The sequence below is a fragment of the Heterodontus francisci genome, chromosome 7, assembly GCF_036365525.1.
Source record: "Heterodontus francisci isolate sHetFra1 chromosome 7, sHetFra1.hap1, whole genome shotgun sequence".
In the NCBI taxonomy this organism is placed as follows: domain Eukaryota; kingdom Metazoa; phylum Chordata; class Chondrichthyes; order Heterodontiformes; family Heterodontidae; genus Heterodontus; species Heterodontus francisci.
Window position 1 is genome coordinate 7,661,993 of NC_090377.1, and position 72,089 is coordinate 7,734,081.

Genomic DNA, 72,089 nt, shown 5'->3' on the forward strand with positions numbered 1-72,089 from the left:
CCAGTTAATTATTCTTACTCTTGATTGCCCTTTGTCCTTTTCCATAGTCAGACTAAACTTTATGATATGATGATCACAGTCTGCTAAATGCTCTCCTACTGACACTTGATCCACCTCATTCCAAAAACCAGGTCTAGCAGTGCCTCCTTTCTCATTGGACTGGAAGAATACTGTTGTAGAAAATTTTCCTGAACACTTGCCCCTCACTGCCTGGCCCCTACTAGCCCAGTCTATATTTGGATAATTAAAGTCTCCCATGATAACTACTCTATAATTTTTGCATCTTTCCATAATTTCCTTGCAAATTTGTTTCCACTAGTTTTTTTTAATTCGCTCGTGGAATATGGGCATCGCTGACTAGGCCAGTATTTATTGCCCATCCCTAATTGCCCTTGATGCCCTTGGTGAGCTGCCTTCTTGAACCTCTGCAGTCCATGTGAGCTAGGTACACTCACTGTACTGTTGGAAAGGGAGTTCCAGGACTTTGACCCAGCAATACTGAAGGAACGGCGATATAGTTCCAAGTCAGGATGGTGTGTGACTTGGAGGAGAACTTGCAGGTGGCGGCGTTCCCATGCGCCTGCTGTCCTTGTCCTTTTAGGTGGTAGAGGTCGCAGGTTTGGAAGGTGTTGTCTAAGGACCAGGATCCTGCATGGGGACATGCACAGTACCTTTGTTTAGGCCACTTCCCTTCTGTTCCATTTCATATTTGGTTCTGTCCCCCTGAGGAGCTACCTGCTCTCCTCGGAAGGCCATGCAGGCCCCATCATTTCTGCCGCTTGCCTTTGCGTCTGGCACCAGGCAGGCAGCTCCCGTCTCCAATTAGGGCATTAGCATTTAAAAATACCGAAAGAGTGGAGGTGTGGAGTCAGCACCTAGACTGGGCATCAGGCTCCCGATCCCAGATTGAAAGGTCCTCACCATCATATATGTCAAAATACAGTTAATATGGTTCATTCCACATGATATTGAGAAGTAGCTCAGTGGATTAGACACCATTGTAGTGTTGAACACCTGCACCGGAGCCAGTTGCTCCCATAGCCAAGATGTTCCAGTGCAGCTATGACACTGACATCTTCTCAACAATATTGCACAGGTATGTCCTTATCTGCAAAAACACAGGATAAATCGAGCAATTCCTCTACAGTCAGCCAACTCGTAATCATTAACAAAGTGATGGAAGACATCTCCTCACCAAGAACCTCCTTACCATGTTCAATCAAACATCCAAAAGGCCCAGCCCTCAGCCGTGTTGCAGTACAAAACAGATATTAACATCATGCAATTTTGCCCTTACTGTCACTTTGCAGTGTGAATCCGTATATTGTTCACAACCTCAGTGCCCTATTTGACCTCACGTTTAGCTGCATACCTCTCAATCACAAAGACTGCCTGCTTTCACATCCATAACTATCTCCTCCCTTCTTTCAACCCATCTGCTTCTGAAACGCTCATCCATGCCCTTGTTACCTGCAGACTTGACTTTTCCAGTGCTCTCTTGGCTGGCCTCCTATCCTTTATACAGTGTAATCATAAGTTCATTCAAAACTTTGCTGGCCCTGTATTGTGTCCCACATCAATTTGTGCTCACCAATCACCCCTGTTCTCATTGACCTACATTGGTGTGTTGTCCTCCCTATCGCTGTAATCTTCTTCAGCCTTGGAACCCCCCGAGCTCTCTGCACTCCTCCAAATCTGGCCTTTTGTGCATCCTCTCTCCCATCAGAACCATCATTAGTGGCCTTAAGCAGTCTGGGCCTAAGCTCTGAAATTGCCTGCCCAGATATCTGTCTCTCCAACCCATCTGCACCTTTAAGAGCTTCCTTAAAATGATCCTTTTTGAATAAGCCTATTTACCCTCTCTAATATGTCCTTCTTCGGGTCAGGATCCATTTTTCTAAATACACTTCTGGGAAGTATCATAGGATTTGTTTTTATATTAAAGGTGCTATATAAATGCAAGTTTTTGTTTTATTTAGCCATCTGGGTCTAGACTCAAAAATGCTTTAACTTCCAACTCAGGGCTTATCACAGCAGCCCAAGCACATATGCTAATGATAAAGACTGTAGCTGTTTTCAGAATGTTTATTTTATTTGATAAAGACAATCCATTAGGTATAAATATGTATCACAAGAGTACACACAGCTGGTCAGTTTTTTCAAACTTGTCAGCAGTTTCTGAATAATTTCTGCCAAGCTCACCTCCTGCCCAAGTAAGGCAATAGCATATAAAAATAAGGTCTTGTGAACAACACAGATAGGGCACAGGACTGGGAGTGGAAATGATCCGGGCGCAGATTCCCAAAATTCAGCCCCATAACTCAGATTGACTCGAAGGTAGGACATGTTTGGGAGGGATGGTGAACAATATCCGTGAGGAGTGAGTAACACAGACTGTTCTTAGCTGGTTGAAAGGTTTTCATGGTGAAAAAAGTCAATTCAAGGACAGCGCTGGTTAAGTGTTCTCCAGAAAAGTGAAGAGAAAAGTCAACTAGAGGAGGTGCTCATTGTAGCAGCACTTTTAGTGGAGGGTTCCAGTCGGAATAAATGAGAATAATCTGGAGTACTGGAGAACATGTCTACCAAAATAAAGACGGAACAAGATCAGTTTGAAGAATGAAGTCAATAAAGAAATGGGTCACAGTTCCGTAGTTGTGGCTAATTCAATACATTACGAAACACATTACAGAATTGTGTCACATTCTGGACGCTACACTTTAGGAAGGAGAGACTGAACAGGAGATTTACTAGAATGGTGCCTGAGATGAGGGATTTCAGCTATATGACCAAACTGAGAAAGCTAGGGTTGTTCTTCGAGGGGAGAAGTTTAAGAGGAGATTTAATAAAGTTGTTCAGAATTTGAGGGGTTTTTGAGAGTGTAAATAGGGAGAAACTGTTTCCAGTGGCAGGAGGGTCGGTAACCAGATTTGAGGTGATTGGCAAAAGAACCAGAGGGGGAGATGAGGAGAATTTTTTTACACAGTGAGTTGTTGTGATCTGGAATGCGCTGCCTGAAAGGGTGGTGGAAGCAGATTCAATAGTAACTTTCAAAAGGGCAATTGGATAAATACGCCAAGCAGAAAAATTTGCAGGTTTATCAGGAAAGAGCAGGGGCGTGGGACTAATTGGATAGCTCTTTCAAAGAGCCAGCACAGGCATGATAGGCCGAATGGCCTCCTTCTGTGCTGTACGTTTCTATGCTTCAGGGCAGAAACTGTGAGGCAAATGGTCCTTGTGGACAGTCTGTGACTGAATAATACACAAATCAACTGGATGCAATCAGAAGATTAAACAGATAATGCAGTGGAGATGTATCATTAGGCGCAGAGACTCTGCACTGGTTAAACTCAAGCTTTATTTTTGATCGTTGTGTATTGAATACCAACACGATGAACCATCCAGGAAACAGCTTCCTTCCTCCGTTCAAACCTGAATACTACACAAAAGCTCTATTACTTCAAATAGCTCAGTCCACTCATTTTTAAAAAATTTTTATTTGGCATCTTAGTGATCGGTTGAAATGACTCCAGGTTTAGATGAGGACGATACAGATTTCCCATACTGTGACTCATCACTTTGTTTAATGACTCCTTTCATCGCCAAAAGGTTGACCAGATTCCTCCTGAATTTCACCCCGATGAATGCGTATAAGATTGGGTTGATGCAGCTGTGCAGGAATCCCAAGATTTGGGTTGCAGACAGAGCTCTGTCGATATGATTGCGCATGTCACAAGTCTCATCAATGAGTTTACTCCTCATCAGTGTGTCGATGAACACAGTAATATTATACGGCAGCCAACAAATGAGAAAAGCCAGAACCACCACTATGATGACCTTCATGGCTTTCTGTTTCTGGAATCCCTTCGTTCGACACAGTTTCTGGATCGTCACACTGTAGCAGAAGATCATGACAAGCAGTGGGATGAGGAACCCAATAAATTGCCACCATAACCTAGCAGTTATTCTCCATGTTTCAGCCGATTCACCTTCGAGTATTTCATAACACATTATTCTGCTGGAATACAGTGGAATATATTCAGCCTTGTACAAAACAGGTAAAGACAGAATAATGGCCAGCACCCAAACACCAGCACATACTAGGTTGATTAGAAATGGTCTCTTCTGTTTGTGAGTCTGTGTAGAGTAGACAATGGCCAGATAGCGGCCGATACTGATACAAGCCAGCAACAGAATCCCACTGTAAAAGTTAACTTCCTGTAATATGCTGATAATCTTACACATGGCATCACCAAACACCCACCCAGATATGGCATCCACTGCCCAAAAGGGCAAGGTCACAGCAAAGAGCAGATCGGCCACTGCCAGATGAAGCAGGTAGATGTCTATGGATGATATTGTGCGACAATTGTAAAGTATGACAACCATTACAACCATGTTCCCTGTCACAGCGAGGAAACAAACCAGGCTATAGACAACAGCAATTGTTATATTGATCCAGTTGCCATTAATCACGAGGCTACAGGGAATTGTGGCGTAATCAATGGAAGGATAGTCCTCATATGTGTAGTTTGCAAAGATATCGTCGAAGTCTAAACCACTGAAGCTGTCGAACGGGCCCTCCATTTCTGAAAGAAACAGAAAAAGATCAGAGAAAATGAATTGGTTTTGAGAAAATTGCAGAGGATATGTCATCGTGGGATAATTGCAAACTCTTACAATTCATAATTCAATATATTGTTGGTGAGTATTTGGAAAGGAATGTGTTAATCAAGGATAACCAACATGGGCTTATCCTATTTGACAAGTTTAATAGTTTCTTTGTTAGAAAGACTGGACAGATAAATAAAATGTATTATATAGATTTTTGAAGAGGCATTTTTCAAAATTCAAGCATATAAATATAAGAAAATACATCAGTATGGATAGAAAGTTGAATCATAGACTGAAAACAAAGGTTAGAGTAAATATGTATTTCTTGAATTGGATCAGAGTTGGAAATGGTGTACCCGAAGGATCAGTACTGGCTGCACCTTGCTTTGAGGTATATCGTTTTGAATATTTTTCTAATTACAGTATTTTACATGATCTTGATGAACTTTACACCATGAGTACCACCCATTCTCAAGAATTTCCTGGAGTCCTAAATTTGTATGCTTATCTGATGTCCTTGTTCTTAAGACGAACTGACTGGTGTTAGAGATAACTTGAGCTCTAAATGTAAACACCTCTGCACACAGTTTCCTTTCCCTTCAGCCTGTGCTCCTCTCATGTTGCATAAGAAGATAAGCACATAAGGAATTGGAGCAGGAGTAGACCAAACGCCCCATCGAGCCTGCTCCACCGTTCAATTGATTTTCGGCTTCAACTCCACTTTCCTGTCCGCTCCCCATATCCCTTGATTCTCGGAAAGACCAAACATCTGACTATCAGCCTCAAATATAGAACAAAGAACAAAGAACAGTACAGCACAGGAACAGGCCATTCGGCCCTCCAAGCCTGCACCTATCTTGATGCCTGCCTAAACTAAAACCTTCTGCACTTCCGGGGACTGTATCCCTCGATTCCCTTCCAATTCATGTATTTGTCAAGATGCTTCTTAAAAGTCACGATCATACCTGCTTCCACCACCTCCCCCGGCAGCAAGTTCCAGGCACTCACCACCTTCTGTGCAAAGAACTTGCCTCACACATCCCCTCTAAACCTTGCCCCTCTCATCTTAAACCTATGTCCTCTAGTAACTGACTCTTCCACCCTGGGAAAAAGCTTCTGACTATCCACTCTGTCCATGCCGCTCATAACTTTGTAAACCTCTATCATGTCGCCGCTCCACCTCCGTCGTTCCAGTGAAAACAATCCGAGTTTTTCCAACCTCTCCTCATAGCTAATGCCCTCCAGACCAGGCAACATCCTGGTAAACCTCCTCTGTACCCTCTCCAAAGCCTCCACATCCTTCTGGTAGTGTGGCGACCAGAATTGCACACAATATTCTAAGTGTGGCCGAACTAAGGTTCTGTACAGCTGCAACATGACTTGCCAATTTTTATACTCTATGCCCCGACTGATGTAGGCAAGCATGCCGTATGCCTTCTTGACTACCTTATCCACCTGCGTTGCCACTTTCGGTGACCTGTGGACCTGTACGCCCAGATCTCTCTGCCTGTCAATACACCTAAGGGTTCTGCCATTTACTGTATACATCCCATCTGTATTAGATCGTCCAAAATGCATTACCTCACATTTGTCCGGATTAAACTCCATCTGCCATTTCTCCGCCCACGTCTCCAACCGATTTATATCCTGCTGTATCCTCTGACAATCCTCATCACTATCCGCAACTCCACCAACCTTTGTGTCGTCCGCAAACTTACTAATCAGACCAGCTACATTTTCCTCCAAATCATTTATATATACTACAAACAGCAAAGGTCCCAGCACTGATCCCTGCGGAACACCACTAGTCACATCCCTCCATTCAGAAAAGCACCCTTCCACTGCTACCCTCTGTCTTCTATGACAGAGCCAGTTCTGTATCCATCTTGCCAGCTCACCTCTGATCCCGTGTGACTTCACCTTTTGTCCCAGTCTGCCATGAGGGACCTTGTCAAAGGCTTTACTGAAGTCCATATAGACAACATCCACTGCCCTTCCTTCATCAATCATCTTCGTCACTTCCTCAAAAAACTCAATCAAGTTAGTGAGTCATGACCTCCCCTTCACAAAACCATGCTGCCTCTCGCTAATAAGTTTGTTTGTTTCCAAATGGGAGTAAATCCTGTCCCGAAGAATCCTCTCTAATAATTTCCCTACCACTGATGTAAGGCTCACCGGCCTATAATTTCCTGGATTATCCTTGCTACCCTTCTTAAACAAAGGAACAACATTGGCTATTCTCCAGTCCTCTGGGACCTCACCTGTAGCCAATTAGGAATGCAAAGATTTCTGTTAAGGCCCCAGAAATTTCTTCCATTGCCTCCCTCAGTATTCTGGGGTAGATCCCATCAGGCCCTGGGGACTTATCTACCTTAACGCTTTGCAAGACACCCAACACCTCCTCCTTTTTGATAATGAGATGACTGAGACTATCTACATTCCCTTCCCTAGACTCATCATCCACCAAGTCCTTCTCTTTGGTGAATACTGATGCAAAGTACTCATTTAGTACCTCGCCCATTTCCTCTGGCTCCACACATTGATTCCCTTCTCTGTCCTTGAGTGGGCCAACCCTTTCCCCAGTTACCCTCTTGCTCGTTATATATGTATAAAAAGCCTTGGGATTTTTCTTAATCCTGTTTGCCAATGACTTTTCATGACCCCTTTTAGCCCTCCTGACTCCTTGCTTAAGTTCCTTCCTGCTGTCTTTATATTCCTCAAGGGGTTCGTCTGTTCCTAGCCTTCCAGCCCTTACGAATGCTTCCTTTTTCTTTTTGACTAGGCTCACAATATCCCGCGTTATCCAAGGTTCCCGAAACTTGCCAAACTTATCCTTCTTCCTCACAGGAACATGCCGGTCCTGGATTCTAATCAACTGACATTTGAAAGACTCCCACAGATGTTGATTTACCCTCAAACAGCCGCCCCCAATCTAAATTTTTCAGTTCCTGCCTAATATTGTTATAATTAGCCTTCCCCCAATTTAGCACCTTCACCCGAGGACTACTCTTATCCTTATCCACAAGTACCTTAAAACTTACGGAATTATGATCACTGTTCCCGAAATGGTCCCCTACTGAAACTTTGACCACCTGGCTGGGCTCATTCCCCAATACCAGGTCCAGTCTGGCCCCATCTCTAGTTGGACTATCTACATATTGTTTCAAGAAGCCCTCCTGGATGCTCCTTACAAGTTCTGCCCCATCCCAAGCCCCTAGCACTAAGTGAGTCCCAGTCAATATAGGGGAAGTTAAAATCACCCACCACTACAACCCTGTTACCTTTACATCTTTCCAAAATCTGTCTACGTATCTGCTCCTCTACCTCCTGCTGGCTGTTGGGAGGCCTGTAGAAAACCCCCAACATCGTGACTGCATCCTTCCTATTCCTGAGCTCCCCCATATTGCCTCGATGCACGACCCCTCCGAGGTGTCCTCCTGCAGTACAGCTGTGATATTCTCCTTAACCAGTAATGCAACCCCCCCATCCATTTTACATCCCCCTCTATCCCACCTGAAGCTTCTAAAGCCTGGAACATTTCGCTGCCAATCCTGCCCTTCCCTCAACCAAGTCTCTGTAATAGCAACAACATCATAGTTCCATCATATATTCAAAGGAGGAGCATCCACAATCCCTCTGGGGTAGAGAATTCCTCAGGTTAACAAACCTTTGAGTGAAGAAATCTTTCCTCATCTCAGTCCTAAATGGTTGACCCCCATATCCTTAGTCTGTGCTCTTGTGTTCTAGATTCCCCAGCCATCAGAAAGAACGTTTCAGTGTCTACCCTGTCAAGCCCTTTCAGAATCTTGTATGTTTTAATGAGATCACCTCTCATTCTTCTAAAAAGAATTTAGACCCATTTACTCAGACCCTAATCATTGGACAGCCCTCTCATCCCAGGGACCAATCTAGTGAACCTTCACCAAACTACCTCCAATGCAGTATATTCTTCCTTAAATATGGAGACCAAAACTGCACACAGTACTCCAGGTTTGGTCTCAGCAAAGCCCTATAAAATTTTAGCAAGACTTCCTAATTCTTGTACTCCAATCCCCTTGCAATAAAGGCCAACATGCTATTTGCCGAAAATAAAAACAGAAAATGCTGGAAATGGCAAGATTAGGGAACCATGGATGACAGGTGAAATTGTGAGACTAGCTAAGAGGAAAAAGGAAGCATACATAAGGTCTAGGAGGCTGAAGAAAGACGAAGCTTTGAAAGAATATCGGGAATGTAGGACCAATCTGAAACGAGGAATTAAGAGGGCTAGAAGGGGTCATGAAATATCTTTAGCAAACAGGGTTAAGGAAAATCCCAAAGCCTTTTATTCATATATAAGGAGCAAGAGGGTAACTAGAGAAAGGATTGGCCCACTCAAGGACAAAGGAGGAAAGTTACGCGTGGAGTCAGAGAAAATGGGTGCGATTCTAAACGAGTACTTTGCATCGGTATTCACCGAGGAGAGGGACATGACGGATGTTGAGGTTAGGGACAGATGTTTGATTACACTAGGTCAAGTCGGCATAAGGAGGGAGGAAGTGTTGGGTATTCTAAAAGGCATTAAGGTGGACGAGTCCCCAGGTCCGGATGGGATCTATCCCAGGTTACTGAGGGAAGCGAGAGAGGAAATAGCTGGGGCCTTAACAGATATCTTTGCAGCATCCTTAAACACGGGTGAGGTCCCGGAGGACTGGAGAATTGCTAATGTTGTCCCCTTGTTTAAGAAGGGTAGCAGGGATAATCCAGGTAATTATAGACCGGTGAGCCTGACGTCAGTGGCAGGGAAGCTGCTGGAGAAGATACTGAGGGATAGGATCTATTCCCATTTGGAAGAAAATGGGCTTATCAGTGATAGGCAACATGGTTTTGTGCAGGGAAGGTCATGTCTTACCAACTTAATAGAATTCTTTGAGGAAGTGACAAAGTTGATTGATGAGGGAAGGGCTGTAGATGTCATATACATGGACTTCAGTAAGGCGTTTGATAAGGTTCCCCATGGTAGGCTGATGGAGAAAGTGAAGTCGCATGGGGTCCAGGGTGTACTAGCTAGATGGATAAAGAACTGGCTGGGCAACAGGAGACAGAGAGTAGCAGTGGAAGGGAGTTTCTCAAAATGGAGACGTGTGACCAGTGGTGTTCCACAGGGATCCGTGCTGGGACCACTGTTGTTTGTGATATACATAAATGATTTGGAGGAAAGGACAGGTGATCTGATTAGCAAGTTTGCAGACGACACTAAGATTGGTGGAGTAGCAGATAGTGAAGGGGACTGTCAGAGAATACAGCAGAATATAGATAGATTGGAGAGTTGGGCAGAGAAATGGCAGATGGAGTTCAATCAGGGCAAATGCGAGGTGATGCATTTTGGATGATCCAATTCAAGAGTGAACTATACAGTAAATGGAAAAGTCCTGGGGAAAATTGATGTCCAGAGAGATTTGGGTGTTCAGGTCCATTGTTCCCTGAAGGTGGCAACGCAGGTCAATAGAGTGGTCAAGAAGGCATACGGCATGCTTTCCTTCATCGGACGGGGTATTGAGTACAAGAGTTGGCAGGTCATGTTACAGTTGTATAGGACTTTGGTTCGGCCACATTTGGAATACTGCGTGCAGTTCTGGTCGCCACATTACCAAAAGCATGTAGATGCTTTGGAGAGGGTGCAGAGGAGGTTCACCAGGATGTTGCCTGGTATGGAGGGCGCTAGCTATGAAGAGAGGTTGAGTAAATTAGGATTATTTTCATTAGAAAGGCGGAGGTTGAGGGGGGACCTGATTGAGGTGTACAAAATCATGAGAGGTATAGACAGGGTGGATAGCAAGAAGCTTTTTCCCAGAGTGGGGGATTCAATTACTAGGGGTCACGAGTTCAAAGTGAGAGGGGAAAAGTTTAGGGGGGATATGCGTGGAAAGTTCTTTACGCAGAGGGTGGTGGGTGCCTGGAACGCGTTGCCAGCGGAGGTGGCAGATGCGGGCACGATAGCGTCTTTTAAGATGTATCTAGACAGATACATGAATGGGCAGGAAGCAAAGAGATACAGACCCTTAGAAAATAGGCGACATGTTTAGATAGAGGATCTGGATCGGCGCAGGCTTGGAGGGCCGAAGGGCCTGTTCCTGTGCTGTAATTTTCTTTGTTCTTTGTTCTTTGAAATACTCAGCAGGTCTGGCAGCATCCATGAAGTGAGAAGGAGAGTTAGCATTTCAGGTCTGTGACCTTTCATCAGAATTGGTAAAGTCATCGGTTTAAAGCAAGTGGAAGAGGGGAGTGGGGAAGTAAAACAAAAAGTAAGTTGTGTGATAGGGTGGAGGGCAGGAGAGATTAGATGACAGAACTGCTACAGAATAAAATGCAAAGGGAATGCTAATAGTTGTAGTAAAAGATAAAGCATTAGTCGAGAGAGAGTGTTAATGCCAGAATAATGAACAGCTCTGTCCAAAAGCAAACACATGAAAATCAATTATCAGAGTGGTTAAAAAATAAAATTAAACTAAACTAAAATAGATATATTTTTTCTGTTTTAATTATATATTCTCTGGCACCTTCTCATGAGGTTCAAGTTTAGGAATTTCAATCTCTCAAGTCTCATGGTGTCAATGTTCACCCCTGAAGGGGTTCGCCCTTTCAATTTTAATGCCCCAGGATGGCTTTGAATGTCTTGCTAATGAAAGCAATCTCAGGTAGTTCAATCAATAAAGCAAGCCATTGCTTTGGGTACAGCAATAATCAGACATGCCTTCACTTTTATGCCTTGGAATGTGCAAGGTTTTCAAATGCAAATGATGGTGGCCATTTTTAGCTGTGGCAAAGTCTTTGTAAAAGTTGTCTGTAATATTCCAGCTTTCCTTTTTCTTAAAGTTTAATTTAAGTTTCCAACTGATGAATTAAAATGTTTATGTGGTGTAGCATGTTTTCTTGACCATATATATATATATATGAGCATTAAAAGTGGCTGGGAAGAAGAGGGTCTATCACAAAGAATTGCCAAGCCCCTGGCTGGAAAAACATGTGCATGCTAGCAGACAGTGTTGGAACAAGGGACCCAGTCCTTGCTTCCCCAATACACAGAAGAAGTGATCAGACCAGTTTTAGTCACATGAGTAACTGACTGTTGGAGTTTTTTGAATTTAAACTTGCTGAGAGAAAGAAACTCAGAAAACTGTTCCTTCCTGGACTGGAAAGGACCTCTCTCCTGTCTGCTCGCATCTCGTTCTCACCAGCTTCGGAAACCATTGAAGACATGTAAACTCAAAGAGAGAAAAGTCTCCTACGTGAACAAGGTTTAAGAAGAATACTGGGCCCCGATGAAAAGTAAACGCTGTCTACAATCAAAGACTCTCTGGCGAGCTGGAAACACATAAACACAAACAAGAAACCAGTCAGAATCTGCCTCAAACCTCTCTTTTTCTTCTGCACTTTTCTGTCCCTATTTGCATGTGTATATCGTGTGTGCATGCTAGCATGGGCATGTCGTGTATCCGTAGGCGTTAACCGAATTAGACTTTAATTTTTAATAAAGTTCACTTTTCTTCTTTAAACCTGAGAAAGCTTGGTGTGCTGATTTCTTTGCCTTATAATTGGAAAGTGGTGAACAAGGATTCACCAAGAGGGGAGCTCAAAACACAGTGTGTTTAAATTAAACTTTGTTACAATAAGACCAGGTGAAGACAGTAAAAGACCCTAGACACTTTTCTCACCTGGTCGTAACACCTTGGACAAGCAGACAAGCCAGAGACTCTATTTCTGCAGAGGCCAGACAGGCTGTCGCTGTCTCTCTCTCACTATCCAGAAGGCCGAGTGGGGTGTGCGAGCTGCTGGTTGCTAGATCCAAGTCAAAGACACCATGAAGGAAGCCCTCTGCTCAACTGTCTCCAAGAACAACTATCAACGCTAAACTTCAGGACCAAGAATTCAACTGGAAGACCACTGTAGTCACCAGTCACCACAGAATATTATTTTTATTTCTTCCGGACTCTAATCCAACATCAATCTATTCCGCATCACTCTGTAATCTATTTGTGAGTGTGTGATTCTCGTGTCTGTGCATGAAAATGTAACATAATTTTATTATTTTTATTCAGATCAGGTTTAAACTTTTAAGTATAATAAACTCACCCCTTTCTTGTTTAAACTCAAGAAAACCTGTCCGATTGGTTCTTTTACGATCACAACAAAGGTAAAAGGTAAAACAATCATTGAAGCGGTAAGCACTTCTACTGTTTAAAAAAGAATAAACCCTGTTGCTGTCAAATAACAGGAAGGACAAGAGGGGAGCCTTGTGACCCCTCCTCACTTGATCGTAACATAAATTTGGGGACTCGAGTTCATGGTCGCAACCCAACGACAAATGAGAAATTGGAAGTGGGAAACCAAATTGATCCTGAGCAAAAATTTAAAAGCTTCAGTTTAGGTTTTCTGGTGGTTTTCTTAGCTAGAGTACTAACGTATCCACATTTGAGACAAATACCTTCTTAAGCCAGAGTGAAATAACTTGGGACAGGTTAAATGCCCTATCCATTGCAGAGTTGAGGGATGTAGATTACTATCCATCCAAAGGTTAGGAAACCCGAAATCCTAAAACTTGTGACCAACCATTTTCCGGACCTTCTGAAAGCAGCCTGAACAAACTTACCTCAAGTTTGAAAGAGTTAAGCAGTTTACTAGTGGCGACAGGCACTCATGATACAGCCTACACATGAAAACCTCAGACTGGTGATCCTTCTCAAAGAGTTCAAAAGCTCGTTTCCCCCTTTCCATTAAATCCCACAGAGAGGAACAAAAGGTTCCTAGAGCCAGACAGGCTGCAGTGCAGGCTGATGAATTTTTTGCTTGTACACAAGCCCTTAACCCAAGGGAAACCCTTCCCAAGTCACACCCACAAACCCAAAAAGGAGGTCTGCAGCATCACAGATGCCGGTCTTCAGCTGAAGACAAAGCTGAAGCATTTGCAACAATCTCCAGCCAGAAGTGTCAAGTGGATGATCCATCTCAGCCTCCTCCTGAAGTTCCCAACATCACAGATGCCAGTCTTCGGCCAATTCGATTCCACATGATATCAAGGCACACGATACTGCAAAGGCTATGGGCCCTGACAACATTCCGGCAATAGTACTGAAGACCTGTGCTCCAGAATTGGCCACGCCCCAAGCCAAGCTGTTCCAGTACAGCTACAACCTTGGCAATGTGGAAACTTGCCCAGGTATGTCCTGTACACAAAAAACAGGGTGAATCCAACCCAGCCAATTACCACCCCATCAGTCCACTCTCAATCATCAGTAAAGTGATGGAAACTGTCATCAACTGTGCTACCAAGTGGCACTCACTTAGCAATAACCTGCTCACTGATGCTCAGTTTGGGTTCTGCAAGGGCCACTCAGCTCCAGACCTCATTACAGTCTTGGTTCAAACATGGACAAATGTGCGAACTCAAGAGGTGAGGTGAGAGTGACTGCCCTTAATATCAAGGCAGCATTTGACCGAGTATGGCATCAAGGAGCCCGAGCAAAACTGGAGTCAATGGAAATCAGGAGGAAAATTCTCCACTCATTGGACTCATACTTAATGCAAAGGAAGATGGTTGTGGTTGTTGGAGGTCAATCATCTGAACTCCAGGACATCACTGCAGGAGTCCCTCAGGGTTGTGTCCGAGGCCCAACCATCTTCAGCTGCTTCATCAATGACCTTCCCTCCATCATAAGGTCAGAAGTGGGGATGTTCACTGATGATTGCACAATGTTCAGCACCATTTGCAACTCCTCAGATACTGAAGCAGTCCATGTAGAAATACAGCAAGAAATGGACAATATCCAGGCTTGGGCTGATAAGTGGCAAGTAAGATTTGCACCACACAAGTACCAGGCAATGACCATCTTCAACAAGAGAGAATCTAACCATCTCCCCTTGACATTCAATGGCATTACCATCACTGAATCTCTGACTATCAACATCCTGGGGGTTACCATTGACCAGAAACTGAACTGGAGTAGCCATATCAATACCATGGCTACAAGAGCAGGTCAGAGGCTAGGAATCTTGCAGCAAGTAACTCACCTCCTGACTCCCCAAAGCCTGTCCACCATCTACGAGGCACAAGTCAGGAGTGTGATGGAATACTCTCCACTTGCTTGGATGGGTGCAGCTCCAACAACACTCAAGAAGCTCGACACCATCCAGGACAAAGCAGGCCGCTTGATTGGCACCCCATCTACAAACATTCACTCCCTCCACCACCGACGCACAGTGGTAGCAGTGTGTACCATCGACAAGATGCACTGCAGCAATGCACCAAGGCTCCTTAGACAGCACCTTCCAAATCCGCAACCTCTACCAACTAGAAGGACAAGGGCAACAAATACATGGGAACACCACCACCTGCAAGTTCCCCTCCAAGCTACACACCATCCTGACTTGGAACTATATCGCCATTCCTTCACTGTCGCTGTGTCAAAATCCTGGAACTCCCTTCCTAACAGCACTGTGGGTGTACCTAACCTACATGGACTGCAGCGGTTCAAGAAGGCAGCTCACCACCACCTTTTCAGGGGCAATTAGGAATGGGCAATAAATGCTGACCTGGCCAGCAATACCCACATCCCATGAAATTAATATCGAAAAATTGGCAGCAGGCACATAAGATTATTGAAATGAATACATGGCTCAAAGATGGTGTGGGAGAATTGGGTTTCGGTTCATGGGGCACTGGCCCCAGTACTGGAAAAAGTGGGGGCTGTACTGTTGGGACTGTCTGCACCTGAACCGTGCTGGGACCAGTGATCTGGCAAACTGAATAACTAGGGAAATAGAGAAGGCTTTAAACTAAACAAAGGGAGATGTGGAACAGCTAGTCAAGAGGAAGAAGGAAGCTTACTTAAGGTTGAGGAAACAAGGATCAGACAGGGCTTTAGAGGGTTACAAGGTAGCCAGGAAGGAACTGAAGAATGGACTTAGGAGAGCTGGAAGGGGACATGAAAAAGTCTTGGCGGGTAGGATTAAGGAAAATCCCAAGACGTTCTACACTTATGTGAGGAACAAGAGGATGGCCAGAGTGATGGTAGGGCCAATCAGGGATAGTGGAGGGAACTTGTGCCTGGAGTCGGAGGAGGTAGGGGAGGTCCTAAATGAATACTTTGCTTCAGTATTCACTAGTGAGAGGAACCTGGTCGTTTGTGAGGACAGCGTGGAACAGGCTGATATACTTGAACAGGTTGAGGTTAAGAGGGAGGATGTGCTGGAAATTTTGAATGATATGAGGATAGATAAGTCCCCGGGGCCAGACGGGATATACCTAAGGATATTACAGGAAGCGAGGGAAGAGATTGCCGCGCCTTTGGCGATGATCTTTGCATCTTCACTGTCCACTGGAGTAGTACCGGATGATTGGAGGGTGGCAAATGTTGTTCCCTTGTTCAAGAAAGGGAATAGGGATAACCCTGGGAATTATAGACCAGTCAGTCTTACGTCGGGAGTGGGCAAATTATTGGAGAGGATTCTGAGAGACAGGATTTATGATTATTTGGAAAAGCATAGTTTGATTAGAGACAGTCAGCATGGCTTTGTGAGGGGCAGGTCATGCCTCACAAGCCTTATTGAATTCTTTGAAGATGTGACAAAACACATTGATGAAGGAAGAGCAGTGGATGTGGTGTATATGGATTTTAGCAAGGCGTTTGATAAGGTTCCCCATGGTAGACTCATTCAGAAAGTGAGGAGGCATGGGATACAGGGAAAGTTGGCTGTCTGGATACAAAATTGGCTGGCCCATAGAAGTCAGAGGGTGGTAGTAGATGGAAAGTATTCAGCCTGGAGCTCGGTGACCAGTGGTGTTCCACAAGGATCTGTTCTGGGACCTCTGCTCTTTGTGATTTTTATAAATGACTTGGATGAGGAAGTGGAAGGCTGGGTTCGCAAGTTTGCCGATGACACGAAGGTTGCTGGAGTTGTGGATAGTGTGGAAGGCTGTTCTAGGTTGCAACGGGACATTGACAGGATGCAGAGCTGGGCTGAGAAGTGGCAGATGGAGTTCAACCTGGAAAAGTGTGAAGTGATTCATTTTAGAAGGTCGAATTTGAATGGGGAATATAGGCTTAAAGACAGGATTCTTGGTAGTGTGGAGGAACAGAGGGATCTTGGGGTCCATGTCCATAGATCACTCAAAGTTGACACCCAAGTTGATAGGGTTGTTAAGAAGGCGTATGGTGTGTTGGCTTTCATTAACAGGGGGATTGAGTTTAAGAGCCGCGAGGTTATGCTGCAGCTCTATAAGGCCCTGGTTAGACCACACTTGGAATATTGTGTTCAGTTCTGGTCCCCTCATTATCGGAAGGATGTGGAAGCTTTAGAGAGGGTGCAGAGGAGATTTACCAAGATGCTGCCTGGACTGGAGGGCATGTCCTACGAAGAAAGATTTGAGGGAGCTAGGGCTTTTCTCATTGGAGTGGAGAAGGATGAGAGGTGACTTGATAGAGGTGTACAAGATGATGAGAGGCATAGATAGAGTGGATAGTCAGACTTTTTCCCAGGGTGGAAAGGGCTATCACCAGGGGGCATAATTTTAGGGTGATTGGAGGAAGGTTTCAGGGAGATGTCAGAGGTAGGTTCTTTACACAGAGAGTGGTGGGTGCATGGAATGCACTGCCAGCGGTGGTAGTAGAAGCAGATACATTAGGGGCATTTAAGCGACTCTTGGATAGGTACATGGATTATAGTAGAATGAAGGGTAGGTAGTTACTTAGATCTTAGAGTAGGTTAAATGTTCGGCACAACATCGTGGGCCGAAGGGCCTGTACTGTGCTATACTGTTCTATGTTCCATGTTTTTTTAAAGGGGGAGAGGGATCAAGCTTGGGTAGACGCAACAAATCAAAGGGTAGAGTCAAGGCAGGAGAGCAGAATAGTTATAAGGGAAATGAAGGTCAGAGAATGGCAGGAAGGGACAGAGAGAAAAAACCTAACAACACACCAACAATCAAGACTAGATGTTACAAAGTGAACAAAAAGACAAAACTATTGCCTCTGTTTCTGAATGCCTGTAGCATTCATAACAAACTAGATGAACTGATCGCGCACGTTGAAGTAAATAAATATGATCTGATAGCCATTACGGAGACATGGATGCAGGATGACAAGGATTGTGTCCTGAATGCTGAGGGGTATATGACATTCAAGAAGAATAGGAAGCTAGGTAAAGGTGGAGGGGTAGCACTGTTAATCAAGGATGGCATTGGTGCAATAGTTAGAGATGGCCTTGGTTCGGGAGATCAGGACGGAGAATTGGTTTGGGTGGAGATGAGGAATAGTATGGGAAAGAAGTCACTAGTGGGAGTGGTCTACAGGCCCGCTAAGTAATGTAGGACAGGATTAATCTCCAATTGGAGAGGCAGGGATTAATCGAGGGTAATCAGCATAGCTTTGTCAGGGGGAGATCGTGTATAACAAATTTGATTGATTTTTTGAGGAGATGACTAGATGTGTAGATGAAGGTGAAGCTGTTGATGTATCTACATGGACGTCAGTAAGGCTTTTGATAAATTTGCAGGGCTACGGGGAAAAAGCAGTGGTGAGGGACTGGGTGAGTTGCTCTTGCAAAGAGCTGGCACAGACAAGACAGGCTGAATGGCCTCCTTCTGTGCTGCGGTACAGTGGCGCAGTGGTTAGCACCGCAGCCTCACAGCTCCAGGGACCCGGGTTCAGTTCTGGGTACTGCCCGTGCGGAGTTTGCAAGTTCTCCCTGTGTCTGCGCGGGTTTCTGCCGGGTGCTCCGGTTTCCTCCCACAGCCAAAGACTTGCAGGTTGATAGGTAAATTGACCATTGTAAATTGCCCCTAGTGTAGGTTGGTGGCAGGTGAATGGTGGGGAAGTGGTAGAAAATATGGGGTTAATGTAGGATTAGTATAAATGGGTGGTTGTTGGTCGGCACAGACTCTGTGGGCTGAAGAGCCTGTTTCAGTGCTGTATCTCTAAATAAATAAACTATTCTGTGATTCTACTTTAAATACTGACACAAAGTAATTATTCAACATAGGAACTAGGAAATAGGAGCAGGAATAGGCCATTCGGCCCCTCAAGCCTGTTCCGCCATTCTAGATCATGGCTAATCTTCTACCTCAACGCCATTTTTCCCACACTATCCCCACATCCCTTGATAACTTTAAGATCTGAACATCCACCGATCTCTGCCTTGAGTATACGCAATGACTGAGCCTCCACAGCCCTCTGGGTTAGACAATTCCATAGATTCACCACCCTCTGAGTGAAGAAATTCCTCCTCATCTCAGTCCGAAATGGCCTCCCTCTTATCCTGAGACAGTGGGCTGAATTTTATTCGCGTTCTGCAAATCGCGGTGAAGCACAATGAAGTCGGCGGCCTTTAGGCGTGTATGCGCCACCGCTGATCCCCCGTGATATTTTGCGTGGAAATTCATTGAAGTGGAAGGGGCCGAGCAGCTGCCCCCGCTGACATGGAGAGGGTGGCCTCTTCACCCTGGCAGCGGTGTCCAGCACCACCGTGCAGGTGCCAGCGCCATTTTTAAAGGGCTTCAAGCCCTTAGAAGAGATTTCATTTTTAAAGTATTATTTTTTAGTTTTTTAGTTTTAGAGATAGAGCACTGAAACAGGCCCTTCGGCCCACCGAGTCTGTGCCAACCATCAACCACCCATTTATACTAATCCTACACTAATCCCACATCCCAACCACATCCCCACCTGTCCCTATATTTCCCTACCACCTACCTATACTAGGGGCAATTTATAATGGCCAATTTACCTACCAACCTGCAAGTCTTTTGGCTGTGGGAGGAAACCGGAGCACCCGGAGAAAACCCACGCAGACACAGGGAGAACTTGCAAACTCCACACAGGCAGTACCCAGAATTGAACCTGGGTCGCTGGAGCTGTGAGGCTGCGGTGCTAACCACTGCACCACTGTGCTGCCCCAGTGCTATTGTTGTGCATTGTTTGCAAAAAATTTAATAATTGCTGGAGGCCATTTCCCACCCGTCTCTCCCCACCCCTCCCCACCCCTCCCCACCCCTCCAGCCAATGTTTGTTCTTGGCGCACTATCAACAAAATGAAATGTGTTCCCAAACCGAACTTTCCCCCTCAATCTCATAACATTTGCCCTTCATCCCCGTCCCATTACCCCACAACCAATAAAAAGTGTTTTCCCCACTCTCTCCCACTCCTACCCTGATAATTTCTCTCCTGCCCCCTCCCGACTAGTGACTCACCTCGGAACTCCGAACAGAGTTCCGAAGGCGCAAGAGTTCCCTGGTGATTTCAACTTTCTTGAGTTCCTCCCTCCCTTCCATTTCCTGACTTACAGCTAATACTGGGATGTATCCTCAATAGTGAAGACCAATGTAAAATATCTGTTCAATTCATCTGCCATCTCCTTATTATCCATTATTAATTCCCCAGATTCACTTTCTATAGGACGAACATTCACTTTGTTAACTCTTTTCTTTTTTAAATATCTATAGAAACTCTTACTATCTGTTTTTATATTTCTAGCTAGCTTTCTCTGATACTCTAATTTTACCTTCCTTATCAATCTTTTAGTCATTCTTTGCTGTTTTTTATATTCTGTCCAATCTTCTGACCTGTCTCCCATCTTTGCTCAATTATATGCTTTTTCTTTAAGTTTGATACTATCTTTAATTGTTTTATTTAACCACGGATGGCAGGTCCCACCCTTGGAATTTTTCTTTCTCATTGAAATGTATCTATTCCGTGTATTCTGAAATTTCCCCTTAAATGTCTGCCACTGCATCTCTATTGACCTATCCCTTAATCTGATTTGTCAGTTCACTTTAGCTAGCTCTGCTTTCATGCCCTCATAATTGCCCTTATTTAAGTTTAAAATACTAGTCTTGGACCCACTCTTCCCTCCCTCAAATTGAATGTAAAATTCAATCATATTATGATTGCTGCTACCTAGGGGTGCCTTAACTATGAGGTCATTAATCCTATCTCATCGCACAATACTAGATCTAGTATGGCCTGCTCTCTGGTTGGCTCCAAAATGTATTATTCCAAGAAATTATCCTGAAAACATTCTATGTACTCCTCATCGAGGCTACCTCTGCCCATCTGATTTTTCCAGTCTATATGTAGGTTAAAATCTCCCATAATTATTGCTGTACTTTTCTGACAAGCTACCATTATTTCTTCCTTTATACCCCATCCTACAGTGTGGTTACTGTTAGGTGGCCTGTACACCAGTCCCACAGGTGACTTCTTGCCTTTCTGATTTCTCATCTCGACCCAAACTGCTTCTACATCCTGGTTTCCTGAACTTAGGCCATCCCTCTCTATTGCATTAATACCATCATTAATTAACAGAGCTACCCCTCCACCTTTTCCTAGCTTCCTGTCCTTCCTAAATGCCATGTACCCTTCAATATTCACGTCCCAATCTATGTCATCCTGCAACCATGTCTCTTTAATGGATATTAGATCGTACTTATTTATTTCTATTTGCACTCTCAGTTCATCTGTTTTATTTCGAATGCAACATACATTCAGATATCGAGCCTTTAGTTGTGTCCTTTTATTATTTTTGTAACCTCTAGCTTTATCTGTTGATTTACTCTTAGATTTGTATGCTCTGTCCCTTCCTGTCACAGTCCATCATGGCCCGTATTAATACATTACTCTCTTGCCTTGTCTCTACTCCTTGATTTACCATATCTTCCCAAATTTGATCCCTTGCCCCCACTATTCAGTTTAAAACCCTCTCTACTTCCCTAGATATGCAGCTCACTAGCACACCAGCCCCATCTCTATTGACCTATCCCTTAACCTGATTTGCCAGTTCTCTTCAGCTAGCTCTGCTTCCATGCGTAGACCGTCCCAACTGTACAGCCACCACTTTCCCCAGTACTGGTGCTGGTGCCCCACAAACCAGAACCCACTTCTATCACACTAGTCTTTGAGCCACACATTCATTTCTCGAATTTTACTTGCCCTATGCCAATTTGCATGTGGCTCAGGTAATAATCCAAAGATTATTACCTTTGAGGTTCTATTTCTTAATTTGGTGCCTAGTTCCTCATACTGACTGTGCAGAACCTCTTTCCTGGTCCTGCCTATGTCATTGGTACCTACATGGACCACGATGACTGGATCTTCCCCCTCCCACTGTAAGTTCCTCTCCAGCCCTGAGCAGATGTCCTGAACCCTGGCACCGGGCAGGCAACACAGCCGTCTGGACTCTCACTCAAAGAACAAAGAACAAAGAAAATTACAGCACAGGAACAGGCCCTTCGGCCCTCCAAGCCTGCGCCGATCCAGATCCTCTACCTAAACATGTCGCCTATTTTCTAAGGGTCTGTATCTCTTTGCTTCCTGCCCATTCATGTATCTGTCTAGATACATCTTAAAAGACGCTATCGTGTTCGCATCTACCACCTCCGCTGGCAACGCGTTCCAGGCACCCACCACCCTCTGCGTAAAGAACTTTCCACGCATATCCCCCCTAAACTTTTCCCCTCTCACTTTGAACTCGTGACCCCTAGTATTTGAATCCCCCACTCTGGGAAAAGCTTCTTGCTATCCACCCTGTCGATACCTCTCATGATTTTGTACACCTCAATCAGGTCCCCCCTCAACCTCCGCCTTTCTAATGAAAATAATCCTAATCTACTCAACCTCTGTTCATAGCTGGCGCCCTCCATACCAGGCAACATCCTGGTGAACCTCCTCTGCACCCTCTCCAAAGCATCCACATCCTTTTGGTAATGTGGCGACCAGAACTGCACGCAGTATTCCAAATGTGGCCGAACCAAAGTCCTATACAACTGTAACATGACCTGCCAACTCTTGTACTCAATGCCCCGTCCGATGAAGGAAAGCATGCCGTATGCCTTCTTGACCACTCTATTTACCTGCGTTGCCACCTTCAGGGAACAATGGACCTGAACACCCAAATCTCTCTGTACATCAATTTTCCCCAGGACTTTTCCATTTACTGTATAGTTCACTCTTGAATTGGATCTTCCAAAATGCATCACCTCGCATTTTCCCTGATTGAACTCCATCTGCCATTTCTCTGCCCAACTCTCCAATCTATCTATATTCTGCTGTATTCTCTGACAGTCCCCTTCACTATCTGCTACTCCACCAATCTTAGTGTCATCTGCAAACTTGCTAATCAGACCACCTGTCCTTTCCTCCAAATCATTTATGTATATCACAAACAACAGTGGTCCCAGCACGGATCCCTGTGGAACACCACTGGCCACACGTCTCCATTTTGTGAAACTCCCTTCCACTGCTACTCTCTGTCTCCTGTTGCCCAGCCAGTTCTTTATCCATCTAGCTAGTACACCCTGGATCCCATGCGACTTCACTTTCTCCATCAGCCTACCATGGGGAACCTTATCAAATGCCTTACTAAGTCCATGTATATGACATCTACAGCCCTTCCCTCATCAATCAACTTTGTCACTTCCTCAAAGAATTCTATTAAGTTGGTAAGACATGACCTTCCCTGCACAAAACCATGTTACCTATCACTGATAAGCCCATTTTCTTCCAAATGGGAATAGATCCTATCCCTCAGTATCTTTGTTGCAGAGAACAGTGTCAATCCCCCTCACTATACTGTCCCCTACTACCACTACATTCCTTTTTTCTCCCTCCACTTCTTTACTCCCAAGATTTCTTTACCCCTGTACTCAAATCCTCTTGCAATAAAGGCCAACATACCATTTGCCTTCCTAATTGCTTGCTGCACCTGGATATTAGCTTTCTGTGACTCATGAACAAGGACATCCTGGTTCCTTTGGACATCAACACTTTCCAATCTCTCACCATTTAAGAAATACTCTGCATTTCTGTTTTTCCTACCAATGTAGGTAACTTGACATTTTCATGTTCATCTTTTCCTTATTTCTATTGACAATATTGTTGTTATCAGTTTTCAAGGGGCCCACATTGCCTCGGACCACCCTCTTTTTCCTAAACTAATTATAAACATTTTTGTGTTCATTTTTATATCCCTTACAAGTTTCGTTTCATACTCCCTTTTTGTAGCTGTTACTATCCTTTGCTGTTCATTGCATCTTTCCCATTTGCAAGGATCTGTTCTACTTTTTTGAATTTTTGTGTGCCTTTTCTTTTAGTTTTATGTTCTATCTCTTGCCTCTCTAGTCATCCATGGCTGTAGAACCAATCGATGGAGTATACCTAGATTTCCAAAAGGCATTTTTGGAAGGAGCCACACAATAGGATAATGAGCAAGATAAAGGCTCATGGAGTTGAGGGTAATATATTAGCATTGATAGAGGATTGATTCATGGACAGGAAGTAAACAGCAGGCATAAATGGGGCATTTTTACGTTGGCACACTGAAACTAACGGAGTGCCGCAACGATCAATGCTGGGGCCTCAGCTATTTACAATCTATGTTAATGACTTCGATGAAGAGGCAGAAAATAATGTACCTGAGTTTGCTGATTGGTCCTAAGAGAAATAAATGAACCACCAAGGTCCTGTAAAGTATAGGGGGACTCTTGGGTTGAAAGCAAAAGTCAAACGGGGGTGTTCTGTTGAGATTTAGGGATTAATGTTTACGTCTTCATGTTCTGTTAAGATTTTAAATTTAAAGAATAAGTGATTTCAAATTGTAGTGTTGTTATTCGTGTTTACTTTGTTTAATTCTTGTAAAGTAAAATCTTTTTATTTAAAACGTGAAATCCTGTGGCAGAATTCTTTCAGTAATAACTGTGAGTTTGAATTTCTTTTAAAAAGGTTTCTGGTCTCTAACGGGATCATAACACTACCCATAGAGTCTCTACTGCCTGCTTACCTTTCGTAATATCCTCTTTTATCATTGAAGTGATTCCAACCTTAAACCGCTCTTTCCCCCACCATCCCTTCACCCACATGTTCATCTCACGAATCTGTTTATCCCTATACCAATTTGCACAAAACTTGGATAATAATCCAGAGATTATAACCTTGAGGTCCTGTTCTTTAACTTAGCTCCTAGTTCTAGCACTCTCCAAACAGGACGTCTTATCTACTTTTCCCTATATTGTTATTCCCAATATGGATCACAACAACTGAATCCTTCCCCTTCCCTCTCCAATGTCCTTTCAGCCAGTTTGAGATGTCCCTCACACTGGCACCAGGCAGGCAACATACCATGTGGGGCCATCATTCCTACTTACAAAGGATGCTATCTGTCCCCTACAACTACCATAATACACTTCCCCTCTCCATCCCTTTGGACATCCTCCAGTTCCATAGTACCATGATCTGCGTTCTGGCTGTCATTCCAACAGTCTGCATCCTTATCCTCACAGGTAGCAAGTTGAATAGGATCAGTTTCTGCAGTTTTTGATTCTCTATCTCTACTGGGTTCGCCTTGCACTGTGTGCTGTTGTCACACCAATTTCATTCAGAACCTTCACCTCCCTATGAGGGGTTACTGAAGTCTGGTGCAAACTGTCTGGATACTGCTCCCCCTCCCTCAGTTAAAGTGACTCCAACTCACACTCCAGCTCAATGATTCTGAGCCAGAGAGATTCGAGATGGAGACATCTACCATGGACGTTTCCACTTGGAAACTTGCTGTCCTCAAACTCCCAGATACTGAATCCAGACCCACAATCTGTTCTGCCATATCTTAGTCTAGATTATCTCATGCCCGGTAAAGGCTTAACTTTAAACATAGACTGTATTCAGCCATAAAATCTTCTGGAACTGAACTTCATTTTTAAATGAACCACAATGGACATTAACCTGCTGCTGTGGGTCAGGTGACTTTTACAATTTCAGCCCAGTCTTGGAAGTATCTCAAGATGGAAAGTTCCCAATTGAATGACCATGGGTGGAGAGCCTCCCTGGAACGGACAAACCAAGACAAAACTATTTGTGAAATTCACACCGCCTATTGTTTGTAGTCCTACCCAGAACTCAATAGCTATGGACTCCTAGACTCACTGGGCTGAATTTTACTGGCCCCTCGAGGTCGCGGGTCGCAGCGCGGGGGCTGGTAAAATGTTGCGGGAAGAGGCCCGCCTCGACCCACCATGTCGAGAAGGGCCCACCGCATATTACCAGCGGCAGGAGGACCTCGGTGCGGCCCCACCCCCCACAACTGCCGCCTGACGGCGGGCCCTTCATCTACATATTCCAATGAATATAAATGAGATGCTAATAAACTCACCTGCAGGCCTATTTTACGGCCTCCGTTCAGCCTTCACACGCCTTTGGGACAACGCATGCATTTCCGAGGCAAGAACCTGTTGGGGAGGGGGCAGGAATAAAATTTTCAGAGCAGGAGGGGTGGAGGGGTGGGGAAAACATTTATTATTGGCTATGGGGATGGTGGGAAGGGGTTGAGGGTCAAAGGGAACAAATGTCAGGAGGGGGATGTTTGTGATACTAATAAAATGTTATTGTGGCAGTAGAGGGCAATTAATGTATGATTTACCCATTGTGGGGGGTGGGAGACGGGATTCAGAGTTGAAATAAAATTTTATTTTTAATTCCCGGAGACCGAGACCTTTAAATATTAAACTGTTACTGAAGGGCTTGAAGCCCTTTAAAAATGGCGCTGGCGCCTGCCCGGGTGGCGCCAGATGCCGTCGCCGGGGACGTGGTGGCTGCCCCGACATGTCATCGGGGGTGGCCGCACCACCACCATTGTTTAAATGAGCCCCCGCACGAAATAGCGCGGGGGCTTCTCAGCAGCCCTTCAGTATCAGAAGGCCACCGAGTTGAAAGCGCGTCATCGAGGAACACGGCATGCGATTAAAGTTCAGCCCACTGTCTCCGAGTTGGAAACTCAACAAAAAGAGCTGTGAAACCAGTTTAATCAGAATTAGGTGCCAATAGCTACCATCCATCCCCAATTGTGCAGCAATGGCTTCAAACTTCAATAGATTCTGGGTGGACGATAGAAAATTGATCAGTTGAACCTTATTACTCCAAGCACCAGGAAAAGACTGGGCAGTCTGAAAACAACAACTGCAAAGACAGCAGCAAAGGCGAAACACCTGTACCTTAAAACTGGAGACGACCACATCTTAAGGCCTCCAAGCCTGTTCCTTTTCAAGTCCACCAGTAAAGAACACCAACCTCCTCGTAATAAGACTACAAGTGACTAACTTCGCAACCTGCTGAAAATCCGCCCCTTCAACAACTTCAATACAAGAGTCTGGCTATTAAATCCACCGAACTACACTTCAGGAGTGAAAATGCCTTCTTCACTGGGCTCACAATGCATGTCTTTTCCCCTAAAACACTAGACAAAACATTTAAACGCTTAATTACTTCAAACTTACATGAAACACTACAAGCTCCTTCCCTCTCCACATCAAATTTTCAACTTTGTTTACAATGTGCTTAGCTCTGCAATCATTCTTTGCCAATCAATCTGTGCATCAGCAGATGCTGTCTACCTTTAATACATTTTTCACACCACACCGAAGTTCATTCAGTTTTTCAGCTCACAGTAATTAGTCTATTCAGAAAGCCAGTTGCTGGAGGATGGTACTGGATCCAATCTTTACTCAGTATTATATTTATTTGCAGAGTGTGATTGGTTAAAAACTTGGGAATTTAGAATAGTGGGAATGGAGGTTAAGGCAGTTGTATGTTCCTCCTGCAGAATGTGGGAGGTAAGGGTCGCCAAGGGTGTCCCTGCTGACTGCATCTGCGGGAAGTGCACCCAACTCCAGCTCCTCGAGGACCGCGTTAGGGAACTGGAGCTGGAGGAACTTCGGATCATTCGGGAGGCGGAGGGGATTATTGAGAGGAGTTATCGGGAGGCAGTCACACCTCAGGTAAAAGAAGAAGGTAGATGGGTTACCGTCAGGGGAAGGAGAGGGAACCAGCAGGCAGTGCAGGGAGCCCCTGTGGCCGTTTCCCACAACAACAGGTATACCGTTTTGGATACTGTTGGGGGAGACGACTTACCAGGGGTAGGTAATGGGATACAGGTCTCTGGCGCAGAGTCTGTCCCTGTTGCTCAGAAGGGAAGGGGTAAGAGGAGCAGAGCATTAGTCATTGGGGACTCCATAGTTAGGGGAACAGATAGGAGGTTTTGTGGGAACGAGAGAGACTCACGGTTGGTGTGTTGCCTCCCAGGTGCCAGGGTACGTGATGTCTCGGATCGTGTTTTTGGGATCCTTAATGGGGAGGGGGAGCAGCCCCAAGTCGTGGTACACATAGGCACCAACGACAGAGAGAGAGGAGTTGAACACGTGGCTGCAGGGATGGTGTAGGAGGGAGGGTTTTGGTTTCCTGGATAATTGGGGCTCTTTCTGGGGTAGGTGGGACCTCTACAAACAGAATGGTCTTCACCTGAACCAGAGGGGTACCAATATCCTGGGGGGGGAAATTTGCTAGTGCTCTTCGGGGGGGGTTTAAACTAATTCAGCAGGGGGATGGGAACCTAAATTGTAGTTCCAGTGTGCAGGATGTTGAGAGTAGTGAGGTCAGGGATAAGGTTATAAGGACACAAGAGGGCACTGGCAAGCAAGAGCTTGGTTTAAAATGTGTCCACTTCAACGCCAGGAGCATCCGGAATAAGGTGGGTGAGCTTGCAGCATGGGTTGGTACCTGGGATCTCGATGTTGTGGCCATTTCAGAGACATGGGTAGAGCAGGGACAGGAATGGATGTTGCGGGTTCCGGGATTTAGATGTTTCACTAAGAACAGAGAAGATGGTAAAAGAGGGGGGGGTGTGGCATTGTTAATCAAGGAAAGTATTACAGCGGCAGAAAGGACGTTTGAGGACTCGTCTACTGAGGTAGTCTGGGCCGAGGTTAGAAACAGGAGAGAAGAGGTCACCCTGTTGGGAGTTTTCTATAGACCTCCAAATAGTTCCAGAGATGTAGAGGAAAGGATAGCAAAGATGATTCTTGACAGGAGCGAGAGTAACAGGGTAGTGGTTATGGGGGACTTTAACTTTCCAAATATTGACTGGAAATACTATAGTTCGAGTACTTTAGATGGGTCAGTTTTTGTCCAGTGTGTGCAGGAGGGTTTTCTGACACAGTATGTAGACAGGCCAACCAGGGGCGATGCCACACTGGATTTGGTACTGGGTAATGAACCCGGCCAGGTGTTAGATTTAGAAGTTGGTGAGCACTTTGGTGATAGTGATCACAATTCGGTTAGGTTTACCTTAGCGATGGGCAGGGACAGGCATATACAGCAGGGCAAGAATTATAGCTGGGGGAAAGGAAATTATGATGCGATTAGGCAAGATTTAGGATGTGTAGGATGGGGAAGGAAACTGCAGGGGATGGGCACAATCGAAATGTGGAGCTTATTCAAGGAGCAGCTACTGCGTGTCCTTGATAAGTATGTACCTGTCAGGCAGGGAGGAAGTTGTCGAGCGAGGGAGCCGTGGTTTACTAAAGAAGTTGAAGAGCTTGTCAAGAGGAAGAAGAAGGCTTATGTTAGGATGAGACGTGAAGGCTCAGTTAGGGCGCTTGAGAGTTACAAGCTAGCCAGGAAGGATCTAAAGGGAGAGAGAAGAAGAGCAAGGAGAGGACACGAGAAGTCATTGGTGGATAGGATCAAAGAAAACCCTAAGGCTTTCTATAGGTATATCAGGAATAAAAGAATGACTAGAGATAGGTTAGGGCCAATCAAGGATAGTAGTGGGAAGTTGTGTGTGGAATCGGAGGAGATAGGGGAAGAGTTAAATGAATATTTTTCGTCAGTATTTACAGTGGAGAAAGAAAATGTTATCGAGGAGAATACTGAGATACAGACTACTAGGCTAGATGGGATTGAGGTTCACAAGGAGGAGGTGTTAGCAATTTTGGAAAGTGTGAAAATAGATAAGTCCCCTGGGCCAGATGGGATTTATCCTAGGATTCTCTGGGAAGCCAGGGAGGAGATTGCAGAGCCTTTGTCCTTGATTTTTATGTCGTCATTGTCGACAGGAATAGTGCCGGAAGACTGGAGGATAGCAAATGTTGTCCCCGTGTTCAAGAAGGGGAGTAGAGACAGCCCTGGTAATTATAGACCTGTGAGCCTTACTTCGGTTGTGGGTAAAATGTTGGAAAAGGTTATAAGAGATAGGATTTATAATCATCTTGAAAAGAATAAGTTCATTAGAGATAGTCAGCACGGTTTTGTGAAGGGTAGGTCCTGCCTCACAAACCTTATTGAGTTTTTTGACAAGGTGACCAAACAGGTGGATGAGGGTAAAGCTGTGGATGTGGTCTATATGGACTTCAGTAAGGCGTTTGATAAAGTTCCCCACGGTAGGCTATTGCAGAAAATACGGAAGTATGGGGTTGAAGGTGATTTAGAGCTTTGGATCAGAAATTGGCTAGCTGAAAGAAGACAGAGGGTGGTGGTTGATGGTAAATGCTCATCCTGGAGTTTAGTTACTAGTGGTGTACCGCAAGGATCTGTTTTGGGGCCACTGCTGTTTGTCATTTTTATAAATGACCTGGATGAGGGTGTAGAAGGGTGGGTTAGTAAATTTGCGGATGACACGAAGGTCGGTGGAGTTGTGGATAGTGCCGAAGGATGTTGTAGGTTACAGAGGGACATGGATAGGCTGCAGAGCTGGGCTGAGAGATGGCAAATGGAGTTTAATGCGGAAAAGTGTGAGGTGATTCACTTCGGAAGGAGTAAAGGGATTGCAGAATACTGGGCTAATGGGAAGATTCTTGGTAGTGTAGATGAGCAGAGAGATCTTGGTGTCCAGGTACATAAATCCCTGAAAGTTGCCACCCAGGTTAATAGAGCTGTTAAGAAGGCATATGGTGTGTTAGCTTTTATTAGTAGGGGGATCGAGTTTCGGAGCCACGAGGTCATGCTGCAGCTGTACAGAACTCTGGTGCGGCCGCACCTGGAGTATTGCGTGCAGTTCTGGTCACCGCATTATCGGAAGGATGTGGAAGCTTTGGAAAGGGTGCAGAGGAGATTTACTAGGATGTTGCCTGGTATGGAGGGAAGGTCTTACGAGGAAAGGCTGAGGGACTTGAGGTTGTTTTCGTTAGAGAGAAGGAGGAGAAGAGGTGACTTAATAGAGACATATAAGATAATCAGAGGGTTGGACAGGGTGGATAGTGAGAGCCTTTTTCCTCGGATGGTGATGGCAAACACGAGGGGACATAGCTTTAAGTTGAGGGGTGATAGATATAGGACAGATGTCAGAGGTAGTTTCTTTACACAGAGAGTAGTAGGGGCGTGGAACGCCCTGCCTGCAACAGTAGTAGACTCGCCAACTTTAAGGGCATTTAAGTGGTCATTGGATAGACATATGGATGAAAATGGAATAGTGTAGGTCAGATGGTTTCACAGGTCGGCGCAACATCGAGGGCTGAAGGGCCTGTACTGCGCTGTAATGTTCTATGTTCTATGTTCTATGAAACATTACAAGCATATACCTCCGAACTCAACCACCTCAATTTCAGGAAGTGTCTCTTGTCATGGTCCTGCAGTTTTTTCCGGAATATGCGGTTTGCCTTTAAGGTTTGCAAAGGATCAGTATTGCTTTAAGAGCTGGGAAGCCTCAGGAGTTATAGGAAGGTGCATTTTCGTTGCCTTAGAAACAGCTGTTTGGAGACTGTGATTCAAAGGGTGCATTCTCGATACCATGGAAACAACCACTGGGAGTGAACCTGATGTGATACATTTGTTACAACTCCGTTTGAACCGGCAGTTAGTAAGACAGTTTGAACACACTGACAGAAGACACAAAGAACACAGCTGTGATGAGCACACCTGGAAAAAAAGCTCCCTACCATCTAAACTGAAGGAATAGGAATTTAGTCCGATTATTATTATCTCTCAAAATTCTAAAACATCAAGCAAAGACAGAGATCTCTGGTAATTTAAATTGAAGAAAGGGAAGTTAGACTGTGACAACCTTTTATCCCTCAAAAACTCGAAAGTCAGATTGATTCTGTTGAAAGTGTTTGCAAGTCATTAATTGTTGAAATTCACTGGACTTCGAAAAACATTCTGCAAGGGCTTCAAACGACATTGGACTGCAAATTTGCAAGGACTCTAAATTTTCTACTTTTAAAAGTTCATAGCGTTTAAGAATTTCGTTCTTCTCATTAAAGAGTTAATTTGCTGATTTAAAGACCCCTGGTTTGATTAGCCTCATTCGGGGGGTTAATAGATGGTACAATTTGGTGGGTCTTTCTTTAATTTGGAAAGTTTTTAAATAATATGTTCGCCGATCTGTGGAATGACAGGATTGAATTGACAGGGTAGGAGGTGGCTTGGTGGTATTGTCACTGGACAAGTAACCCAGACACCCAGGGTATTTCTCTGGGGACATGGGTTCGAATCCCACCACGGCAGAAGGTGGAATTTGAATTTAATTAATAAATCTGGAATTAAAAAGCTAGTCTAATGATGGCCATGAAACCATTGTCGATTGTTGTAAAAACCCATCTGGTTCACTAATGTCCTTTAGGGAAGGAAATCTGCTGTCCTTACCTGGTCTGGCCTACATGTGACTCCAGACCCACAGCAATGTGGTTAACTCTTAAATGCCCTCTGAAATGGCCTAGCAAGCCACTCAGTTGTACCTAACTGCTACGAAGTCAATAAAAGGGAATGAAACCAGACGGACCACCCGGCATCGACCTAGGCACCGGAAATGACAACGGTAAACCCAGCCCTGTCGACCCTGCAAAGTCCTCCTTACTAACATCTGGGGGCTTGTGCCAAAGTTGGAAGAGCTGCCGCACAGACTAGTCAAGCAACAGCCTGACATAGTCATACTTACGGAATCATACCTTACAGACAATGTCCCAGATACTGCCATCACCATCCCCGGGTATGTCCTGTCCCACCGGCAGGACAGACCCACCAGAGGTGGCGGCACAGTGGTATACAGTAAGGAGGGAGTTACCCTGCAAGTCCTCAACATCGACTCCAGACCCCATGAAGTCTCATGGCTTCAGGTCAAACATGGGCAAGGTAACCTCCTACTGATTACCACCTACCGCCCTCCCTCAGCTGATGACTCAGTACTCCTCCATGTTGAACACCACTTGAAGGAAGCACTGAGGGTGGCAAGGGCACAAAATGTACTCTGGGTGGGGGACTTCAATGTCCATCACCAAGAGTGGCTCGGTAGCACCACTACTGACCGAGCTGGCCGAGCACTAAAGGACATAGCTGCTAGACTGGGTCTGCGGCAGTTGGTGGGGGAACCAACACGAGGGAAAAACATACTTGACCTCGTTCTCACCAATCTGCCTGCCGCAGATGCATCTGTCCATGACTGTATTGGTAGGAGTGACCACCGCACAGTCCATGTGCAGACGAAGTCCCGCCTTCACATTGAGGATACCGTCCATCGTGTTGTGTGGCACTATCACCGTGCTGAATGGGATAGAATTCAAACAGATCCAGCAATGCAAAACTGGGCATCCATGAGGCGCTGTGGACCATCAGAAGCAGCAGAATTGTACTCAACCACAATCTGTAACCTCATGGCCCGACATATCCCCCACTCTACCATTACCATCAAGCCAGGAGACGAACCCTGGTTCATGAAGAGTGCAGGAGGGCATGCCAGGAGCAGCACCAGGCATGTCTCAAAATGAGATGTCAACCTGGTGAAGCTGCAACCCAGGACTAACTGCATGCCAAACTGCGTAAGCAGCATGCGATAGACAGAGCTAAGCGATCCCATAACCAACGGATCAGATCTAAGCTCTGCAGTCCTGCCACATCCAGCTGTGAATGGTGGTGGACAATTAAACAACTGACTGGAGGAGATGGCTCCACAAATATCCCCATCCTCAATGATGGGAGAGCCCAGCACATCAGTGCGAAAAATAAGGCTGAAGCATTTGCAACAATCTTCAGCCAGAAGTGCTGAGTTGATGATCCATCTGGGCCTCCTCCTGAAGTCCCCAGCATCACAGATGCCAGACTGCAGCCAATTCGATTCACTCTGCGTGATATCAAGAAACGACTGAAGGCACTGGATACTGCAAAAGCTATGGGCCCTGACAATATTCCGGCAATAGTACTGAAGACCTGTGCTCCAGAACTTGCTGCGCCCCTAGCCAAGCTGTTCCAGTATAGCTACAACACTGGCATCTACCCTGCAATGTGGAAAATTGCCCAGGTATGTCCTGTACACAAAACGCAGGACAAGTCCAACTCGGCCAATGACCGCCCCATCAGCCTACTCTCAATCATCAGTAAAGTGATGGAAGGTGTCATCAACAGTGTCATCAAGCAGCACTTGCTTAGCAATAACCTGCTCAGTGACGCTCAGTCTGGGTTCCGCCAGGGCCACTCAGCTCCTGATCTCATTACAGCCTTGGTTCAAACATGGACAAAAGAGCTGAACTCAAGGGGTGAGGTGAGAGTGACTGCCCTTGACATCAAGGAGCCCGAGCAAAATTGGAGTCAATGGGAATCAGGGGAAAAACCCTCCTCTGGCTGGAGTCATACCTAGCACAAAGGAAGATGGTTGTGGTTGTTGGAGGTCAATCATCTGAGCTCCAGGACATCACTGCAGGAGTTCCTCAGGATAGTGTCCGAGGCCCAACCATCTTCAGCTGCTTCATCAATGACCTGCCTTCAATCACAAGGTCAGAAGTGATGATGTTCGCTGATGATTGCACAATGTTCAGCACCATTCGTGACTCCTCAGATACTGAAGCAGTCCATGTAGAAATGCAGGAAGACCTGGACAAAACCAGGCCTGGGCTGATAAGTGGCAAGTAACATTCGCGCCACACAAGTGCCAGGCAATGACCATCTCCAACAAGAGGGAATCTAACCATCTCCCCTTGACATTCAACGGCATTACCATCGCTGAATCCCCTACTATCAACATCCTAGGGGTTACCATTGACCAGAAACTGAACTGGAGTAGCCATATAAATACCGTGGCTACAAGAGCAGATCAGAGGTTAGGAATCCTGAGGCGAGTAACTCACCTCCTGACCCCTCTAAGCCTGTCCACCATCTACAAGGCACAAGTCAGGAGTGTGATGGAATACTCTCCACTTGCCCAATGGGTGCAGCTCCAAGAACACTCAAGAAGCTCGACACCATCCAGGACAAAGCAGCCCGCTTGATTGGCACCCCATTCATAAACATTCACTTCCTCCACCACCGACGCACAGTGGCAGCAGTGTGTACTATCTACAAGGCTCCTTAGCCAGCACCTTCCAAACCCATGACCTCTACCAACTAGAAGGACAAGGGCAGCAAATACATGGGAACACCACCACCTGCAAGTTCCCTTCCAAGTCACACACCATCCTGACTTGGAACCATATCGCCGTTCCTTCACTGTCGCTGGGTCAAAATCCTGGAACTCCCTTCCTAACAGCACTGTGGGTGTCCCTACCCCAATTGGACTGCAGCGGTTCAAGAAGGCAGTTCACCACCACCTTCTCAAGGGCAATTAGGGATGGGCAATAAATGCTGGCCTGGCCTGTGATGCCTACATCCCATGAATGAATAAAAAAAAATTAACAGTGTGTTGGTCCGACCGCAATCAAAATCAAATATTTTGATTGGGGACTTTGGCAGAAACAGTCGGTTGTAACATGCTTTGCATGTGCTCAAGTAGACCCCTAATTAATGAATTCCACCTGCATATAATTAAACACAACTGACAATTAACACTGGGCACTTCCACACTCTTCACCCCCTTAAAGCAGCACTTACACAACTAAATGTATTTGTATAATACTGTATTGGCTAAATGTCAAAAATAAGTTGGTGCACACAGAGACAAACACTTGCAGTTTATTAAAAGTTAAATGTTACATACAGCCAAATCAAGATCACAAAGGTCGTTGTGCCACAGAAGATACACACGTTCCAGCTGAACCTTTCAGTTGTCTCCCTTCTTCATCTCCCCACCCCAAATTCATTCTTTTATATCTTTCAAGTGAAAGTATGTCACATGATCTTGACAAACTTTATCTCAGTTTGCACCACCCATTGTCGAGAAGTTCCAGGAGTTTTAAACGTATATCTCTAACTGATGTCCATGTTTTCACAGACTGGTGTTAGGTCCAGATAACTTGAACTCTAAATGTCAATAATTCATCTGATTAATCCAGAAAGCACACAGCTTGTAGGCGTGCCTTGTACTGTATTCTCAGCTATATTTGCGATATAAGCTTTTAGCTACATAACATAAAATGGAAGGAAATATAAGTGATTATCTTGCATAAAATGACTTCTCCTACAATTTCTCAATCTTAACTTCTAAACTTCTAGTTATGGGTGTTTCTAACTCAGCATCTTGCACTAGGGCTGTCCAGGTCCCCTTACAGCAATTACCTACACACACAATTCTAAAATCTGCTTAAGGTCACCTCCAACTCCCTTTCCTGCAGCACAGCATCTCAGGAGAGGAAATAGGAAATCTGCAACCAAATTTCAGGAAGGTGTAAAAACATAGAAATATAGAAAGATGTACGGCACAGAAGGAAGCCATTAGAGTAATGATAATGGGACAGGCCAATTGTGTGTCGGAGATCTTTCTTGAATAGTCTGTTTGCAGCCATTGAGGGAGAGTGTAGTGCTGGATCTATTTCTGGGGAATAAAGTGAGACTAGTGGAGCATGTTACAGTGAGAGAGCATTTGGGAAACAGTGATCATAATGTCATTAGGTTTAGAATAGTTATGGAAAGGGACAAGTAACAGAGATGAAGATACTCAACTGGAAGAGGGCTAGATTCAGTGGGTTAAAAAAAGGATTTGGCTCAGGTGGATTTAGAACAAAGATTGGCAGGTAAAATGGTAAATGAGCAATGAGAGGTCTTCAAAGAGGAAATAGTTCTGGTACAGATTAGATTCATTCCGATGAGGGTGAAAGGAAGGGCATCCAAAAATAGAGATCCCTGAATGACTGCAGGTATTAAGAGTAAATTGAAAAAAGGTAGCTGAGGGAAGTAAGGCTGGAATTAGCAGAGTTTCTGGCCAAATTCTTCCAATCCTCCTTAGACATGGGAGTGGTGTCAGAGCTTGAAAGGTTAAACTCATTTTATAAAAAGGGAATAGGGATAAACCTGGAGTTACAGACCAATCAGTCTCTGGTTAGGGATGCAAAACTTCTAGAGGCCATAATCCTAGACAAAATTAATTATCACGTGGAAAAACATGGGTTAGGAAATGACAGCCATCACGGATTTGTTAAAAACCGATTGTGTCTGACTAATTTATTGAGTTCTTTAATGAAATATTGGACAGGGGTTTGATGAGGGTTGTGTGGTTGATTTTGTATACATGGCTTTCTAAAGGATTGGATAAAGTATCACAGAACACATATGTTAGCAAATTTGAAGGATTAAAAGGACGGTGACAGCATGGAGGCAAATTAGCTAAGAGGAAGCAGAGAGTAGTAGTGAACGATTATTTTTCAGATTGGAGAGAAGTATATAGTCGGTGTTCTCTAGAGTTCATTATTCAGACCAATGCTATTTCTGATGTGTATTAATGACCGGGGCTTCAGTATAAAGGCGATCATTTCAAAATTTACAGATGAGACACAACTAGGAATTGTAGTAAACAGTGAGGCGTCTTCAGATGGATGTAGACAGACTGGTGGAATGGGCAAACATATGCCAGATAAAATTTAATGCAAAGAAGTGGGAGGTGATGCATTTTCTCAGTAAGAGTGAGGAGCGGCAATATAAAATGAACAGCACAACGTAAACGTGGCTGCGGAAACAAAGAGACATGGTGTTGTGTGTATACAAATCTTTGAAGACCAGTTGATATGACTGTTGAAAAAAAGCATATGGGATGCTTGGCTTTATTAATAAAGGCACAGAGTACATTTTATTCTAAACCTTTAAAAAACATTGATTTAGGCCTCAGCTGGTGTATTCTGTCTAATTTCAGGCACCACACTTCGAAAAAGGATGTCAAAGTCTTGGAGTGGGCACAGAGGAGATTTACTAGAATGTTCCAAGAGATGAGGGACTGCAGTTAGGTGGAGAGACTGGAGAAGCTGGGATTGTTCTCCTTACAGCAGAGAAGGTTAAAGAGAGATTTAATAGATATTTTGAAAAATGTGAGGGTTTTGATAGTGCAAGTAGGAAGAAATTATTTCCACCGGCAGAAGGGTCAGTGACAGAGGACAAAGATTTAAGGTAATTGGCAAAAGAACCAGTGGGGAGATGAGGAACATTCTTTTTATACAGCGAGTATTATGATCTGGAATACATTACCTGAAAGGCTGATGGAAGTAGATTTAATAGTAACTTTCAAAAGTGAATTGGTTAAATACTCAAAGAGGAAATACTTTCAGGGTTATAGTGAAAGAGCATGAGGGAATGGGACTGATTGGATAACTCTTTCAAAGGGCCAGCACAAGCACAATGGGCCAAATGGCCTCATTCTGTGCTGTAATTTTCTGTGCTTCAGGGCAGAAACTATGAAGTAAATGATCATTATGGACAGTCTGTGATGGAATAATGCACAAATCAATTGCACACAATCAGAAGATTAAATGGAGAATGCACTGAAGTCTGGCGGATCATTGGGGCAGAGACACGGCACTGGAAAAACTCAAGCCTTATTTCAGATACCAACACAATGAACTTTACAGGAAACAGCGTATTTACTCCGTTCCAACCTGAATACTACACAGCTCTGTTATTCAATCATTTAGACTTTAAATGGCTCAGTCCACACATTTTTTATTTATTTTTATTTGGCATCTTACTGATTGGCTGAAGGACCTCGATTGCAAAGATTCTATATGCTGCTTGAAAGGAGTCCAAATTCAGCGGATGAGGATACAGATCTCCTGTACTGTGACTTTCCTCTTTGTTTAATGACTCCTTTCATCGCCAAGAGATTAATCAGGTTTCTCCTGAATTTCACCCCGATGAATCCGTATAAGATTGGGTTAATACAGCTGTGCAGGAATCCCAAACATTGGGTTCCAAATACAGCTCTGTCAATATTATTGCGCATGTCACAAGTCTCATTTATGAATTTGCTCCTCATCAGTGTGTCGATGAACACAGTAATATTGTGTGGCAGCCAACAAATGAGAAAAGCCAGAACCACCGCTATGATGACCTTCATGGCTTTCTGTTTCTGGAATCCCTTCGTTTTGCACAGTCTTTGGATCGTCACACTGTAGCAGAAGATCATGACAAGCAGTGGGATGAGGAACCCAATAAAGTGCCTCAAAAACCTAGTGGTTACTCTCCATGCTTTAGCCGATTCACCTTCGAGTATCTCATAACACATCGTTCTGCTGGAATCCGGCGGAGTATATTTGCCCTTGTACAAAACAGGTAAAGACAGAATAATGCCCAGCACCCAAACACCAGCACATACTATGTTGATTACAAATGGTCTCTTCTGTTTGTGAGTCTGTGTAGAGTAGACAATGGCCAGATAGCGATCGATACTGATACAAGCCAGCAACAGAATCCCACTGTAAAAGTTAACTTCCTGTAACATGCTGATAATCTTACACATGGCATCACCAATTACCCACCCAGAAATGGCATCCACTGCCCAAAAGGGCAAGGTCACAGCAAAGAGCAGATCGGCCACTGCCAGATGAAGCAGGTAAATGTCTGTGGATGATATTGTGCGACAATTGTAAAGTATGACAACCATTACAACCATGTTCCCTGTCACAGCGAGGAAACAAACCAGGCTATAGACAACAGCAATTGTTATATTGATCCAGTTGCCATTAATCACGAGGCTACAGGGAATTGTGGCGTAATCAATGGAAGGATAGTCCTCATATGTGTAGTTTGCAAAGATATCGTCGAAGTCTAAACCACTGAAGCTGTAGAATTGGCTGTCCATTTCTGAAAGAAACAATAAAGGATCAGGGAAAATGAATTGGTTTTGAGAAAATTGCAGAGGATATGTCATCGTGAGATAATTGCAAACTTTTAGAATTCAAAATTCAATATATTGTTGGTGAGTATTTGGAAAGGAATGTGTTAATCAAGGATAACCAACATGGGCTTGTCCTATTTGACAAGTTTAATAGTTTCTTTGTTAGAAAGACTGGACAGATAAATAAAATGTATTATATAGATTTTTGAAGAGGCATTTTTCAAAATTCAAGCATATAAATATAAGAAAATACATCAGTATGGATAGAAAGTTGAATCATAGACTGAAAACAAAGGTTAGAGTAAATATGTATTTCTTGAATTGGATCAGAGTTGGAAATGGTGTACCCGAAGGATCAGTACTGGCTGCACCTTGCTTTGAGGTATATCGTTTTGAATATTTTTCTAATTACAGTATTTTACATGATCTTGATGAACTTTACACCATGAGTACCACCCATTCTCAAGAATTTCCTGGAGTCCTAAATTTGTATGCTTATCTGATGTCCTTGTTCTTAAGACGAACTGACTGGTGTTAGAGATAACTTGAGCTCTAAATGTAAACACCTCTGCACACAGTTTCCTTTCCCTTCAGCCTGTGCTCCTCTCATGTTGCATAAGAAGATAAGCACATAAGGAATTGGAGCAGGAGTAGACCAAACGCCCCATCGAGCCTGCTCCACCGTTCAATTGATTTTCGGCTTCAACTCCACTTTCCTGTCCGCTCCCCATATCCCTTCATTCTCTGAAAGACCAAAAATCTGTCTATCAGCCTCAAATATATTCACTGGAGGAGCATCCACAATCCCTCTGGGTTAGAGAATTCCTGAGGTTAACAAACCTTTGAGTGAAGAAATTTATCCTCATTGAAATGGTTGACCCCCATATCCTTAGCCTGTGTACCCGTGTTCTAGACTCCCCAGCCATCAGAAAAAACGTTTCAGTGTCTACCCTGTCAAGCCCTTTCAGAATCTTGTATGTTTAAATGAGATCACCTCTCATTCTTCGAAAAAGAAGTTAGACCCATTTACTCAGACTCTAATCATTGGACAGCCTCTCATCCAGGGAGCAATCGAGTGAACCTTCACCGAACTACCTTCCTAATTCTTGTACTCCAATCTCCTTGCAATAAAGGTCAACATGCCATTTGCCAAAAATAAAAACAAAAAGTGCTGGAAATACTCAGCAGGTCTGGCAGCATCCATGAAGAGAGAAGCAGAGTTAATGTTTCAGGTCTGTGACCATTCATCAGAATTGGTAAAAGTTAGAAATGCCATCGACTTAAAGCAAGTGGAAAAGGGAAGGGGGGAAGAAGAACAAAAAGTAAGGTGTGTGATAGGGTGGAGGGCAGGAGAGATTAGACAACAGAACTGCTGCAGAATAAAAGGCAAAGGGAATGCTAATAGTTGTAGTAAAATATAAAGCATTAGTCGAGAGAGAGTGTTAATGCCAGAATAATGAACAGCTCTGTCCAAAAGCAAACACATGAAAATCAATTATCAGAATGGTTAAAAAAAATAATGAAACTCAACTGAAATATATATATATTTTATGTTTTAATTATATACATTTATGTATATATAATATATATATGGTCAAGAAAACATGCTACACCAAATAAGGATTTTTAATTCATGAGTTGGAAACTTAAATTAAACTTTAAGAAAAAGGAAAGCTGGAATATTACAGACAACTTTTACAAAGACTTTGCCACAGCTAAAAATGGCCACCATCATTTGCATTTGAAAACCTTGCACATTCCAAGGCATCAAAGTGAAGGCATGTCTGATTATCCTGTACCCAAAGCAATGGCTTGCTTTATTGATTGAACTACCTGAGATTGCTTTCATTAGCAAGACATTCCAAGCCATCCTGGGGCATTAAAATTGAAAGGGCGAACCCCTTCAGGGGTGAACATTGACACCATGAGGCTTGAGAGATTGGAAGTTCCAAAACTTGAACCTCATTAGAAGGTGCCAGAGAATACACTGAGACAGTCATGTGACTGTCTAACTCTGTGAAAGCTGTGAATTTCCCTTTGTCATGCAGGACCCCACCTGCCAAGACTGAGGTACACGTTATTTCGCCACATGAACATTAAAAGTTCAAATTGTGGCTGGGAAGAAAAGAGGATCTATCACAAGGACTTGCCAAGCCCCTGGCTGGAAAAACATTTGCATGCTAGCAGACAGTGTTGGAACAAGGGACCCAGTCCTTGCTTTCCCAACACACAGAGGAAGTGATCAGACCAGTTTTAGTCACATGAGTTGGAGTTTTTTAAATTTAAATTTGCTGAGAGAAAGAAACTCAGAAAACTGTTCCCGCCTGGACTGGAAAAGACCTCTCTCCTGTCTGCTCTCATCTTGTTCTCACCAGCTTCAGGAACCATTGAAGACATGTAAACTCAAAGAGAGAAAAGTCTCCTACGTGAACAAGGTTTAAGAAGAATACTGGGCCCCGATGAAAAGTTAAAGGTGTCTACAATCAAAGACTCTAAAGGGAGCTGGAAACACAGAAAGAATAACAAGAAATGCCCTTCAGAGAATGCCTTAAACCTCTCCACTTTATTTTTCTTCTGCTCTTTTCTGTCCCTATTTGCATGTGTGTATCGCATGTATAAGCTAGTGTGGGTATGTCATATATTGGTAGACGTTAACTGAATTAGAGTTTAAGCTTAAATAAATTTCACTTTTCTTCTTTAAACCGCTGGCTAGGCCAGCATTTATTGCCCATCCCTAATTGCCCTTGAGAAGGTGGTGGTGAGCTGCCTTCTTGAACCGCTGCAGTCCATTTGAGGTAAGGACACCCACTGTGCTGTTAGGAAGGGAGTTCCAGGATTTTGACCCAGCGACAGTGAAGGAACGGCGATATAGTTCCAAGTCAGGATGGTGTGTCACTTGGAGAGGAGCTTGCAGGTGGTGGTGTTCCTATGCATTTGCTGCCATTGTTCATCTAGTTGGTAGAGGTCACGGGTTTGTAAGGTGCTGTCGAAGGAGCCTTGATGCATTGCTGCAGTGCATCTTGTAGATGGTACACACTGCTGCCACTGTGCATCGGTGGTGGAGGGAGTAAATGTTGTGAATGGGGTTCCAATCAAGTGGGCTGCTTTGTCCTGGATGGTCTCAAGCTTCTTGAGTATTGTTGGAGCTGCACCCATCCAGGCAAGTGGAGAGTATTCCATCACACTCCTGACTTGTGCCTTATAGATGGTGGACAGGCTTTGGGGACTCAGGAGATGAGTTACTCACCACAGGAATCCTAGCCTCTGACCTGCTCTTGTAGCCACGGTATTTGTTTGGCTACTTCAGTACAGTTTCTGGTCAATGGTAAGCCCCAGGATGTTGATAGTGGGGGATTCAGCTATCTTAATGCCATTGAATGTCAAGGGGAGATAGTTAAATTCTCTCTTGTTGGAGATGGTCATTGCCTGGCAATTGTGTCACTTACGTCAGTGGTAGGGAAACTATGAGAGAGGATTCTTTGGGACAGGATTAACTCCCATTTGTAAACAAACAAACTTATTAGCGAGAGACAGCATGGTTTTGTGAAGGGGAGGTCGTGTCTTACTAATTTGATTGAGTTTTTTCAGGAAGTGACGAAGATGATTGATGAGGGAAGGGCGGTGGATGTTGTCTATATGGACTTTAGTAAAGCCTTTGACAAGGTCCCGCATGGCAGACTGGTGCAAAAGATGAAGTCACACGGGATCAGAGGTGAGCTGGCAAGATGGATACAGAACTGGCTCAGTCACAGAAGACAGAGGGTAACAGTGGATGGGTGCTTTTCTGAATGGAAGAATGTGACTAGTGGTGTTCCGCAGGGATCAGTGCTGGGACCTTTGCTGTTTGTAGTATATATAAATGATTTGGAGGAAAATGTAGCTGGTCTGATTAGTAAGTTTGCAGACGACACAAAGGTTGGTGGAGTTGCGGATAGTGATGAGGATTGTCAGAGGATACAGCAGGATATAGATCGGTTGGAGACTTGGGCGGAGAAATGGCAGATGGATTTTAATCCGGACAAATGTGAGGTAATGCATTTTGGAAGGTCTAATGCAAGTGGGAGGTATACAGTAAATGGCAGAACCCTTCGGAGTATTGACAGGCAGAGAGATCTGGGCGTACAGGTCCACAGGTCACTGAAAGTGGCAACGCAGGTGGATAAGGTAGTCAAGAAGGCATACGGCATGCTTGCCTTCATCAGTCGGGGCAGAGAGTATAAAAATTGGCCAGTCATGTTGCAGCTGTACAGAACCTTAATTAGGCCACACTTAGAATATTGTGTGCAATTCTGGTCACCACACTACCAGAAGGACTTGGAGGCTTTGGAGAGGGTACAGAGGAGGTTTACCAGGATGTTGCCTGGTCTGGAGGGCATTAGCTATGAGGAGAGGTTGGATAAACTCGGATTGTTTTCAGTGGAGCGACGGAGGTGGAGGGGCGACATGATAGAGGTTTACAAAGTTATGAGCGGGGTGGAAGAGTCAGTTACTAGGGGACATAGGTTTAAGGTGCGAGGGGCAAAGTTTAGAGGGGATGTGCGAGGCAAGTTTTTTGCACAGAGGGTGGTGAGTGCCTGGAACTTGCTGCCAGGGGAATTGGTGGAAGCAGATACAAAAAGCGACGTTTAAGACACATCTTGACAAATATATGAATAGGAAGGGAATAGAGGGATATGGGCCCCGAAAGTGCAGAAGGTGTTAGTTTAGGCAGGCATCAAGATCGGCACAGGCTTGGAGGGCCAAATGGCCTGTTCCTGTGCTGTACTGTTCTTTGTTCTTTGTTCTTTGAATGTTACTTGCCACTTATCAGCCCAAGCCTGGATATTGTCCAGGTCTTGCTGCATTTCTACACGGACTGCTTCAGTATCTGAGGAGTTGTGAATGGTGCTGAACATTGTGCAGTCAGCGAACATCCCCACTTCTGACCTTATGATTGAGGAAGGTCATTGATGAAGCAGCTGAAGATGGTTGGGCCGAGGACACTACCCTGAGAAACTCCTGCAGTGATGTCCTGGAGCTGAGATGATTGACCTCCAACAACCACAACCATCTTCCTTTGTGCTTGGTATGACTCCAACCAGCGAGGGTTTTCCCCCTGATTCCCATTGACCTCAGTTTTGCTAGGGCTCCTTGATGGCATACTTGGTCAAATGCTGCCTTGATGTCAAGGGCAGTCACTCTCACCTCACCTCTTGAGTTCAGCTCTTTTGTCCATGTTTGAGCCAAGGCTGTAATGAGGTCAGGAGCTGAGTGGCCCTGGCGGAACCCAAACTGAGCATCACTGAGCAGGTTATTGCTAAGCAAGTGCCGCTTGATAGCACTGTCGATGACACCTTCCATCAGTTTACTGATGATTGAGAGTAGGCTGATGGGGTGGTAATTGGCCGGGTTGGACTTGTCCTGCTTTTTGTGTACAGGACATACCTGGGCAATTTTCCACATTGCCAGGTAGATGCCAGTATTGTAGCTGTACTGGAACAGCTTGGCTCGGGATGCAGCAAATTCTGGCGCACAGGTCTTCAGTACTATTGCCGGAATATTGTCAGGACCCATAGCTTTTGCAGTATCCAGTGCCTTCAGTAATTTCTTGATATCATGCGGAGTGAATCAAATTGGCTGAAGTCTGGCATCTGTGATGCTGGGGACTTCCCTTTTTTATTTACTTCCCTCGTACATAAATATAATCTGATAGCCATTACGGAGATGTGGCTGCAGGATGACAAGGATTGGGTCCTGAATATTGAGGGGTATATGACGGTTCAAGAAGAATAGGAAGGTAGGTAAAGGTGGAGTTGATCCTTAATCAAGAATGGCATTGGTGCAATAGTTAGAGATGACCTTAGTTCAGGAGATCATGATGCGGAATCGGTTTGGGTGGAGATGAGGAATATTAGGGGAAAGAAGTCACTAATGGGAGTGGTCTACAGGCCCCCGAACAGTAATCGCAATGTAGGACAGGATTAATCTCCACTTGGAGAGGCAGGGATTAATCAGGGATAGTCAGCACGGCTTTGTCAGGGAAAGATCATCTCTAACCAATTTGATTGAATTTTTCGAGGAGGTGACTAGATGTGTAGATGAGGGTAAAGCAGTTGATGTAGTCTACATGGACTTCATTAAGGCTTTTAAGAAGGTCCCGCATGGGAGATTGGTTAAGAAGGTAAGAGCCCATGGGATCCAGGGCAATTTGGCAAACTGGATCCAAAAATGGCTTAGTGGCAGGAGGTAGACTGTGATGGGCGAGGGTTGTTTTTGCGATTAGAAGCCTGTGACCAGTGGTGTACTGCAGAAATCGGTGCTGGGACCCTTGCTGTTTGTAGTGTACATTAATGATTTAGATGTGAATATGGGAGGTATTATCAGTAAGTTCGCAGATGATACGAAAATTGTTGATGTCGTAAATAGTGTGGAGGAAAGCCTTAGATTACAGGACGATATAGATGGGTTGGTAAAATGGGCAGTGATGGAAAATGGAATTTAATCCTGAGAAGTGTGAGGAGATGCATTTTGGGAAGACTAACAAGGCAAGAGAATATACAATGGATGGTAGGACCCAAGGAAGTACAGAGGGTCAGAGGGACCTTGGTGCACTTGTCCATAGATCCCTGAAGGCAGCAGCACAGGTCGATCAGGTGGTTAGGAAAGCATATGGGATACTTGCCTTTATTAGCCGAGGCATAGAATATAAGAGCAGGGAGGTTATGATGGAGCTGTATAAAACGCTAGTTAGGCTACAGCTGGAGTACGGTGTACAGTTCTGGTCACCACACTACAGGAAGGATGTGATTGTACTGGAGAGGGTGCAGAGGAGATTGACCAGAATGTTGCCTGGGCCGGAGCATTTCAGCTATGAAGAGAGACTGGATAGGCTGGGGTTGTTTTCCTTGGAGCAGAGAAGGCTGAGGGGGAACCTGATTGAGGTATACAAAATTATGAGGGGAATAGATAGGGTAGATAGGAAGAAACGTTTTCCCTTAGCGGAGGGGTCATTAACCAGGGGCCATAGATTTAAGGTAAGGGGCAGAAGGTTTCGAGAGGATTTGAGGAAAAACATTTTCACCCAGAGGGTGGTTGGAATCTGGAACACACTGCCTGAAGGGATGGTAGAGGCAGGAACCCTCACAACATTTAAGAAGTATCTAGATGAGCACTTGAAACACCATAGCATACAAGGCTACGGGCCAAGTGCTGGAAAATGGAATTAGAATAGATAGGTGCTTGATGGCTGGCACAGACACGATGGGCCAAAGGGCCTGTTTCTCTGCTGTATAACTCTATGACGAAGTATACACGAAGAAATATTGGATACTTGTAATAAAGGGACGGCACTAATCATGGGTGATTTTAATCTACATATAAACTGGAAAAATAAGATTGGCAATAGTAGCCTGGATGAGGAGTTCATAGAATACTTTTAAGATAGCTTCTTGGGGCAGCACATTCTGGAACCAACCAGAGAGCAGGTTATATTAGACTTGGTACTGTGTAATGTGACAGGATTAATTAAAGACCTCAGAGTAAAGGCACCTCTCAGGAGCAACGACCACAATACGATTTAATTTTACATCCAGTTTGAAAGAGAGAAGTGTGACTCTAAGACTAGTATTTCAAACCTGAATAAGGGCAACTGTGTGGGCATGAAAACTGAGCTAGCTGAAGTGAACTGGGTTACTAGACTAGGAGATAGATCAGTAGAGAAGCAGTGGCAGACATTCAAGGGGATATTTCAGAAAACTCAGGATAAGTATATTCCTACTATAAAGAAAAATTCTAATCCGTGGTTAACTAAAGAAGTTAAAGAAAGTATCAAACTTAAGGAAAAGGCATATAATTGTGCAAAGATGAGTGGCAGGTCAGATGATTGGTCAGAATATAAATAACAGCAGAGAATGACTAAAAGAAAGAAATTAGAGTATAAGAGGAATCTGTCGAGAAATGTTAAAATGGATAGCAAGAGTTTCTACAGGTATTTAAAAAGGAAAAGAGTAAGTAAAGTGAGTGTTGGTTCTCTAGAGTGTGAGAATGGGAAGTTATTAGTAGATAATAAGGAAATGCCAGATGGAATGAACAAATATTTTGCTTCAGTCTTCACTATAGAGGATACAAAAAGCATTCCAGTAATAGCTGTAAATCAGGAGATGGAAGGAAGAGAAAAACTTGGTGAAATTACAATCACCAGGGAAGTGGTACTGACCAAACTGATGGAGCTGTGAGCTGACAAGTCCCTGGGTCCTGATGGGCTTCATCCTAGGGTCTTAAAAGAGGTGGCTAATGAGGTAGTAGATGCGTTGGTGTTAATTTTTCAAAATTCGCTAGATTCTGGAAAGGTTCCATCAGACTGGAAAGTAGCAAATATAACCCCTCTATTCAAGAAGGGGGGAAGGCAGATAACAGGTAACTATAATAAAAGCAAAATACTGCGGATGCCGGAAATCTGAAATAAAAACAAGAAATGCTGGAACCACTCAGCAGGTCTGGCAGCATCTGTGGAAAGACAAGCAGAGTTAATGTTTCGGGTCAGTGACCCTTCTTCGGAACTGACAAATATTAGAAATCTCACAAGTTATAAGCAAGTGAGGTGGGGGTGGGGCAAGAGATAACAAAGGAGAAGGCGTAGATTGGACAAGGCCACATAGCTGACCAAAAGGTCATGGAGCAAAGGCAAACAATATGTTAATGGTGTGTTGAAAGACAAAGCATAAGTACAGAAAACAGGTACTATCGGCCAGTTAGCGTGATGCCTATCACGGGGAAGGTGTTTTAATCGATCGTTAAAGAGGTTATAGTTGGGCACTTAGAAAAACTCAAGGTAATTGGGAATAGTCAGCATGGTTTTGTGAAAGGGAAATCATGTTTAACCAACTTAGTGGAGTTCTTTGAAGGAGTAACATGGGATGACGATAAAGGGGAGCCAGCTGATGTGCTGTACTTGGATTTCCAGAAGGCATTTGACAACGTGCCACACAAGAGGTAATTGTGCAAAGTAGGACCTCATGCTCTACGGGGTAACATATTAGCATGGATAGAAGATTGGCTGGCTGGCAGAAAACAGAGAGTATGCATAAATGGGTCCTTTTCTGATTGGCAGGATGTGATGAGTGGAGTCCCGCTGAGGTCTGTGCTGGGGCCTCAACTTTACACAATTTATATCAATGACTTAGATGGGGGAGCGATGGCATGGTAGCTAAATTTTCAGATAACACTAAGATAAGTAGGAAAGTATGTTGTGAAGAGGACATAAGGAGATTGCAGACTGATATAGATAGGTTGAGTGAGTGGGCAAAAATCTGGCAGATAGAGTATACTGTGGGAAAATGTGAAGTTGTTCACTTTGGCAGGAAGAATAAAAAAGCAGAGTATTACTTAAACGGAGAACGACTGCAGAATTCCGAGGTGCAGAGGGATCTAAGTGTTCTCGTGCATGAGTCACAAAAAGTTAATATATAGGTGCAGCAAGTAATAAAGAAGGTTAATGAGAGGAATTAAAAATAAAAGTAAGGATGTTATGCTTCAGTTATACAGGGCATTGGTGAGACCACATCCCGAATACTGTCTGCAGTTTTGATCTCCTTATTTAAGGAAGGATGTGAATGTGTTGGTGGTGGTTCAGAGGAGGTTTACTAGATTGATACCTGGAATGAGCAAGTTGTCTTATGAGAAAAGGTTGGACAGACTGGGCTTGTTTTCAGTGGAGTTTTGAAGAGTGAGGGGAGACTTGATTGAAGTTTATAAGATCCTGAACGGTCTTGACAAGGTGGATGTGGAAAAGATGTTTCCTCTTGTGGGTGAGTCCAGAACTAGGGGTCACTGTTTTAAAATAAAAGCAAAATACTGCGGATGCTGGAAATCTGAAACAAAAACAAGAAATGCTGGTATCACTCAGCAGGTCTGGCAGCATCTGTGGAAAGAGAAGCAGAGTTAACGTTTCGGGTCAGTGACCCTTCTTCGGAACTGACAAATATTAGAAAAGTCACAGATTATAAACAAGTGAGGTGGGGGTGGGGCAAGAGATAACAAAGGAGAAGGTGCAGATTGGACCAGGCCACATAGCTGACCAAAAGGTCACGGAGCAAAGGCAAACAATATGTTAATGGTGTGTTGAAAGACAAAGCATTAGTACAGATTAGGTGTGAATACACTGAATATTGAACAGCAGCAAGTGCAAACCTGAAGAAAAACAACCTGAAAAAAACAATGGGTAAGCAAACTGAACAAACTGAGATGAAATGAAATAAATGCAAAAAAAGATTGTAAAAAATGTAAAAAGGAATGTAAAAGAAAAAGGAAGAAAAAATAACTAAAAATGAAAGTAAAATGGGGGGCTGTCATGCTCTGAAATTACTGAACTCAGTGTTCAGTCCGGCAGGCTGTAGTGTGCCTAATCGGTAGATGAGATGCTGTTCCTCGAGCTTGCGTTGATGTTCACTGGAACACTGCAGCAATCCCAGGACAGAGATGTGAGCATGAGAACAGGGGGGAGTGTTGAAATGGCAAGCAACCGGAAGCCCAGGGTCCTGCTTGCGGACTGAGCGGAGATGTTCCGCAAAGCGGTCACCCAGTCTGCGCTTGGTCTCCCCAATGTAGAGGAGACCACACTGTGAGCAGCGAATACAGTATACTACATTGAAAGAAGTACAAGTAAATCGCTGCTTCACCTGAAAGGAGTGTTTGGGGCCTGGGATAGTGAGGAGAGAGGAGGTAAATGGGCAGGTATTACACCTCCTGCGATTGCAGGGGAAGGTGCCCTGGGACGGGGACGAGGTGGTGGGGGTAATGGAGGAGTGGACCAGGGTGTCGCGGAGGGAACGATCCCTTCGGAATGCTGACAGGGGAAGGGAGGGGAAGATGCGACTGGTAGTGGCATCACGCTGGAGGTGGCGAAAATGGCGGAGGATGATCCTTTGGATATGGAGGCTGGTGGGATGAAAAGTGAGGACAAGGGGAACCCTTGTTGAGCTCTTCTTCCGTCGCCTCCGCCTCCGGGCTCACTTCTTCGATCAGGAGTCCTCCCCCCGACCAGCAGACCCATTCACCCGCCTCCAGCATTCTCCCTCTACCTGGACCCCTCACCCTGGCCTCTTACCCGCTCGTGATCTCTTCATTGAAAACTGTCGGCGAGACATTGGTCGTCTCAATTTCTCTGCCCCCCTCACTCACTCTAACCTGTCCCCCTCTGAACTTGAGGCACTCCGTTCTCTCAGGTCTAACCCCGACATGGTCATTAAACCTGCAGACAAGGGTGGTGCTGTTGTTGTATGGCGTACCGACCTCTACCTTGCAGAAGCTCAACGCCAACTCACAGACACCTCTTCCTACCTCCCTCTGGACCATGACCCCACCACCGAACATCAAGCCACCGTCCAAAGGACTGTCACTGACCTCATCTCCTCTGGAGATCTTCCCTCAACGGCTTCCAACCTCATAGTCCCACAACCCCGGACAGCCCACTTCTACCTCCTTCCCAAAATCCACAAACAGGACTATCCCGGCAGACCCATTGTGTCAGCCTGCTCCTGCCCCACTGAACTTATTTCTTCCTATCTAGACTCTATCTTTTCTCCGCTGGTCCAGTCTCTTCCCACCTACATCCGTGACTCTTCTGACGCCCTACGTCATTTTGACAATTTCCAGTTTCCTGGTCCCAACCGCCTCCTCTTCACTATGGACGTCCAATCGCTCTACACCTCCATCCCCCACCAGGATGGTTTGAGGGCTCTCCGCTTCTTCCTTGAACAGAGGCCCAACCAGTCCCCATCCACCACCACCCTCCTCCGCCTGGCTGAACTTGTTCTCACATTGAACAACTTTTCCTTCAACTCCATGCACTTTCTTCAAGTAAAAGGTGTCGCTATGGGTACCCGCATGGGTCCCAGTTATGCCTGTCTTTTTGTGGGATATGTTGAGCATTCTTTGTTCCAGTCCTACTCAGGCCCCCTCCCCCAACTCTTTTTCCGGTACATTGATGACTGTATCGGTGCCGTTTCCTGCTCCCACCCCGAACTAGAAAACTTTATCAACTTTGCTTCCAATTTCCACCCTTCTCTCACCTTTACATGGTCCATCTCTGACACTTCCCTTCCCTTCCTCGACTTCTCTGTCTCCATCTCTGGGGATAGGTTGTCTACCAATATCCATTATAAGCCCACTGACTCCCACAGCTACCTCGACTACACTTCTTCACACCCTACCTCCTGTAAGGACTCCATTCCATTCTCCCAGTTTCTCCTTCTCCGACGCATCTGCTCTGATGATGCTACCTTCCATGACGGTGCTTCTGATATGACCTCCTTTTTCCTCAACCGAGGATTTCCCCCCACTGTGGTTGACAGGGCCCTCAACCGTGTCCGACCCATTCCCCGCACCTCTACCCTCACCCCTTCCCCTCCCTCCCAGAACCGTGACAGGGTTCCCCTTGTCCTCACTTTTCATCCCACCAGCCTCCATATCCAAAGGATCATCCTCCGCCATTTTCGCCACCTCCAGCGTGATGCCACTACCAGTCGCATCTTCCCCTCCCTTCCCCTGTCAGCATTCCGAAGGGATCGTTCCCTCCGCGACACCCTGGTCCACTCCTCCATTACCCCCACTACCTCGTCCCCGTCCCAGGGCACCTTCTCTTGCAATCGCAGGAGGTGTAATACCTGCCCATTTACCTCCTCTCTCCTCACTATCCCAGGCCCCAAACACTCCTTTCAGGTGAAGCAGCGATTTACTTGTACTTCTTTCAATGTAGTATACTGCATTCGCTGCTCACAGTGTGGTCTCCTCTACATTGGGGAGACCAAGCGCAGACTGGGTGACCGCTTTGCGGAACATCTCCGCTCAGTCCGCAAGCAGGACCCTGGGCTTCCGGTTGCTTGCCATTTCAACACTCCCCCCCTGCTCTCATGCTCACATCTCTGTCCTGGGATTGCTGCAGTGTTCCAGTGAACATCAACGCAAGCTCGAGGAACAGCATCTCATCTACCGATTAGGCACACTGCAGCCTGCCGGTCTGAACATTGAGTTTAATAATTTCAGAGCATGACAGCCCCCCATTTTACTTTCATTTTTAGTTATTTTTTCTTCCTTTTTCTTTTACATTCCTTTTTACATTTTTTACAATCTTTTTTTGCATTTATTTCATTTCATCTCAGTTTGTTCAGTTTGCTTACCCATTGTTTTTTTCAGGTTGTTTTTCTTCAGGTTTGCACTTGCTGCTGTTCAATATTCAGTGTATTCACACCTAATCTGTACTAATGCTTTGTCTTTCAACACACCATTAACATATTGTTTGCCTTTGCTCCGTGACCTTTTGGTCAGCTATGTGGCCTGGTCCAATCTGCACCTTCTCCTTTGTTATCTCTTGCCCAACCCCCACATCACTTGTTTATAATCTGTGACTTTTCTAATATTTGTCAGTTCCGAAGAAGGGTCACTGACCCGAAACGTTAACTCTGCTTCTCTTTCCACAGATGCTGCCAGACCTGCTGAGTGATTCCAGCACTTCTTGTTTTTGTCACTGTTTTAAAATTAGGAGTCACCCTTTCAGGACAGAGATGAGGAGAAATTTTTTCTCTCAGAGGGTTGAGCGACTTTGGAACTCTCTGCCTCAGAAGGTGGTGGAGGCGGGGTCATTGAATAATTTTAAGGCGGAGGTAGATAGATTCTTGTTCGGCAAGGGGATCAAAGGATATCGGGAGTAGATGGGAGTGTGGAATTCCAGACAGAAACAGATCAGCCATGATCTTATTGAATGCCAGAGTAGACTCGAGGGGCCGAATGGCCTACTTCAGCTCCTAATTCGCATGTTCATACGTGAGTGCCATTGGCCTCTCTGTAATTTTGAAAGCAAAGTATGAGCCATAAACTGGTCATTTGTCTCACTGCTGTATATGTGATCTCACTATGCACACATTGCTATTGTTACCAGCACAACAGTGACTAAACTTCAAACTGTAATACATGAGCTATAAAGCAGAATAGGCTGTCCTGAGATTGACAAAATATATACAAATGTAAGCACTTTCCTTTGATACCAGCACCACAATAAAAATCAGATATTTTTAAAAAATATTTATCCGCTGAGCCTGTATAGAGTGCCAAACAAAATCAACAAATCTGCAAAGAAATATGTTCTTCCATTCCTTGCTTTTCTCCCATATCTTTTTCTTACACTCTGTTTATTTTTATTGATCTCCATCAATACCTACCTCACATGGACTGCAGCGGTTCAAGAAGGCAGCTCACCAGCACCTTCTCAAGGGCAATTAGGGATGGGCAATAAATGCTGGCCTGGCCAGTGACGCCCACATCCCTTGAACGAATAAAAAAAAAATCTCTATACCTGCAATGATCAATACCAGAAGAGAACACATCATAAATATTTTCAGGAACTCTCTTTCACGTATTGTGCAAAGATTGCAGAAAATGTCTGTAAATAATTCAATTTAACTGCTGATTAAAATCCACATACCTTCTCAAAGGGTATTCTGTGTTTCCTGCCTGACTATAAGTGGATGCAATGATTTTCTGGACTATCCAACGTGCCAGACACAAAGCGGAGGACAGCTCTCTGAGTCTTCGACAATGTTTGGTGACATGAACACAGATTTATCGTTCTGCAGAGTGAAGGCTGTCCAGTGTGTGTGTCCTGTTAAACAGAAGCGGGTGTTCTGTAAAGTGGGAAGAGTGTTGCAATTTGTTAAGTAATTGAAAGAAGAAAATGCAGAATCTGTACGAGAAATGGCTCAAGCACTCTGGGTCAAATCCCACAGATTGTTGTAGCTGCATGAGAATATGTTGCACACCATACGCCATAAGGTCAGGTTGCAACCAGAAATGACACAATTAGTATTGTATCCCTCATTCTGCAATATGTTTGTTGAATTTGGGTCAGTGGTTGGTGCTGAGTGTAGTTTCCTGCAAAATTGACAAATCAGCTGATTTTGCCATATGGGAGTTTTGTATAGCAGGAGTAGCATTTCAGAACAACAGTGTAGGGGTTAGGTTACTGGTACTTGCAATCCAGCAGCCTGGACTAATATTCAAGAGAATAGGGCCCGATTTTAAATGACTGAAAATGCATTCACTTAGACAAAGTTAAAATCAGGCCAATTATGAGTTTGAACCCCACCCAGTTTGAACCCCAGTTTGACAATTTAAAAAATCTGGTACAACTTTTTTTAAAAAGCTGTTGGATTGTTGGGGGAAAAAACTATCTGGTCCATTAATGTCCTTTATGGAAGAAAGCTTGTTGTCCTTACCTGCTCTCTATGTGACTTCAGTCCCACAAAAAATGTTTGACTCTTAACTGCCTTCTGAAGTGACTACAGTTAGATATGGGCAATCAATGCCATCTTGCCAGTGATGGCCAGATCCTGTGAATGAATAAAAATCTCAACATTCTGATTAAAATGTCACAGCTGAGAGACCTGCACTCCTCATCATGATGGTAAGGCTGAGGTCAAGAAATCACCACAAGAGTCCACACCTGGCAGTGAGTTCAAGTCCCAGTGGGACATCGCCACCTTCTCAAAGGCAACTAGGGATGGGCAATAAATGTCAGATGTGCCAGCGATGGCCATGCCTGAAGAAATTTTTTTTTTTAATATTATTAAACATCATTATAAAAAATTATGACACCTCTCTAATGCTTGGAAAACATTTTACTTTCAAAGAAACTATTTTTTAACTTGAATTAATTTTTACCCAATAAAATTGCCTGAATTTTAATGTGAAGAAATCCACCCAAAATATGGGAAGAGCTGCAACAGGCTTCAAGAATTAAAATCAACAGGGAAGCAGGGGAAAAATTGGAGTTAAAGAGTGGGACACACAGACAAATTGGAGCTAGATGGGTGGACAGACTGAAGCAATGGAAATTGAGGGATTGGAGAGAAAGGATGGACACACTAATAGATTTGAGAGGAAGGGATATCACAATGGAGGATTGAAGATGGGATGGATAAACAAACGAGGATTGGACATATTGAACTGGATGAGGCCATTCAGCCCCTCAAGTTTGTTCCACCATTCAATTAGATCGTGGCCAAGTCTCTCACTCAACTCCATTTGCTGTCTTTCCTCCATATCTCTTAATACCCATACTAACAAAAAAAGATTCTGAACTGGAAGGATCAACTCACTGAATTATTGTGGATAAGGGATAAATATACTGTAATGATGGAAATGAAAAAATAGACAATTTGGCAAACAAGATGAGCAGGAGGTGGCATTTAGAAATGTAGGAATTGATGTGTTAATGCTACTTTCCAGCTGATAACTGCTGTTTCTCCAGCTTAGTTGTAACTCCCTTATCCCCCTGCGCACCCCTATACCCATCTCTACATCACAAAGAGTTGGTGTGGAGGTTTCCTGGCCTTGAGGTGAGGAAAACAGGATGAAAAAGTGAAAATCGTGTCAATGAAAACAAGCAAAGGGAAGCTTGAATGACAGGGTAACAAACTATTGCCTGGAACTTTTTTTCTCTGTTTGATTCTGCAAATACCAAATGTAGACTGTAAAAAGGGTTATAAATTGGCCCATGATCCATCCTAGGTCATGATACTGATCCCCAGTGATTTAGAATGGGAATTTTTTTTTTATTTGTCCGTGGGATGTTGGTGACGCTGGCTAGGCAAACATTTATTGCCCATCCCTAATTACCCTTGAAGTGAATGGCTTGCTAGGCCATTTCAGAGGGCATTTAAAAGTCAACCACATTGCTGTGGGTCTGCAGTCACACGTAGGCCAGACCAGGTAAGGACAGCAGATTTCCATCCCTAAAGGACATTAGTGAACCAGATGGGTTTTTACAGCAATCGACAATGGTTTCATGGTCACCATTAGAACAGCTTTTAATTCCAGATTTTTTTATTAATTGAATTCAAATTTCACCATCTGCCATGGCAGGATTCGAACCCATGCTCCCAGAGCATTAGCCTGGGCTTCTGGATTACTGTTATTGGAAGGTTTCTGATTCCTCACTCCATAGAGGAGTGCCCTAAATGCAATTGTTTAAAAAAATCAAATAGCTGGGGAATTAAACTTTCAGACCTTTATGCTGGGCTAACTAAAGAAAGAATTAGAACTCCAAGCGACTAGGGAGAATGAGGAATTGAAGGAAATTAGTACTGATAAGAAGGTTGTATTGGAGAAATTAATGGGGCTGAAGGTTGATAAGTCCCCGACACCTGATATTCTACATCCCAGAGTGTTGAAAGAGGTAGCTATGGAGATAGTGGATGCATTGGTGACCATCTTCCAAAATTCAATAGATTCTGGAGCAGTTCCTTCAAATTGAAAGGTAGCAAATGTCACCCCACTATTTTAGAAGGGAGGGAGAGAGAAAACAGTGAACTACAGACCTGTTAGTCTTACATCAGTAGTTCGGAAAATGATAGAATCTATTCTAAAGGATGTGATAAATGGACACTTGGATAAAGCATGGCTACCCAACCCGAACCGGACCAGACCCGGCAACATGTGTCGGGTTCGGGTCGGATCAGGTCTCTCTTCCGTTCTGGCATTCGGGCTTGGGTCAGGTCGGGCTGGACGCGAACACAGTGATGCCTTGCTCAGGGAGGGAACTTCTGCACGACTCTGCAGAAATAGCCTGCTGCCAGAATGGAGGATCACAACATTTGGACAAGGTATGTTTGATATAATTAACTTTATTACGGGGTCGGGCGCAGGAAAAAAATCAAAGGACTCGGGCCCGAGTCAGGTTCGGGTTGGATGTGGTCGGGTCGGGCCCTGGTCGGGTTTCAATTTCACACCTGTGATAAATGGACACTTGGATAATAATGATCTGATTGGGCATAGTCAACGTGGATTTATGAATGGGAAATCATGTTTGACGAACCTGTTGAAGTTTTTTGAGGATGTTACTAACAGAATTGATAATGGGGAGTCGGTGGACGTGGTATACTTGGATTTTCATAAGGCCCTCACAGGAAGTTGGTTAGCAAAATGAAAACACATGGGATAGGAGGTAATATACAGGCATGGATTAAGGATTGGTTAACAGGCAGAAAACAGAGAGTGTGAATAAACAGGTCATTCTTGTGGTGGCAGGCTGTTACTAGTGGGATACCGCAAGGATCAGTAATTGGGCCCCAGCTGTTCACAATATATATCAATTATTTGGATGTGGGGACCAAATATAATATTTCCAAGTTCGTGGATGACACAAAACTAGGTGGGAATGTGTGTTGTGAGGAAGATGCAAAGAGGCTTCAAGGGGATTTGGAAAGACTTAGTGAGTGAGAAAGAACGTGGCAGATGGAATATAACGTGGAAAAATGTGAGGTTATCCATTTTGATAGGACGAATAGATGTGCAGAGTATTAATTAAATGGTAAGAGATTAGAAAGTGTAAATGTACAAAGGGACCTGGATGCCCTGGTCAATAAGTCACTGAACGTTGAATCCGAAACTAGAGTCCTGAATCTAAATAAAGGAAACTACGAAGGTATGAGGCGCGAGTTGGCTATGGTAGATTGGGGAACTTTACTAAAACAGTTGACGGTGGATAGGCAATGGATAATATTTAAAGAATGGATGTATGAATTACAACAATTATTCATTCCAGTCTGGCACAAAAATAAAACCGGAAAGATGGCTTAAAAAAAAAATTAGGGATCGTATTAGATCCAAAGAGGAGGCAGATATAATTGCCAGAAAAAGTAGCAAGTCTAAGGATTGGGAGCAGTTTAGAATTCAGCAAAGGAGGTCAAAGTGGTTGATTCAGCACAGGAAAATAGAGTATGAGAGTAAACTTGTGGGGAACATAAAAACTGACTGTAAAAGCTTCGTTAAATATGTGAAGAGAAAAATATTAGTGAAGACAAATGCAGGTCCCTTAGAGTCAGAAACGGGGAAAACTATAATGGGGAACAAAGAAATGGCAGAATAATTAAACACATACTTTGGTTCCGTCTTCACAAAGGAGAACACAAATAACCTCCCAGAAATGTTAGGGAACCAAGGGTCTAATGAGAGGGAGGAACTGAAGGAAATCAGAACTAATAAAAAAATAGTGCTAGGGAAATTAATGGGGTTAAAGGTTGACAAATCCCCAGGGCCTGATAATCTACATCCCAGAGTACTAAAGGAAGTGGCCCTGGATATAGTGAATGCATTGGTGGTCATCTTCCAAAATTCTATAGACTCTGGAGCTGTTCCTACAGATTGGAGGGTGGCAAATGTAATCCCACTATTTAAAAAAAGAGGGAGAGAAAAAACAGGGAATTAAAGACCAGTTAGCCTTACATCAATAGTGGGGAAAATGCTAGAGTCTATTATAAAGGATGTGATGGCAGAACACCTGGAAAGCATAAACGGGATTGGGCAAAGTCAGCATGGGTTTACAATTTAGAAATCATGCTTAACAAATCTACTGGAGTTTTTTGAGGTAACTAGTAGAATAGATAAGGGAAAACCAGTGGATGTGGTGTATTTGGATTTTCAGAAGGCTTTTAATAAGGTCCCACATGAGAGGTTAGTGTGCAAAATTAAAGCACATGGGATTGGGGGTAATATACTGGCATGGATTGAGAATTGGCTGACAGATAGGAAGCAGAGAGTAGGAGTAAACGGGTCTTTTTGCGGGTGGCAGGCAGTGACGAGTGGGGTACCGCAGGGATCAGTGCTTGGGCCTCAGCTATTCACAATATATATCAATGACTTGGGTGAGGGAACGAAATATAACATTTTCAAGTTTGCAGATGACACAAAGCTGGGGGGGAATGTGAGCTGTGAGGAGGATGCAAAGAGGTTCCAATGTGATTTGACAAGTTGGGTGAGTGGGCAAATGCATGGCAGATGCAGTATAATGTGGATAAATGTGAGGTTATCCACTTTGGTTGTAAAAACAGAAAGGCAGGTTATTATCTGAATGGTGATAGGTTGAGAAAGGGGGAGGTGAAATGAGACCTGGGTGTCCTTGTACACCAGTCACTGAAAGCAAGCATTCAGGTGCAGCAAGCAGTTAGGATGGCAACTGGTATGTTGGTCTTCATTGCAAGAGGATTTGAGTACAGGAGCAAGGATGTCTTACTGCAGTTATACAGGGCCTTGGTGAGACCACATCTGGAGTATTGTGTGCAGTTTTGGTCTCTTTATCTGAGGAAGGATGTTCTTGTCATGGAGGGAGTGCAAAGAAGATTTACTAGGCTGTTTCCCGGGATGTTAGGATTGACTTATGATGAGAGATTGGGTCGACTAGGCCTATATTCACTAGAGTTCCGAAGAATGAGAAGGGATCTCATAGAAACCTATAAAATTCTAACAGGATGAGACAGGCTAGATGCAGGGAGGATGTTCCCGATGGCTGGGGAGTCCAGAACCAGGGGTCACAGTCTCAGGATATGGGGTATGCCATTTAGAACCGAGATGAGGAGAAATTTCTTCACTCAGAGGGTGGTGAACCTGTGGAATTCTCTACCGCACCTGGAGTACTGTGTGCAGTTTTGGTTCCCTTACCTTAGGAAGGATATTATTGCCATACAGGGAGTGCAACAAAGTTTCAGCAGACTTGTTCCCAGGATTGTGGGACTGTCCTATGAAGAGAGACTGGGGAAACTGGGCCTGTATTCTCTAGAGTTTCGAAGAATGAGAGGTGATCTCATTGAAACCTACAAAATACTTAAAGGGATAAACAGGGTAGATGCAGCTAAGATGTTTCCCCTGGTTGGGGAGTCTAGAACCAGGGGACACAATTTCAAAATAAGGGGGAAGCCACTTAGGACAGAGATGAGGAGAAGTTTCTTTACTCAGAGGGTTGTGAATCTTTGGAATTCTCTACCCCAGGGGGCTGTGGAAGTTCAGTCATTGGGTATGTTTAAAGCCGAGATTAATAGATTTCTAAATACAAATGACATAAAGGGATAGGAGGAGAGTGTGGGAAAAAGGCATTGAAGTGGATGATCAACCATGATCGTATTGAATGGCAGGGCAGGCTCGATGGGCTGAATGGCCTACTCCTGCTCCTATGTTTCTATGTTCTGATACACTTATAACTGAGCCAAACTTACACCTACAACCTAATTCCAACTCAAATCATCACACTAAAATTTCCCCTTATTAACTGGTGGCCAACCTGTGAAAACTCCGATGACATTAGTGACAAAATAACAGAAGAACAATCATTTGTTAATGAGTTGATGACGGGATGTTTACTGTTAGATTGAGCAGCATTGATCTTTCATCACATTTTCCACAAAATTGCTAAATCAGGTTCATGAAGCAAGTGCGGCTCATTGCCAATGTTTTAAAGAGAATTTCATCAACACAGATACCTTATATCAAAACATAGGGCAAGATTTTAACTCACTCAAAATCTCTTCAGCTGCACAGAATTAAAAACGGGTCCCACAGTTACAAAGGGAAGGGATAGAAAGGGTGGTGTACAATCGGTCAGGTTCGTTATATTATATCATTGTGACTGGTGAGAATAGGATGGTAACAAGTTCCAGAGTTTCATGTCGCTCAGCCCAAGATGATAGTAGGATCAAACTGGCATTTTCTTAAACATGCACATACAACTCCTCATAACACAAGCACAATACAGGCCCTTCATCATGGGAACTGATTTCAATATATATGGCAGACAAGAGAGATGAAGGTCTCCTTTCTAATTTGGGACTGGGTATCTACTCCTAGAGACTTGTGTTCAAATCCATCACACACAGAGGTAGGAAGTCCCCTCTCTCTTTCTCTGACCTACAAACAATATACTGGACTGTCTGATATATGCCAGATTCAACAGGGAGACAGGAAGGGAAATGCAGTGAATCCATTTTGATCTGAAACTAGAAATGGCAAGCATTGTATTCACTCTTCCATCAAGGTTGACATGACAAAAAGAGTTCTTCAATTAGAATTAGTGACTGTTTCTGTAAGAGTGTGTTAAATGCTTCTATCAGTATAGAGTTATACATGTGTGCCATTGTCATTCCAAGCAAAAGATCAGCATTTCCACTTATCCATCAGCAGCTCAGTGTTTCACAAGAAAAATTAGTCGTTTCTACTGGGATTTCAGGTTGTCAATATAAACCAATCAGATTAATCGAGAGGTGAGACTGGAGGCTGTCAGAACCAGAGAAATACAGAGAAGTTACAACATGGAAGCCAATCATCTCAGCCTAGGCCCAACCATCTTCAGCTGCTTCACCAGTGACCTTCCCTCCATCATAAGGTCAGAAGTGGGGATGTTCGCTGATGATTGCACAATGGTCAGCACCATTCGTGACTCCCCAGATACTGAAGCAGCCCATGTCCCTATGCAGGAAGACCTGGACAACATTCAGGCTTGGGTTGATAATATTCGTGCCACACAAATGCCAGGCAATGACCATCTCCAACAAGATAGGGTCTAACCATCTCCCCTTGACATTCAATGGCATTACCATTGCTGTATCCCCCATTATCAACACCTTAGGGGTCACCATTGATCAGAAACTGAACTGGGCCAGCCACACAAATACTGTGGCTACAAGAGCAGGTCAGAAGCTGGGAATTCTGCAGTGAGTAACTCACCTCCTGACTCCCCAAAGCCTGCCCACCATCTACAAGGCACAAGTCTGGAGTGTGATGGAATACTCTCCACTTGGCTGGATGGGTGCAGCTCCATTAACACTCAGGAAGCCCGACACAATCCAGACAAAGCAGCCCACTTGATTGTCACCTCATCCTCAAACATTCACTCCTTCCACCACCGACGTACAGTGGCAGCAGTGTGTACCATCTACAAGATGCACTGCAGCAACTCACCAAGGCTCCTTAGACAGCACCTTCCAAACCAGCGACCTCTACCAACTAGAAGGACGAAGGCAGCAAATGCATGGGAACATCACCACCTGCAAGTTCTCCTCCAAGTCACACACCATCCTGACTTGGAACTATATCACTGTCCCTTCACTGTCGCTGGGTCAAAATCCTGGAACTCCCTTCCTAACAGCACTGTGGGTGTACCTACCCCAAATCCTTCCCTGTTGTTGTTGGATGCCACGGGCTCTGTCGCAGACGGCCCCATGATGCACAGCACCATCTCCTCCACAGGGCTCAAGAGAGGCAGGTGTGTTGTCCCCGTCTTGTTCTGCTCTGCTCCCTGTAATTTGTGCAACCTTATCCTGCAAGGGAGAGGGCAGAATGTCAGTGATCGTGTTCCACTGTGTTTGGGTGATGTACCTGCCATGGTTGAATAGCTGGAGGTATGTAGAGGAACAAAGGAACATATAAAATAGGAGCAGGAGTAGGCTATTCAGCCCCTTCGAGCCTGCTTCACCATTCAATAAGATCAACGCCACTTTCCCGCACTATCCCCGTATCCCTTAATTCCTTTAATTCCCTTCGTACCCAAAAATCTATCAACCTCTGTTTTGAATAAACTCAACAACTGAGCATCCACAGCTCTCTGGGATAGAGCATTCCAAAGATTCACAAACCTCTGAGTGAAGAATTATTCCTCATCTCAGTCCTAAATGGCCAACCCCTTATACTGAGACTGTAATCCATAGTTCTAGGCTCCACAGCCAGGAGAAACAGCCTCCGAGCATCAACCCTGTCAAACTCCTAAAGGAATAGTGGGAGTTTCTTGCTCCCTAGAAAGATTTGTCCGTCAAACCAGCATATATATTGTAAAAGCAACCACCCTCTGCAAATCCAACTTTTATAAAGCGGGGCAGAAGCTTTTAAGACTATTGCGGATACCATATATAAAGGAATACTGTTAATTATACCCAGTAAGTTTTTATTTTACTTAGGCTGTGACTTATAAATTGATCTACATATTTTATGCAGTGGTCTCATAAAAGAAAGAACCTTGTTCATTATCTTGCAGAGAGAAACAGAGTTAATGTTTCAGGTCTGTGACTTCTGTATTTTCAACACTTTCTGTTTTTATTTCAGATTTCTAGCATCCGCAGTAGTTTGCTTTTATTTTAGTGGTAATCAGCAGGTTGGATTTTACTGGGCTCCTGACGTCAGGCTCTGTAGCGGGCGGCGCGGGGTGATGGAGTGGGTAGTGGGGCCAGACAATGGTTCCAGCAGAGGCCCATCATGGAACCTGACACCAGGAGGACCGGTCACCATTCTCCCAGCGCTGGCGAGGCTCCCTGATGGCACCCCAGCCGCTGGGCAGCAGGACCTGCATCTAGATATTTTCACGGTCCTGTAGCTTTTTCGGAATATGTGGTTTGCCTTTAAGGCTTGCAAGGGATCAGTATTGCTTTAAGAGCCAGCAAGCCTCAGGGGTTATAGGAAGATGCATTTTTGTTGCCTTAGAAGCAGCCATTTGGAGACTACGATTCGAAGAGTGTGTTCCATACCATGGAAACAGCCACTTGGAGTGGGCCTGATGCGATACATTTGTTACAATTCAGTTTTGAACTGGCAGATGGTAAGACAGTTTGTCCTAACTGAACACAAATGGAAGACACAGACAGCTGTGGTGTCAGCACTGAAAAAAGAGCTCTCAACCATTTAAACTGAAGGAAATAGGATTTTTGTCTGTTTAATTATTATCTCTCGAAATTCTAAAAAGTCAAGCCAAGACAAAGATCTGGGTAATTTAAATTGAAGGAAAGTTAAACTGTGACCAGCTTTTATCCCTCAAAAACTCTAAAGTCAGATTGATTCTGTTGAAAGTGTTTGCAAGTCATTAATTGTTGAAATTAGCTGGACTTCGAACAACATTCTGCGAGGACTTCGAACAACATTCTGCGAGGACTTCGAACAACATTGGACTGTAAATTTGCAAGGACTCTAAAATTTTTGAATTTTGAATGTTCATTGTGTTTAAGAATTTAGTTCTTTTAACTAAAGAGTTAATTTGTTGATTTAAAGACACCTGGTTTGGGTGGCTTCATTCGGGGGTTAATAGATGGTACAATTTGGTGGGTCTTCCTTTAATTTGGAAAGTTTTTAAATGATATGGTAGCTGATCTGTGGAATAAAGGGATTGAATTAACAGTGCGTTGGTCTCACCACAATCAGAATTGCATATTTTTGATTGGGGGCTTTGACAGGAGCGGTCAATCCTAACTTATTTATGGGGGCTCATCCACGAACTGAATAATATATTATTTGCGGGGCTCGCCCAAGATTTGAATCACATATTAATTGGGTTTCTAGATTTGAATCATATCTTAATTGGAGGCTCGCTCGCAGTTGAATTATATTTATTTCGGTGGCTCGCGTCTGGGATCAGAATCAGACAAATTTGGAGGATCACATTTGGAATCATAGTAATTACTTGTCTCTGTGATAACATATTGGGGCCCTGCATTTGGCATCAGATTAATTGCTCTCGAGTCTGGGATCTTTACAATTGGAAACTTGGTTGTTGGGATCTAAATCTGACACCAATTACAAAAAATTAAAAGAACCTGATCTCTTGTGTAATAAGGTACATTCTATATCATTGTTATGGTATTAATGGTTGTAGCAGAGTTTTTGGGAAAGCAGAATGTTTCCCTGAATGATGTGATAACTTTAACTAAAAACAAATTAAAAGAATTGGCAGTGATGGGGTTGGAATTGAAATCAGGTGCCAAAAAAGCAGAGATAATTGAAATCATAGCCGAATATCTGGAATTGTTAGAAGAAGATGATGATGATGATAATACAGATGAAGGGCAACATGAGGAACAAGAAAGCAAATACGAAAGATGTGAAGGTAATAGGTCCGAGAGTGATGCAGTGGTATCGGCTAGGATTCAGTTAGAAATAAGAAAACTTGAATTTCAGAGAGAAAGTGAAAGAGAAGAGAGGGAATTTAAGTTAAAAGAGATGGAACTAAGACAAAGGGGTAGTCTTAAATCCAGGGAAAATTCAGGTCAGGAAGAATCTGAATTTAGATCAGAACCCAGCGAGAAGTTGTTTAAATTAACAGGCTCTTCCTAAGTTCGAGGAAAGGGACGTAGAGGCATTTTTCATACCTTTGTAAAAAATAGCCAAACATCTGAATTGGCCGAAAGAAAGCTGGACGCTGCTTATACAGGGCAGGTTGGTAGGCAGAGCTCATGAAGTTTATGCCATGCTTTCTGAAGAGGCTTCTGCAGATTATAAGATAGCAAAAAAGACTATTCTCACTGTGTATGAGTTAGTTCCGGAAGCTTACCGTCAGAAGTTTAGGAACTTATAGAGATTGACTGGGCAGACATATTCAGAATTTGAGAGGGTGAAGCAAATGAATTTTGATCATTGGATACGGACGTTAAAGATAGAAACTACGTATGAGAACCTTCGAGAATTGATTCTCTTAGAAGAGTTTAGAAACTCCATTCCTTCAGTAGGGAGAACTCATACAGATAACCTGAAAGTTTTGAAAGCTAGGCAAGCAGGAGAAATTGCTGATGATTTTGAACTTGTGAATAAGCCAACCTATTTTGTCCATCACCCCCATAAACCCGAGAAGGATAGAAAGTGGAAGAGTGAAAGGAAGGCAAGTAGCCGGGGACAAGAGGGAACAGCTGGGAATGCCCCAGGATCACCTCCTCAGGTCAGAAAGGCAGGTGCTGAGGGTAGAAGTGAGGGTTGCAAGCCAAAGTGTTATCATTGCCACAAAACGGGTCATCTTCATTCAGAGTGCTGGAAATTGCGAGGTAAACCCACAGGACTTGTTGGGGTACGCAAAGTTATTGCAGAGGAAAAGACTCTGACTGAGAGGATAGCTGACCAGGCTATAGCTTTAACGACAGCTGTGAATGTGAAACCAGATACTAAAACTAAGAGGAGTGTAGAGGTTAAGAATAAAATAGCTGAGAGTTATAATGATTTTTTGTCAAAGGGGAGAGTAACTCCGTATCCTGTAAGTGAGGCAGGAAAACCTATCATTATACTCAGGGACACAAGAAAACCTATCATTATACTCAGGGACACAGGAGCAACCCAAACTCTCTTGCTGGGGAAAGATATGAGGTTTCCACCAGAGAGCACCTTGAACGCTAAAGTTTTAGTTAATGGAATTGACGGGGTGTGTATACCCGTACCTTTGTATAAAGTATGTATAGAGAGTGTCTTAATATCTGGGGTAGTAACTGTAGGTGTTGTCCATAGTTTACCAGTAAAGAGAATTGATCTACTCCAAGGAAACGATTTGGCTGGATCTAAAATATCAGTTTCTCCTATGGTTACAGAGGAACCAAGTGAAATTAAGGAAACAGAGCAATTACAGGAGCAAGTTCTGGGAATATTTCCTGTGTGTGTAGTTATCAGAGCAATGGCTAAAAAGGATCCATTGTCAGAGGTAAAAGGGGCACCACAAATAGATAATCAGGCATCTGAAACCTTATTTGGGGGTTTAGATAATCCAAATGAGATGTTTAACAGATCGTCTATCATTGTAGCACAGCAAGCTGATCCAGAGATCTACCCAATAGCACAGACGGCTCTGTCAGAAGCTGAGATAAAAGGAGTTCCAGAAGGCTATTATATGGCAAACGAGGTTTTGAGGAGGAAATGGAGACCGCCTCATAGACCTGCCGACGAAGACTGGACAGTTGTTGCACATATAGGGGTACCACCTAAATATCACCAAGGATTATTAAGGTGAGCACATGACATTCCCTTTTCAGGACATAGGGGAATTCGAAAGACCAAATCACACATAAGCAAACATTATTACTGGCCAGGTCTTACAAAGGAGGTGAGACAATTTTGTAGGGCATGCCACACCTGTCAAACAGTGGGAAAACCACAACCTACCATAAAACCAGGGGATGAAGTTTTAGTGTTGTTACCATCACAGGGAGAACCAGTGAAAGCACGGTTCAGTGACCCATATAGAGTGATCAAAAGAGTGGGTAAGGTAGATTACTTGATTGACATCCCTGATCACCGGAAGAAGAACCAGTTGTGTCACATTAATTTGCTCAAACCATATTACCGCAGGGAGGTGGATAAGCCAGTACAGGTATGTCAGGTAATCGGGATTGTGCAGAAGGGAAAGGATAGTGAGGATGAGGCAGAAACAGGCCGAAGAAATTCTCAGATTGAACCTCCAACTATCCAATCAGCGAATACAGAATGGCTAGGAAAATTAAACAATAGGCTTTTACACTTAGAGGCAAAACAGTGTGAAGTCCAAACCAGGGTTTTCACAATGTTTCAAAATGTTTGTAGGGATAAGCCAGGATGTACAATCTTAGCCGCACATGATGTGGGTATAGGGGGACCATTCCTTTAAAACAACATCCTTGTTGCTTCGGTCCAGACAGACAGGCCCAAGTGGAAGCAGAGGTACAATGTATGCTGAAGGGCAACTTAGATGAACCTTGTCAGGACAGCTGGAATTCACAGATGGTCTTGCTGACTAAACCTGGTGGGATGGCTCACACTTGCATCAACTCTAGAAAAGTCACTGTGGTAAAGAAAGCAGACTTCTACCCAAATTCTCATTTAAAGGACTGTAAGGACAGAGTGGTCAACACAATGTGTCTGAAAGAGACAGTGTTGGAGGAAACCTGTCAAATTCCTTTGACACCCCAGGGTAAGAAAAACTCAGCTTCTGTTACACTGGACAGAGTTTTCCAGTGTCAAGTGATGCCACATAGGTTAAGGGGTACACGAGAAACTGCTCAGAGAATAGTGAACCCAATAGTGGTCAGTGCTCCTAGCTGCACAGCTCACCTGGCTGAGGTGATGGACAATAGGGGCATTTGGAAGGAAAACACTTTTTTTTTAGAAATGTGTATATCTGTAAATGTGTGAGAAAAAAAGTTAGCTTTTTTCCAATTTGTATTTTTTTTTTACCCATTGTAATGAAAGGCATTTCAAGAATGGTGTTTCATTCTGTTACGGGAGGAGGTGCCATGGTCCTGTAGCTTTTTCGGAATATGTGGTTTGCCTTTAAGGCTTGCAAGGGATCAGTATTGCTTTAAGAGCCAGCAAGCCTCAGGGGTTATAGGAAGGTGCATTTTCATTGCCTTAGAAACAGCCATTTGGAGACTGCGATGCAAAGGGTGCATTCTCGTTACCATGGAAACAGCCACTGGGAGTGAGCCTGATGCGATACATTTGTTACAATTCAGTTTTGAACTGGTAGTTGAAGACAGTTTGTCCTAACTGAATACAGATGGAAGACACAGACAGCTGTGGTGTCAGCACTGAAAAAGAGCTCTCAACCATTTAAACTGAAGGAAATAGGATTTTTGTCTGTTTAATTATTATCTCTTGAAGTTCTAAAAAGTCAAGCCAAGACAAAGATCTCTGGTAATTTAAATTGAAGAAAGGGAAGTTAGACTGTGACAATCTTTTATCCCTCAAAAACTCTAAAGTCAGATTGATTCTGTTGAAAGTGTTTGCAAGTCATTAATTGTTGAAATTAGTTGGACTTTGAACAACATTCTGCGAGGACTTCGAACAACATCCTGTGAGGACTTCGAACAACCTTCTGCGAGGACTTTGAACAACATCCTGTGAGGACTTCGAACAACATTCTGCGAGGACTTCGAACAACATTAGACTGTAAATTTGCAAGGTCTCTAATTTTTCTATTTTTAAATGTTCATAGTGTTTAAGAATTTAGTTCTTTTAATTAAAGAGTTAATTTGCTGATTTAAAGACACCTGGTTTGGTTAGCCTCATTTGGGGGATTAATAGATGGTACAATTTGGTGGGTCTTCCTTTAATTTGGAAAGTTTTTAAATGATATGTTAGCCGATCTGTGGAACGACGGGATTGAATTAACAGTGCGTTGGCCCCACCACAATCAGAATCGTATATTTTGTTTGGGGGCTTTGACAGGAGCTGTTGGTAGTAACAATATGTGAATGAATAAAATGAATAAATTTAAATACACTCACCTTGGATCTTCCGGGCGCACCGCAATCTTCGAAGCTGCAACAGTACTCCCGTGCCTTCACTTGCCCGTCTGGGGGATGTGACACTGGTGGGGAGTGGGGGAGCTAACATTTTTAGTTTGGGGGAGGGGAAGGGGTCAAATAATCTTAATGCATGTAGGGGATGGTGGGAAGGGGGTGAACTTCAAACTTTGTACAGTCTGGGGGTGGTGGAGAAGGTCATATTTCAAAAGTAAGTGTTTTTTTTGGGGGGGGCAGGGCAGAAATTTAATGTAATTGTTATTGGGAGGTGGGAAGGAGGCATTAGAATTGTATTTGGTACATTTTGGGAGGATACTTCTTTAAAAATTCAAATTTGCCAGCAGGGCTGGCTGCCCTTAAAAAATGTCACCAATGCCTGCGCACAGGTAGCTGATGGCATTGCTGGAGCAAAAGTGGGCTCGTAAAATCCAGCCCAGCATATCTGTAGCACGCTGGTTTCTCCATTTAGCTGACAGATCAAGGAACCTTTTAAGGGACTAATGTGGCTCCGATGATCATCTCTGTAAATACACCAGTTCCCTCTGAATATCCACCATCTCTGTGTAACTGTGTAACTGACCATTGCTTTGAATGTCTTTGATCTCCTTCTTTTCCAATTCCTATTTCAGTCTCTTGCTTTTAGCATCTTTCATTATTATTTCATGTTCATCCTCGTTCCCTCCTGTCAATTTCTTCTCTTGCTTTAACCGTCCCTCCTTTATGTGCATACACTCATTGAACTTGCAATTTAACCCTTAGGATATAGACTAATAAATAGTTCTTGAATTATCTTCCAAGCTCTGGATTATTACAGCAGTCCCAGAGCATGTTCTGATGGTGGAAATTAGACAATGACAATTACTGGAATATTAAATTTGTGTGATAAAGACAATAGGTACAAATACCCAACACGAGAGTACTCATTGCTGGTATATTTTATAAACAACAGTTTCTGATGAGTTACTGGTATTTGTTCGAAACTGAGGCTTCCTCACCTAAATTTTAATTTGTTTTTGTTTAAGTGTGTAGACTTGACTCAGTTTCCAAGTCCAAAGGTTTCTGCTTCAAACTTTCCACATCTTCTAGACTGACCCTCCAGTACTCTTGCTTTTATATTTGCTCCCAAGCTATGGGACACATTTTCTGCCGACCCATATTTACAGGCAGAGTTAAACACATAGTGAGACTGTAGTAAGAGCGACTGACTCCCTCCTTTGAAGGACATTAGAAAACAAATTGGATTGTAGAATCATAGAATGGTTACAGCACAGAAGGAGGCCATTTGGCCCATCATGCCAGCTCTCCATAAGAGCAACTCTGCTAGCCCCACTCCCCTCCCTTTTGCCCATTGCCCTGCAATTTTTTTGATTTCAGTTTATTATCCAGTTCCCTTTTGAAAGCTGTTATGAAAGCTTCTATTTTTTAGTTTTCTATTTTTCAGTTGGGATTCCAACTGAAGGTTCATCCTTCGTGTTTTGAATCCACCCAGGATCACAGGTATCTCCGAGAAATACAACGTTCCTCGGACTGCTACTCTCGCCGCATCCTGAGATCCACACTTAGTGCCATGTGTCGCCACATGTACACACTGGACCTCTCTCTCCAGCAGCACCGCCTCACCTTATCTCAAAGCTGTTCTACTCCGCAGTTTCATTTCGTCCTTCGTCTCATCCGACGCATTAACAAAAAACTTTTGTTCTTCCTTTCAGGTGTCAAGGAACGCAAGCTCCAGAAGCTGATGGGGACTAATGCCCCTCCAGATCCTTCTTTCACTTCACTTCCCTCTGACCCCACCCCTTCTGATCTGACCCCTTGCCGTGTATTACTATACCCTCTGACCTTCCCCTATCTGACAATGACTGTTCTGTACTCAGCAAAGGACTCCGTTTTATCCCCTTACGTCTCACCTCAATAAATTCCGTGTTCGGCATGATGTTGAGCTCTTCTTCCGTTGCCTTCGCCTCCGGGCTCACTTCTTTGACCAGGAGTCTTCCCCCTGACCAGCAGACCCATTCACCCGCCTCCAGCATTCTCCCTCCACCTCAATCCCTCCTTCTGACCTCTTACCCGCTCTTGATCTTTTCATTGAAAACTGTCTGTGAGACATTGGCCGTCTCAATTTCTCTGCCCCCCTCACTCACTCTAATCTGTCTCCCTCTGAACTTGCCGGACTCCGTTCTCTCAGGTCTAACCCGACATTGTCATCAAACCTGTAAATAAGGGTGGTGCTGACCTCCACCTTGCAAAGGCTCAGCGCCAACTCTCAGACACTTCTTCCTACCTCCCCCGGACCATGACTCCAACAGCGAACATCAAGCTACCATCCACAGGACTGTCACTGACCTCATCTCCTCCAGAGATCTTCCCTCTACAACTTCCAGCCTCATAGTCCCACAACCCCAGACAGCCAGCTTCTACCTCCTTCCTAAAATCCACAAACGGGACTGTCCCGGCAGACCCATTGTGTCAGCCTGCTCCTGCCCCACTGAACTTATTTCTTCCTATCTTGACTCTGCCTTTTCTCCCCAGTCCAATCTCTTCCCACCTACATCTGTGACTCTTCTGACATCCTACATAATTTTGACAATTTCCAGTTTCCTGGTCCTAACTGTCTCCTCTTCACTATTGTTGTCCAATCTCTCTACGTCTCCATCCCCCATAAGGACGGTTTGAGGGCTCTCCACTTCCTCCTTGAACAGAAGCCCAACCAGTCACTATCCACCACCACCCTCCTCCGCCTGGCTGAACTTGTTCTCACATTGAACAACTTCTCCTTCAACTCCACTCACTTCCTTCAAGTAAAAGGTGTTGCTATGGATACCGCATGGGTCCCAGTTATGCCTGTCTTTTTGTGGGATATGTCGAAC

At 44.1% G+C, this 72,089-nt stretch overlaps 2 protein-coding genes across 6 annotated transcripts; both read right to left on the minus strand.

Moving 5' to 3' along the window:
- Window positions 1-2,071: 2,071 nt before the first annotated feature.
- LOC137371827 (C-X-C chemokine receptor type 2-like) lies at window positions 2,072-35,429 on the minus strand. Of its 2 annotated transcripts, none has more exons than XM_068034752.1 (2): window positions 35,357-35,429; window positions 2,072-4,586 (listed from the first exon to the last, which is right to left on the minus strand). In XM_068034752.1, the coding sequence occupies exon 2, from the start codon at window positions 4,582-4,584 to the stop codon at window positions 3,505-3,507; it is 1,080 nt and encodes a 359-aa protein (XP_067890853.1). In that variant the 5' UTR covers window positions 4,585-4,586; window positions 35,357-35,429; the 3' UTR covers window positions 2,072-3,504. The 2 variants fall into 2 exon arrangements, with proteins under 2 accessions (XP_067890853.1, XP_067890854.1); XM_068034753.1 differs by lacking the exon at window positions 35,357-35,429 and adding an exon at window positions 11,880-11,931.
- Window positions 35,430-38,289: 2,860 nt separating this feature from the next.
- LOC137371826 (C-X-C chemokine receptor type 1-like) lies at window positions 38,290-54,076 on the minus strand. Of its 4 annotated transcripts, none has more exons than XM_068034748.1 (3): window positions 53,871-54,076; window positions 47,610-47,899; window positions 38,290-39,381 (listed from the first exon to the last, which is right to left on the minus strand). In XM_068034748.1, exons 2-3 carry the CDS (start codon window positions 47,659-47,661, stop codon window positions 38,300-38,302), a joined length of 1,134 nt encoding a protein of 377 aa, XP_067890849.1. In that variant the 5' UTR covers window positions 47,662-47,899; window positions 53,871-54,076; the 3' UTR covers window positions 38,290-38,299. The 4 variants fall into 4 exon arrangements, with proteins under 4 accessions (XP_067890849.1, XP_067890851.1, XP_067890850.1 ...); XM_068034750.1 differs by lacking the exon at window positions 47,610-47,899 and adding an exon at window positions 53,608-53,741 and having other exon boundaries at window positions 53,871-54,075; XM_068034749.1 differs by lacking the exon at window positions 47,610-47,899 and having other exon boundaries at window positions 53,871-54,074.
- Window positions 54,077-72,089: the final 18,013 nt, after the last annotated feature.

What these genes read in the sequence shown, in the direction of transcription:
- LOC137371827 (XM_068034752.1), bottom strand. Translation starts at nt 4,584, where the DNA reads ATGGAGGGCCCGTTCGACAGCTTCAGTGGTTTAGACTTCGACGATATC.
- LOC137371826 (XM_068034748.1), bottom strand. Translation starts at nt 47,661, where the DNA reads ATGAAGCCCATCAGGACCCAGGGACTTGTCAGCTCACAGCTCCATCAG. An exon ending in CTCACAGCTCCATCAGTTTG is followed by an intron (nt 39,382 to 47,609) that starts GTCAGTACCACT and finishes TGTTTCTTTCAG; the next exon opens with AAATGGACAGCCAATTCTAC.